At 35.6% G+C, this 67,769-nt stretch overlaps 2 protein-coding genes across 2 annotated transcripts in view; both read left to right on the plus strand.

Annotated features, from left to right (window-relative positions):
• The window catches only part of LOC149777899 (E3 ubiquitin-protein ligase MID2-like), a 6,641-nt gene extending 4,347 nt beyond the window's left edge, over positions 1-2,294 (plus strand). Inside the window, exons 2-3 of the mRNA XM_089938993.1 lie at positions 1-322; positions 1,158-2,294. The exon at positions 1-322 is cut by the window's left edge and continues 346 nt beyond it. Of these exons, the coding sequence (XP_089795119.1) occupies positions 1-322; positions 1,158-1,313 (478 nt within the window). The 3' untranslated portion in view covers positions 1,314-2,294. The remainder of the gene's footprint in view (positions 323-1,157) is intronic.
• Positions 2,295-12,330: 10,036 nt separating this feature from the next.
• Positions 12,331-58,827, plus strand: LOC149777900 (uncharacterized). The gene is made up of 6 exons (XM_089938991.1): positions 12,331-12,463; positions 12,842-12,876; positions 26,018-26,154; positions 41,591-41,902; positions 45,906-46,217; positions 56,089-58,827. The coding sequence occupies exons 1-6, from the start codon at positions 12,461-12,463 to the stop codon at positions 56,757-56,759; spliced, it is 1,470 nt and encodes a 489-aa protein (XP_089795117.1). The 5' UTR covers positions 12,331-12,460; the 3' UTR covers positions 56,760-58,827.
• Positions 58,828-67,769: the final 8,942 nt, after the last annotated feature.

Below are 67,769 nucleotides of genomic sequence, written 5' to 3' on the forward strand. Positions count from 1 at the left end.
ATGTTTGCAATGTCAGTTTAATTATTGCAGAACGTGTCTGGAACAGCTGCATCCAAAGAGAGGAGCTCTGGCTGTTCACAACCTCGTGCATATCATGGATGCACAGGGAGAGGAACACGAATACGAGGATTCAAGGTCTGCCATTTCGTCTCCGGTGTCAGAAAACCAATCTATGTCTACCCAAAAATACGACCAGCTAATGCAAGTGAGATACTGTTCGTCTTGTGATGTGATTTTTACCAAGGGAGACCAAATGTCTGCAGTAGGATGCCATGACCATCATGACACGACTGAAATGGATACAGCGTTTAGAACAAAGAAGGTAAGAAATACTTCTAGTTTATTAATTATGATGTTCTCTGTATCCATTAATCACAGAATTACAAATCCTATTGAATGTGCACAAGTTAACCACATAGCTTGAAGTACAGGTAGGGCTCTTTAAATGCTCTAAACACTGTCATTTCTGATTATTAATGGTACAAATGATTACGAAGAGTTGAGCTTTGGTCTGACCATTCATTATCTATAACTATACTTTTCAGGCTGTATAATATTTTCTATGTTAAATTTACATTAACCTTGCAACGAGAATATTTACATTATTATATCAATTTAACGATGCCAGTCATCATAAAAAAAACAAACGTCGCCTTTAAATCAGACTCAGAATGAAAAAGTCCTGTTCCTTTGCGAGTTTCTTACCTTGGGACAAAAGTACAAGTGAAAAGATTCAAATCAACAAATTATGAAAGACGTTGGAAGTATCTTTGTATTTATCTAGTTCTGTGTTCGGTGTATCTTGAAACGAACAAACATTCATTTTTGCAAAAGAAATATACTGTAACAACATTTGGGTTATCAGCATAATATTACGTTGCACGTTTCATGCTATTACTGAGGTTAACAACGCAAATTATCGGACCTTTATGTTAACAGTTTGCTTTACCTTTCTTCATTTTAGTATGTTTTTAAAGTATCTTGTATCAAAATGGTTAAAACGATGTTTGGGAAAGATATATTTGACTGTTTTATCCATGATAGTACTACAGTTATTTTAAGCTAGTACATGCGTTAAGCAAAACTAAACAATATAATTTGTATCATTTGTGTGGATGTGGAAAAAATCAGCGTACGTTTATGTTCCACTTGTCTAGGAGGAGTTCCAGCGTACTCTCGGGCGGCTTCTGGATCAAGATATGGAGTTGGAGAAAGGACTAGCTACCATTAGTCATCAAATAGAGACCATACGAGTAAGAGCAGCAGAGAGGGTGAACAGACCACTTTCTGGAAAGTCCATTTTTGAAAAATAAAATTTTCTACAAAATTAAAAATAAAAAGTCAGTAAGGTCAAAACCGAAGCCTCTAACTTACCGAGAGTTTTTCTAATTGGGTTAGATTATTTTGTTTATTTTTGTCGTTAGTGTTTTTTAAAATTTTGTTTACCCACTGTGACATTTATTTGTGGTAGCACCCTCTCAACTGCTATAAATTTGTAAGTAATTAAATCATTATTATATCATTAATGGTATGTTATACTAGAAGATTAGCTAGATAAAGATTAGAAACAATCAGAAGATATATTCCTCTTCTTGACGCACTCAAACAAAAACTAAAAGAACGTCAAGAATCACAGGTTGAATATGCAGAAGGTACATAACAATTATTTAAACCTCTTACGAAAGTTACTTAAAGAGTTGCAGAAGCTACTGAAGTTCTTCTTCCAACGATAGAACAAACTGATATGGATACTAGAAAAATAGCAGAAAGAACTAAGAAAACAAAAAAGATTTTATGAGATCTTTCAACTGAAATAGCTGCTGCCCATCCTCGCCCCGTAGATGAAGAAATACGTAAAAGTATTAGTGAAATAAAAAGAGACCTTTCACCCAAACCTAAAGTAGAAAAAGAAAATGTTGAATTGATTAAAAATGTAGAGAATATTTTTTTGAATAACTTACATATATTAAAGAAAAAGATTTGCCTAGGGAGACATTTGAAGCTGTTTTGGAAAAGACTAAATTTTTTAAAACCTAATTATGCTACTGTAAATTATAATAATTTCGTTAAGTTTGTATATCTTATAGATTACGACAAAGGAGAAGCCAGAGAAAATTATCTAAAATATAGAACTTTTGTTAATAACTTATAAAGACTTTATGATAAGACACTGCAACAAATGTCTCAACAATAAACTTCCCCATCGCAACCTCCTAAATAAAAACCTCCATATCAACCTCCTCCACCGCAGCAACAAATGGAAGGACAAAAACAAAAATCACAATATACACAATCTCCTTCACAAATTCCTCTACCATAACAACAAAAATGACAATCTCCTAAAGAACCTCCAGAACTAATTAATATTAAGAATAGATTTACAACTAACGTTATTGAACTTATCAGAAAAAGTATAATAATGCAGTAAATATTGATGCACTGGGATATAATGAAACGGCAAAATAGGCCAAACCAAATTTCCTTGAATCTAGGGAAAATGAAGATGATTGGATTAAATATATACTTTCTATACTTAGAAATAGACCTTTTAAAGATGACCACGATTATCGTGAATGTTTCCGTGAAGTAAAACGACAAAAGGAAGAATATACATTTGAATGGTTAATAACTAAAAATCATGTTACAGAAAAGGATGTTCCTGGTTCATTATTAAGCCCATTCTTATTACTTGTCCTGACAGTGTTCTTGCCGATGTTGACCGACTAGAATTTCTGCTTGGAGGAAAACTCGCTGGAAATAATTTTCCAGATATTATTAATCAAATATCTGATATTTGCCGAAGATTGTTTACCGGCAGTATTATGTATCGCAATGTTTATCATTTCCTCATTAACGAAATTGTTGATGACTATTACAGCGCATGAAAAGAATTAATTAATCAGCATGCAATTTAAAAAATGAGTATACACAATGCTTAACTTGGGCCTGTAATAGTTAGGATAGAAACCCACGATTGCCAACTTAAAAAGCGATTGACTCACATGGACTCGGTGATGTCGTTATGGGTTTAATCAGAAGAATGGCTGCAAAAGCAGTTCCGATTGCAAAACAATTACAGATGGAATATATTGAAACTATTCTAGACAAAGTATTAAGTTCTGTTGGTAATGTTGCCGGTAAAGCAATTTCAGCAAGAAAGATTAGCTTTATTAGTAAAATGACCCTGCTGTTGCAAAAACAGCTGCACTTGACGCTGTTTGGAACTGCTGCTGCGATGACATTAAAGAAAAGAACAGTTCAAGGATTTAGAAAAAGGGGAAGGAGTCTAAGAATACCAGAAACACCTTATCGATATGGAAAAGGTCTGAAACTTCCAGGAACAGTTCATTCATCCGCCCAATGTCAAATTTTTCTTCACATGATGCTGCTAAAAATTAAAGTATCAAAATCATAGAGGTGCTTTTATGCATGATCAATAACCAAAACAACCAAACAATATTGACACATGCATTAATAATCTTCATAATAGTTCTCATTGGGTGGAATACGTAATTGATCCAAGTGGAATTATTTATTTTGATTCGAATGGGTTGGCTGTACCAAAATTATTTTTAAATTACTTAAACACAATAAATAATCCAGTCTGATATTCAACATTACCAAAAGAAACAATAAACGATCCGTCAATATGTGGCCGTGAAGTAATTGCTGTACACATATATGTGTCATCATCAACATTACCTCCTCATTAAGTCTTGCACGAGTATACAAGCAGACGCGTCGTTTTAGACAGATCTTAAAGTATAAAGGTAAATATTTACGGAATATCTTCTAGCCTGAGTCAGACTCAGCAAGGCGACTTATCTAAACATGCAACGCTTAATGATGTCAGGGATGAACATGCTAAACGTTTAAGTCTTGCAAATGTGGACCAAAATGAAATGTTTTACAGGATAAACAAGGATGATTAAAGACGAGTAATTTCCCGTTGACAGATATTAATCTGCTGGTTCCAGATGTAACAGAAGATAACTTAGAGTTGTTTACTAAAAGCGGTAAAATTAAAAGATCAGATGAATCAGTTATATCAATCATGGGAAAAATTGCTGGACGTATCAGAAAAATTGGAGATATAATGTACGGCGATCTCAATATAGGTAACAATACAATAATTAATGTGTGAGAACCAAAATCAGATGATGATGTGATAACCAAAAGTTATGTAGACAGCAACAACAACATGATCAATGATCGTTTATTAACCACAGGTGATACGATAACTGGTTTAAACAATATGACTAACAATAACATTAGTGGTCTTGGAGAAATAGAATCAAGCGATGACGCTTCAACGCAGAAATATGTCGATGATAGCAACATTCCAGTGATGGAATCGTTAATGACAATAGAAGATGGAATGACTACACTTAGATCTGAATACTCTAATTATATACAAGCGTTTGTAAATTTTCGCAAACAAATAATTGGAATCGTTAACGAATTTGTTTGAGAATCCACCAGACATCGCCAGTGAGCTCTCTGATAAAAAAATCAACTACCGATCGTGTATTACATACGGTAAGATCTTGACAACTCAGTACATCCATTAAACATTGCGCTAATGTTTCCGGTATATATATATATATATATATATATATATATATATATATATATATATATATATATATATATATATATATATATATATATATATATATATATATATATATATTTACAACACTAGTCACTACAACATATACAATATTTGCTACAATTTCACGGCGTTTCCATTAACTGGATCTGCTGGATATATGTTAGTGATACCACATCAAAACGACGAGTGAGTTATCGTTGTGGAACCAAATTAAAAGTTAACATCGTGTTGTATTATTGGTGTCTTGAATTAGATGCTAAACTACCATCTACTGAATATATAATGAGCTCCCCAATCAACGTTCAACGTTGTAGATACAATAATGCACGTGAATGGCAAAATTACCTAAATCATATCGTGGAGAATATAACGTGAAAGTAAAACAATATCGCTTACGTGTAGATATAGCTGACATAATTGTATATTCGTCGTCTGTTGTTACTGCTGGAACGGGCGTATTATTATGAACAATAAGAATGACATCACCGGTAGTTGTAACAATTTATTTTTCAGCTGCAACAACAATTGCCGGTATTCTTAATATCATCGCAAAAAATATGCACGTGTGCAAACATAAAATTACATACAGCGACGTTAGCATACTCCAAATTATCCTCGTTGTTATCAACACGCCTTGATATTAAAGCTGGCCAAATATCAAATCAAAATCATTTGGTGGATTGCCAACAAATAATGCACTGGTATTTGCAAATACAACTAAACCAGATGGAACTCCCAATTGGCAAGTGGTGAGTATACGTACAGGTAGTTATCAAAATCGAACAGATCAATGATGAATTCCAGGGCAGAGACAATTATATAATTGGAAGAGAATCAATAATAGCTATCACCGTTCACGAACCAACTTTATCAACTGCGATGTAAATAAATTCATCAGATTGCGTTGTAGATATTTATCAATCATCGATCAGAAGTGTGTTAGGATGGCAAGAGGTAACACACGTTTATCAAGGACCACCAGAAACTCAACGAGATGATTTCTCTATTAACGAAATATTACAAATAAACCAGAGTATCGAAAAGAAGAATCTCCATTACACCCTAATCTTCAGTATCTCTATCCTATTTATTTAGTCACACGTGATAAAAACCTTGTGAATTTTGTAAATGAAAGAATATTCAAATCATTATCTAAAAATATTAAAGATGAACGTGCAATTATATCAGCAGCACTAGAACGGTTATTTAAAAATTATATTCTGGAGTATCCGAAGGACAATCTAAAAAAAAATGTTGACACATAATCACATTTAAATCAAATTATATCAGACCTTGAGAATATTAAATATCAACCAATGATATTATACAAACATATAAAATAAATTTCCAAGATAAAATAATATATTTTAAGCTACTAATTCTCTGTCGTTATAAAACAACTGAAGCAGATCTAGCAACACTTATAATTACAGAATGTGAGACTAGCAAAAGATAAAATACGGATATTAGCAATGAACATTTTCCACAAATCCTTAACGCATGGAGAAAAATAACTCCATCATCAAATATTCTCAGACTTAACAATGGTCCATACGGTTGCGGCAGACATATTTCACCAGGAATTGTATACATCACATCAACAATCGCAGTCAATATTCTATGTCATGCAATTGATGGAAAATATATCTTGAAAAGTCTAGTCAGGCTCAATATGGACATATTTTATACACATTTACACCTGATGTACCTCCTGGATATTTGATTGTTCAAGAACAGATTAATCCGGTCTATTTCCGATGTCATAATCCGCTAATGTCAAGGAAACATTTCAAACTTACCAACCAATCCGGACGGATACTTGATTTAAGAAATGAAACTTTGACTATAAATCTCTACATAAAAGCTTAACGATTTCATGGGATTCAGGAAAAAATGTACAATTCAATTTTTTTTCTAAGGATCATTAACCACGACCCCAGTTGCCATATTTTTCATTTTCATCTGTAACATTTTGCATTACGTTCACTTTCAATTATGGCATTGTTATCTGACATACATGTTACAACTGCCTCAGGCTCGTGTTAATAATTGTTTCGTTTCGTATTCCTGTGATAATTCTGATCTAATTTTCTCAATCACGCTTAAGAGAGATACGAATTTTGTAACTTCTGTATATTTCACATTTGCCAAAGATTGAAACATACACTGTTAGAGCTGTTTTTATAAATCTATATAAATCTGGTAGTGTATATCTATCTTCAAATTTACGTGCCTGTAATAATTCAAAATCACAAATAATTTTTCTGGATCAAGTTGAATTTCTTGCCGTCTTTTTTAATTTTTGTAACTGCAGAAATAATATTATTAATCTTTTTGTAATTTAGTAGCAAATTAGTTATTTTTGGAAATCACCGACATTTCTAGAAAATACTTTGAGAATCCGGAACAGAAATACATAGTAAATTAGTTATTTCTGCAAATTCATTTTGCGTTTGCGAATGTTCCAGAAAATGATGTAATTGAGATATTTTTGGAACTCACGTGACTTTCTCGAATATTTTGCGTGATGTATTTATGAATATAAAAGACATAGAATCTCAATCAGTCTGGAAGTGTATTTCAGTGTGAACTGATATAAGTGACATATCTTCTTGAATTGTGTTAATTATTACACAGATGGTTAATTTTTGGTATCTTTTTATATAAGTAGTTTAAGACGACAAAAAAGCTTAATTGGTCGTATAAATATTACACAGTAATAAGCGAGGTAACTACTTAAATATTCTGCCGGTGAGAGATTTAGCTTTAGTTACTTCTCTTCAGTTTATATATAACACAATCGGCATATACTGAAATACAATTTTTGGTTTATATTTCTTGGAAAACGACGAATTGGTAATATTATCTGTGACATATTGTACTGAACGCGAGTGACTATCAAAATATTTTCCAGCTTTGGTTATAGATCGAAATATTAATTTTTCAACAGTCCCTTTATTTGTTGAGCTAACGGCGCTAGAATTTTATTTTAATTTTCCATTACCACCCTATGCAGAATTCTGACTGTGTAACCTCCTGTAAATTGCTTAAATCAATATTTTTTGCATTTGAAGCAATATGACTGATCACAAGACCGTCTTCGATCAATCCATTAAAACATTCGTAAACGAACCAGTGACAGAAATATTCTTTCTTCCCCAACATAAAATTTAAGATAACAATTACTATTAACAGAACCGATTGTTTTTTTGTAGTCGACAGTGCCTGATGATACCATCACGAGATGTCTCGTATTTATCCATGATAGGATGTGTCACAACTTATTTTTGCTCCATTTGTATAATGATATAATTTGTTTAAAAATTATTTCTGTATATTATCATTGTAAAATTATAGCGATATAGACCTCATCGTTTCTTATAACTTTGTCATTCTTATCAGTGTTATTTTTTATCATAATATCTCTTGAGCTCTTTGTATTTTTTACCACCACATTGCACACAGCTGATTTTTCTCCTAGCCCCACCACCACATTTGAAACACGGTTTAAGTTTTAAACTCCCTCTCCGTACACTTTGTAAATCATAGCCGCAGAATTCATTTAGGCAGGTTTTGACACAAGGGGTTGTAGAGCATGTCATTAGCAATCTGCATTTATTCTAGGTTTGAATCATTACCTCTCTCACTCTTTCTCTCTCTCTCTCTCTCTGTATATATATATATATATATATATATATATATATATATATATATATATATATATATATATATATATATATATATATATATATATATATATATATATATATATTTGTTTTTTTAAAGTTAAATCATAATATGGAAGAGTCATTATCAGCGGTAGAATTAAGCCTGAATCTAGATTAGATCTTGACAGAAGAAGCCCTGACCCACGAAGATGAGCTCTGGTTGATCCGACGGAAACTCTAGTTAAAAGTATTCGTGATGCTAAGAAAGAATTTCGTATAGATGGCTTAAGTCATGTGTGGTCAACGTTCAAAGTCATATGTAACATCGACGGTATCGATGCCACAATGAACGACCATCGTGCAGCGATGATTATCAATTATCTCGACTTTCAAAGATATTTTTTCGAGTAAAATTTATTAATTAGACGAGACTTAGATTATCAGTGACAAACCTGTCCCCGTACTTCATAACGAAAAATGCGCCGTACTAAATAAAAATTCAAACCCTGGAATGTTGACTGAGATTGACAAGTCGCATTATGAAAGACCGTATCCTATAACCACGGTTATTTATGGTATGTATCCGCTGAATTATATATAAACCCAGCGTTAATTTTGTAGCCAACGTTGGTCATACACGTGTAAATGTAATGCTGACCTGTCTTGAATCTAATGGACGTCGAGTGGTGCTAGTTTACAAAAGTGAATGCAGTGGTAATTGTGAATCTTCAGGAATTACATGTAATTGTTCACTTACAAATCCACGTCGAGGTGTAGTTGCATCTATTCTTACCACTCTAGAAATTGTATGTGTCGTAATACTCCAAATAGGATCCGTCGCTTTTTTACCGCCTTCAAGTTCACCGGGTTCATATAAATACCTGACAGTCCCATTACCTAATACTGGTTGTTTTGAAAATTCATCTCGTTGTATTGGTATATGTCGTTTTCTAATCGCATTAATAGGTGCCACGGCAGTTGGTAGAACAATTTCATTATTTAACGCAGCTATCACACTTGGTAATCTTGAAACCCATTCACGAGATCTCATATCTTTCTGAATCATTTCCTTTGCATATTGATATCCAAACAATCTCTCAGGAAGTGTTCATTTAAATCGTTCAACAATAGCCTAATCACGATCAATTGCGGTATGTCCTTGTCTAAATTTGACATTATGTTTTTTCATCAGAGATGATACTGCACCAGAAATTCTTTGCCAGGATCAATATGTAGTAGCAGTGGCTATTGCAAAGGTTCTCGTTCATAAATTCGTTATAAATCAGATAAAACATCAGCTGTTGTTTTACTTGATAACGGCTCTGCTTCTTTATATCTACTTGCAAGATCAACGACAGTTAACGCATATTTGTATGCATGTGATTGACGTCTACCAATTTTAATAATATTGTGTGATATAAATACAATATCTGCTTGATTAACTTCATTAGGATTTCTGACATTAAAATATGCATGCTGAACTTGTTTAGGTGGTGGTAGATACATTTGTCATAGTATCTGTCGTGCTAACCATTTTGCAGCAATAGAACGTGTAACATCTGCTGCTTCAGCGAGTTTACTAATCGCTGCTATACCCTTCCAATATCGTCTTGGGCTATAATAAATTGATTCCATTATTTTATCATAATCGATTGATTAGTTACCATCCCCTAGCACTAGTTTACCTTTCATCGCTCTTCTTATCATCCAACTAGCTGATGCTTCTCTAACATATTTTTTTAATGGAATTTAACGAGTAAATCAACTTCACATCTGCAATATGTCGTTGTTGAAGTCTGGATTTGAATAAGCTTCATGTACTTGATATGCTTGGTCAATTGCATTTATTGGATACTCTCCAGGTCTTCGTTGATCTCGCTCGTCAAGTCGGATATCACGTCTGGTTCCAGGACCACAATAATTATATCCTGGAAGTTGTTTTTCTCCTAGGTATTTAGCCCATGCAGTTCCAGGTGATTTTCCTAATGAAGTAGCGATATCGCCACCAATTGTATTATTAGAAATAAATATATATTTATTTGTACAACATTTCGCACATTTACCTGTAAGTTCACGCTTTTATTTTTTGTTATTATTGTTGTTAATACACTTGTTGGGGTGAATGTTCTACATCGAACGCAACATAAATCAACATTATTTATTATATTTCTCTAACATGGATGTCATTGATTTCTCAGTGACTCGAAAACAAGAGCCAGTCAATCATATTTCAGCATTACCGAATTCCATCAGAATGATAATATTTGGTCCATCCGTATCTGGTTAGACACAATTACGGCTTAAGTCGATAGTGAGATGGCTCAAGTAGTATACGTTATATTTAGTGGCACCTTCCGGAGATGATCAGAGATGCTATGATGTTCTTAAATATTTTAATGAAAATGCAAAATTGTTGGACGAAGAAGGTAACGATATTATTGATACTATCACCGAAATTAATGAAGCCCAATATGTAGATAAACTCGATGGATTTATTTATAATCTCGTGGTATATGACTACGTAATGCTGGACAAACAATCAAATTCAGCAAGAATATTTCTCGAGGCAGATATAATAATACTAACATGATTTATACATTGATATACACAAATACCTAATGCATTAGAGATAACTGTAATATTTTAGTTGTGTTTAATGGAGTAGATACAAATACGCTGCGAAATATTCAGTAGACTCGATGTTGTAGGGCTATGGATATGATTAGGTTAAAAGAATTCGTTTCAAAAGCACAATCCGCTTCACACGGATTTATAACAATACATTTACACGATATAGTATAGGTCTTGATAAGATCTTTGGATAGAAAGACAGCATCAGAGAGGTTGCGACGACAAATAAGTGACAAATACAAACGACAAAAATAAAGTAACAAAATAAACTAACCTAATTAGAGAAACTCTCGGTAAGTTATAGGCTTCAGTTAGACGTTACCGACCTTATATTTTCTTTTTGGTAGAAAGCATTATTTTTCAAAAATGTACCTTCCCCTCTCTGCCACTGTAAGTGTTATAAAAATCTTGTTACATCGTACCACTAATTATATGTTTAAAAAACACTCAAACAATTATTTTTCATCTTCAATCACAAAATAAAGCGTAAACTATGATTGTACGGTGTCTTCAACATTAAGCTCAAACGGTCTTCTTTGAGCTGAATCCATGAAAATCACCATGGGAAAATCAACGTTTTTCATCAAAATGTTTTGTTCTGTAAGATGTTTAATAATTTTAAACACTTTAATCTACATGGTTATGGCAGTGTAATGTGTTACATTTAGTACCGTTCTCTTTCTGCTTAGTCAGTTTTAACCTTAGGCACACACTAAAAGGAGAAAAACTCGGACATAATGAAAAGAAAAATACTACAGTTAGTAATTAATAAAAACCTAATAAAATTTTAACATTGGCAGAAAATAATACCATTCTGTTTTCTGTTGAACTTGTCAATTAAATATTTGCTTCAAGTAAATGTCAGTGAGTTTTGTAAAGGAATGTCTGCATGGTTTTAGTGGAAACGAGTAAATGTTTGTTGACCTAATAACGGAATTGTATCTGTCGTCAGTAGTATTTCAATAGAGTCTACGTCTTTAAATGAACATGTTTGTTAAATTTTGAGTACACACCTCAGATCAAACAGACGACGAACATTAATAAGTAAATTGAATGTAATTTGTTTATCTCATATAATTGAATTGTAACATTTTAAGGGTAAATGGATTGTCATTACTTGATCCAAAACATGTATTAAGAAGATATTTACAGTGAAAGCAAACATTTGGAATAAATTCTTAGAAAATGTATCAATACTATGATTTATAAGAGTAATGTATAAAAGATGACTTGCAATCAGTACAATACGGTTATAAAGACCAAGTGTCGATGCATTGATTTCTCTTTATTTTCCTACCTATATGCACAGAAAAGTGTGGAGGAAAAGAAGGTTGAACTTGTCCATAGGATTGGAGAAGTGACAAAAGAAATTGAAAGCAAAAAAATCTTAGCAGAAAATAGGATTGAAGAAGAAATGAAAAAGAGGGTAAATTCTCTTGAAAGTCGTTTACGTGAATTGGAAGATCATAAAAGGAAGACACAGATAAAGATAGCTGCTTTCTAAGAATTATCCAGTCTGACGGACGAGGATGCAATCGGTTTCTTTATGGTGAGTCCCAGCTGAGAAACGTCATACTTTTTTTAAACAGTAATCTGGCTGCCTTGTAGTGGTAACTGATTGCAATTATCAAACACAGGAAACGCTTTCTATGGTCATAAGTTGTCGGCATGGCTTTAGAAGCAATCTGACACTTGAATTTAAGGTGTGATAGAGTGTATAGATACGTTTACAATTGAGAGAGTGCGCTACAGTATTCTAAATTACGACAGTTTCACTTTATCTTTGGTTATGAATATATAAACGAGCATTGTCATGGAAAATACTGAAACAAAATGTATCATATGCTATACTCACAAGAAAAAGTCATATTTCTTCTTTCCTATATTATTCACAATTTAATGTAGAATGTGTTTTGTATATTTTCAGAAACTGAAGGAACTACAAAATGAGATTGAACCAGTGTAAGTATTCTGTTTTCAATTTATCTTGCACGTTTCTTGTTTTCGTCAAACGTTATTGGAAATGAAAGTTAATTATCAATACATTTACGCAACACCATTACAATTATATATACTTCAAGCATTAAGATCATGACCCATCATAGAAAACATCATTGGATATATCGTAACTCACATCTTACTCTTCTGGATTTTAGGGTACTGTTTTGCTGAGTATCTGAATGCATGTTTTTCGGTGATTTCAAATGTGAAGACCCAAGGTACCATCAAAAGGAGTTCAATAGTTTTTTGAATTGTATACAAAAACATATAACACGAAGTCAGTTTATGTTCAAGAACAGGAATAGTGTATTAAATAAAATAATACATGCTCAAAGGTAGTCAAAACAAATACATCAATATTTACCGTATTTTGGTTTGTTACGTATAGTGCAGCTTCCTGGTTGCGTTGTGAAGCAAGTTTTACAAATCCTAAATAAGTAAAGAAATAAAGAGAATATAAATCAATCTGTGTACAGGTTGCCTATAACCGTCTTCCTTTTCTTATTTACATTACATAATTTTAATACTATATTTGGTCAGAATCCGGATGCTCATTTTAAACTTGTCCTGATTTTGCCACCGCATTGATGGACTGTTATTATAATAATTTTGTAATTATTGGGGCTGCTAATAGTACCACTGAGGTACCTTTAGCTACGCTGCCTTTCCCATCCAATCTTATATTTATATTGTAATAAAGTTGGAGTATGCGCATTTGTTTATAGCGCACCCTTTTAATGATGGTTTACTCTTGGTGCATTCAGGTCAGAGCTGCATGAGTGTCCCTGGAATTCAATATCCCCTATTAAAATCTAATTTTGTACATTGATTGTGTGATTCCATGTGCCGTATTTATGACTGGAGTCTGGTAAATTACACAATGGACTAAACGAGAAGGGACTATTCCGTCGTCGGCAAGCGCCCTTTATTGTTGCCATGGTGGTTAATGTGATGCAAACTTACTGGATTAAAACCATGCTTTAACTGGCCTAACGTGGCGTAGTACAAATAGATCCCTGGTTTAGTTGGTTGAGTAGTATAGCTTTACGGCCTGCAATATTGACGGTACATGACGGAAAGTTAATGAAGAGAAACCATGCAGTTTATGCGGTTAATAGACCATCGGGAAGCTATGAGATCATTGGTCTTGTATTGATTATAGTAGAATTATTTATATAATGAACACGTTTGACATTCCACTTTACGATAGTAGTAGAATACAGTTCTTTGGAATTATGGGAAACGCATGACTTCTAGCGTAATCTTGCCAGGGTTTGACATCGCTCGGTCAAGTCAACACGTAATAAAAATTGAGGATTTCATAATTTAGTTAAATTCGTGTACTGAACGCGCTCGTTTGATGTCTAATTGAGTGTGTGTGTGTGTGTGTGTGTGAGTGTGTTCTCAACAGATGGACCAAATTATGCCAATAAATGATAGAAGGTTGATAAGGGATAGCAGATATAGTTAGCCAAAGATGCAGAGGGTATGTCCATGTGCAATTTATGGGTTAGTATCAATAATTACCCAAGATATTTAGTCATGAGGTTTCCAGTGCCCAATGCGTATTAAAAGTCGTCCAGCTCATGCATGCGCATTTACTAATCTTAAATTAAATATCAATAGTTGCTGAAAATATAATAAAGATTAGTTTAACCAAAGTCTATTCAATCCTGATTATTTAATGATACGTGCCTTAAATGTCATCAAGAAACGTCTTGACGAAAATCGGCGACCAGGTACTAAACTGGGTCAAGAAACGAGTACAACAAGACTAAACGTCACAATATAGATATTTAATCATGAGGTTTCCAGTGCGCAATGCGTATTCTATAGCAAAAGTCGTATGGCTCATGTATGCGCATTTACTTATCTTAAATTAAATATAAATAGTTGCTAAAACATAATAAAAATTTAGTTTAACCAAAGTCATCAAAATCATCAAGAAACGTCTAGACGAAAATCGGCCGCCAGGTACTAAACTGGGTCAAGAAACGAACAAAAAAAGAATCATCGTCACAATATAGGGTAGTGCGAATCTGTGTATCAACGTGTTTAACTTTCATTGTGACATGACGTCTCGGTACCTTCAATCAGGATTGTAATATATGGTTAATAATGATTTAGCCGTAAGTACATCTCGGGGCATGAATATAATGGTCTTCCAAAGGAATTATTTGAATGCAAATAAAGTGAATAATTGTCATTTACAGGAATGTAAATCCTAAAATATGACACGCATTACTGAAATAATCGGTGTTAAAGACATACATGACTTGTATGACTTTTACTATACAAATAGTAACCTAATACTAGGTTTCAAATTGCCACGGCTAAGCCAATAACTCCATTATATAATGTATTTGTTAAGCTCTGGTTTATACTAACACGAGGATTGGTTGGCAAATATTGCTAGATTTTCTTTGGTCTCCCAACTCAGTTCTTTCCTTTAATTTCAGGATGGAAACAATCACATAAACTCTTGGAATATTACGTTAAACTGTAAAGTACTGGATTTTCCAATATAATCATTTGTACAATTCACTGCAGTTAACTGCAGTCATAAATATTGTAATACTGTTGTGAGTAAGCATCGATAGTATTATGATCCAGATATCTGCGAAAGCTTATGGTTGAAATGTCCAACACGCAAGCGAGCTAATCAAATTCAAAACACATTATATCCTTTTTCTCACCTGGAAAACCCCGGCAAGAACCAACGAACCACGAGAAGCTACTGATAAGCTGTCGTGGCCGATGCCAGTTACTAACTCACGCGAACAGAGTGAAATGGCATTGATCGGTAATGGCAAACGGATTAAACCACTTGCCACCCGTGGCCCCGAACATAAACGATAAACGTATGATATTTCGCTGGGTATCGTCAGAACTCCGCTACTTCAATATGTTATACACATTGTTAGCAAGTTTCGTTAAGTCCAGTTATACAATACATAGATAATTAGCTTCCTAAGAGTGACTAACATATATTTCATGAGGGAAGGATGGATTGCGTGGTGAAAAAGACATATTCTCACTTTTGGCTATGCCACCGTTACGAATACTGACTTTTACACCCACTCGAGGAGATAAATTCATTATTCACTCAGAGCAAGCATATGTCCCTCTTTATCTAACATTTCTGTTATCTGCAAGGAACTTAAATTAACCGGAGGATGTAACTGAAAAGTTACTTGCCGGCTCCAGCGATATCATATAGATATCCCTTTATATTATAAACAGAGGTTACGCTACACATCAAAGTGGGCGACTAGGTCGCCAAAAAGATGTAAACTTCACCTTGTTTTGTTGGGAAAGCGAACACTACTTCGCCTGTGATTATTTCAGACGTTGCATGAGTGATAGTAGTTTATGAACTTTGATGCTCTCTCATTGTAGCCAGGTATTTATGCTAAGTTGGACAGGTTTATCGCTCAAGGTGAAATGCAATGTATACGTTGTTGTTGGAAATGCGCCGACAAACAAAATCTAGCACATTCACGGCGTGTTTGAATAGCTGACCGACCATTTGCCCTTCCCGTAGCAAGTTATCATTGCCCGATTTCAACAATTATGCCTGCTATTTAATGAATAAAACATACCAACTTCTGTTTTAAAACTTAGCGATCAATGTGTAAATGATATTTAGCGTTTTAAGAAAATAATCTCTAGATTTAGCATGCGTAATGTATAGCTAGAACAGTTCGCAGGACAGCATAGACTATAAATAACAAATCGTATGAGAAAGGTTGACATAAATGTGTTATTGAGACATCTATTTGTACAGAATCTACTAATATCGCCACCACCTCCACCGTTTGTCACTGTCGCAGCATCAAAATTTAGCAACAAAGTAACGGTAAAGCAGCTAAGACATTTGGTACGTGAGCACAATATCCGAATAACCCGAGTTGCATGTAAAGCTGACATTCTTGTGGTATTAGACGAGTATGAACAACACCCTAGTAGTTGTCTTGCATCTGACTTCGCTACTGCAAAAACGCATGAGTCAAAAGTACCAGAATTTAAATTTCATAAACGTTGTGGTGAGTTGGAAAATAACGTGACCATTATTCCACCCACCTACCCACAAGGCAAAGATATTCCACAACTGCTGAAAATATGTTTCCTGGAATCATAGCGATGTTACAAAACTTTGGTCATGCCGGGTTTCACAGCAGATATTTTTTTAGTGCTCATCATTATACACCGCCTAGCCGTGAAAAAGACGGATTTAAAACTACTTACCAATTAACACATAGGGATGTCCGTGTAATCCTGAATCGAAAAGGCGGCAGTTCCATAAATTATGAAATTGGCAGAGGTATTGAAATTATTCTTGAAATGCTGGAGAAGTACGCAAATGTAACATCAGGATGGACCCTTAAATCATTAACACATGTTGAGGTGCATCTCTCACCCGTATCAGCCGTTCCGTGGATGCAGCAACATAGCAACAGAGACTGGGTTTCACCAAGTTCAGTGATAAATTTTAAAAACTTTTGTCAACATATGTTTTGAATGGACAATTTTGTCGGTGTTATTTCTGGTATCGCACTATTTATGGACAAAAGATTTTGCTCGTTTACTTAATCGACATAGGAATCAGGAATATACACAACTAATAACTAAACAAGGTGTGTAACGGTACAAGTACATGAACGACTGGGACAAATTTGCTAAACCTCATTTCCCACCGATCATCGTTAGCACGTGAAAATATTTCTGACCATGACTGCGAGCATGGAAAGAAAGTTTGGTCTGCATTCGAATACAAAAATTTCAGTGACTATCAGGATCTGTATGTTGGCACCTATGTGCTGTTGCTCGATGATGTGTTTAGAACATTTCGTGACACTGATGTGCACGTGTGCAAGCTCAGTCCCGCACATTTCTTCTCGTTACCAGTTATGGAATGGAATATATTGTTTTCCAAAACCAAAATCAAGCTGATATTACTCACTTATATTGATCAGCTTGTGTTTGTTGAGCAATCAAGTCGTGGTGGAATATCTATGGCGAGTCACTGATACGCTCGTACCAACATCCCAATCGAGGAAGAGTATAACCCCACTGACCCCAATAATTACATTATATTTCTATATACCAATAACCTTTATGGTAGGTTGGTGGATTGCAGTGGACCGATCCTGCTCACGTACCAAAACACATGCGGGTCGCAAATTCCATGGTGACCACGGATACTTCTTTGAAGTTGATCTAGAATATTCTGCGCATGTATATGTGTACACCACAATTACCCGATCCATAAACGTTGTCATTGCCTGGTACGTGGCTGTCCCCGTATCAATACGCGATTGGTGATGAGTACGGACGCAAATACACCGCAAGTACTAAACTGGTACCAATTCGTCGGACTAAACACAATTCTATACTGCAAATGTGGAATCTGCAGTTGTACTTACGATTGTGTATGCGTATAACCAAGGTCCATTGGGTGTTTGGATTTTGTCAGCAAGCTTGGATGGCTCTTTATGTTGGGATGAACACGGACGTATACACAAACGTCTCCAATGTTTTGGAAAAGATGTTTTTAAACTCATGATCGACGCTGTGCTGGGAAAAAGAACCAAGTACAAATCTGAATAAACGTATTCGAGCTGATCTTGTCCGCGATAATGAGCAAGAAAAACTCAGAAGGCTCATAGCTGACCCGACTTTTGAATTCAGAAACAATCTTTCATGGTGGACGTATTGCTGTTCACAGTACCAAAACAAAATCTCAGATTGATAGAACCAATCTATGTTGGTATGACCGGGGGTAGATTTGTAGAACCTACTCATGTCTGAGTTTTACTATGTCGATCAAACCGTTGTATCAGGATCGAATTAAGATGATGTACATCGACACTGATTCGTGTATGATATGTATCACGAGCGATGAGTTGCACGCGGACATGGCACAGCCAACAGAAGAGTTTGTTGAATTAGTCTGATACCAACGATTCTCCGAAATAGTTTCCGTTGTTTCCTAGCCCTAGCAAAACGTTGGTTAGCAAGTTAAAAGACAAATGCTCGGGTAAGCTAATCGATGAGTAGGTAGTACTGCTACCTAAAATGTACTTGATTGTGGTTAGACTGCAGAACTCAAGTAAGAATATCATAAAAGCCAAAGGTGTTCCACAAGTGATGGTTAAGAAATACCTGAAGTACGAATCACAACTGGAATGTCTTCGAGACCATCATGAATTTACACATACAGCAAATGTGATTTGATCTAAGAACCGTTGCACGGTTGGTTACAGATGTCAAAATATGAGTTTATACCAACTCGATGTCAATCGATGGATGCTCCCCGATAACATTATTACGCGTTAGAGCAGTGTGTCTTTGTGACTTATACTGGTTAATGAACTGTTAACACAAATCCTGGTGGCAGTTCCGTGTTGGTTGGAATTACTTGCGATTCCTCTCGCAAAAATGCACGGCTGAGAGGTTTTGGTCCACCAGACGATTATGGCGCCAATCGCGAACTGAGTGGTTGTCTCAGATTTTATATCCGTTCTGAAATAGTGAATAAGTCGACAGATTATATCGGGGCAGTGGCACGACTTTATTGTCCACCTTCTAACTTTAAATGTGTCTAAATATATCAAACAAACGTCTTTCAGTGGTTGTAATAGTGCTAGCTGTGAAATTGTTTTCTGAGTAAGAGTAACAGTCATTTTTCGAATTACATTGGCTGGTTTTAATTCATGTCGTGTGTGTGACTTCATTGTTCAAGGTTGCTATGACAAATGGATGTAGATTTAACCATTCCCCTTGATCGTTTTGGCATCATCGATAATTTATGTGCATAGCGATGATCGAACAACTGTTCTGCAAGTATACGATCAAATCCTTCCACAATGCGTGGTAACGATGTACAGTAACATGCAGACAATGTACTAGAAAATGGTGTTAGGTACACATAACAGCCACAGATTCAATAAATTCTTTGCTATGATCTAGTTGTAACAATTGAGTCCATGTGAGTGGTCCGCTTACATAAATAGGTATTTGTGCAACTGCGACATTAGCAGAATCTTTTGATGTCGGTGGCTCCGCATCTTTATATATGATAGCCACATAACAGTGGTGAGCGCGTATGTGTAGGTTCGTACTTTCCCTCGTCGATCACGGACACAAATAAAAATAAAATATAAATCAGCCATATCTGTCACAGCGCTTGTTTAGCCAACCATGTTCCAGCAATCCTATGCGTGACCTTGCCCGAAATGGCCTGACCGCTCAGATACCAATGTAGACTGGTCTTACTGCACCAAAACATTTGTTCTTGTACTTCGAGATAAAATTCAGAGTAAGATCCTACTTGATACCTTAGGATTGACTAAGGTTAAACGGTCATCCCTTTGTGGTCAAACGGACACCAAGAACATTCTGAATACATTCGGCTTGATCTCACGTAATCAACTCTACATATTGCACATGCATATAATAATTTGTGGTAGTATATGGACCGACATCAAAATATAGACACATGTCAGCACATTTGTCAGCAGGACTTTCGTACATTGTACTCGATTTATTAGTTTTCATATGAACACCTGAAATTGTTAAAGACAGTCTGTCGTTGACATGTATTTGCATGCACGTGTAGTTCTGGCTGGTAGTAATTACAGATGCTATGCTGTGATACATTCTGACAAGACAATGTTTCTGGAGGGTTAGATTAATACTGTCCTATCAAGAATTAAGGTCACACTTACTCAAAGTCAGCTGGGAAAATCAGACACGAAATAAAAAACAATTGTGGGGTAACATTAAATCCTTTTCAACAAAATTAACTGGAACTTCCCCCATGTGGTTCACCCAAACACATCTGGCTCAACTTAGTACGGCCAAACACAACAACACCTCAGTGACATTACAAGTATCCAAGTCAGATGTACCATATATGCCACAGACTGGTGGAATATTTCCATTCCTTTCAGCAACTATGTTGTTGTTGGCAAAAGCTGCAACGTTAAGGGCTGTCGGAACTACGTCAGTAATGGCAATAAAAAAGCGGTTAGCAGCTGCATAAAAAGAAGAGGCATCCGATTACCTGCCACGAGTCGTCGAATATCCTAGGGCAAAATTATTCGATTACCCGGGCGCAGAAGGCCAAGCGTTCATTTACCAAAATCGATCGATTTATGTGATGAGAAAAATTTGTATCGATAGGGCCACGCACACGTGCAGCTGATCTGGACTTGACAACAAGACCTGGCTCTCAATGTGTCGCATCGTTTGCATGTTCGCTACTATGGACTCGCTCTGCCATTCCCAGCCGAAGTTGTTAATTATTTATCCAAGCGTGGAAAACAACTGTTGTTTTTTTTCTTCAACTATACCAATGCGAACAAGGTTAGTTGGTTCCATATGCGGTCGGCTTGTCATTGATACGTTGCGGACACTGTATAGTTCATCAACCCCGCTAACATGCATTGATTTCAGATTAAATTACGTTTAATATTATACAATGACTTATCTATTAACATTTATGGAAGTTACTCTGACCGACGACACGATGATGATATGGATCTGAGACGATTTACCACTAAATGAATTTAACACTTGTGCTAATGTTTGTGTCAATTCACGCGATCTTGTGATTTGGGAAGATCAAATTATAAACTGAAAACCTCTAACGTTTACAATCAAGTTATTATGTGTCAAATTAATAGGCGCTGTCGCACAAAGCCCGACTTAGGTCACTGAAATGGTGACATCAGTAACAACTCTGATGTGTCGGCGGAGTGTATCAAAATATATGTTCATGATACTAATGGAACAACAAAATAATACATGAATGAAAAATTATCAAAGCAAAACAATGGTTTAAACAACAAATTGCTGACGTACCAGGATCAATCTTACTAACGCTTTAGGGCGACATGACTGGAATAAATAATCGAAGGAAGAGAAAAACCATTTGACGAGGCAACATTAGCAAATGGTCAACTTGTTCTAGCTTCTCGTGTTGAAAATTATTTTGATAGACAAAAAGTCACCTCTTTAAGGTTCCCGAGTCAAGAGTATGCTTACTTACCCTAACCAGAAATAAACGTCCGTGGGGTCAAATCCGTATGTTGGTCAGTGATCTAATGCATCTTGGTCTTTTGTCATCCAAATCGTATATCAACAAACCTAGTAATTTTTTTACAGTTTTGAATAGTTACATTAACAAAATAATTAACAGCTGGAGATGAAGTTCAATTTGAAGCACTCCGCATCCAGAAGGATAGTCAACCGTTTTTGCTATTTGTGTTTAGAGTGGATTTATTCAATGGATATATAGGTAATTGAATCTGATGAGGTTGAGAATCTACCTACGGAATGTCGGAAAAACTGACCGTAGATGCGAACAGCAGTATCAATTTTCCTCCACTTGTTAAGGAATATCCACTTCAAACATTGTTACCAAAACATTGTACGAAATGTCATTTAATTATTTTAAGGTTCAAATAGAAATTGATTGCTGAAACCACCCTAATGTGCCAATAACAACCTGAGGCCAATTTGAAGTAATCGCAGTTGGAAACAAACAAACGTTGACTTTACAAACAGATGTAACAACTCTCCGTGATTTTTGTCTATAATGGTGAAGTGGCATTCCCGATGTATTCACTCCAGCTACGTTTACCAACGAATATTTTGCACATACATTAGCTCAAATGAGAAAATATATCTCAAATATTATTCATCAATAACGCATATTTTAGAGTAATATTTATTGGGCAAAGTCTACCGTTAGATGCAAAGGGTTCTGGCGTAATAGGTCTGCTTTTAAAGAGTGCTGGATTCCAATATCCTAGCACAATCGCTGGAGTATTCCCGAGGCAGAGATTGTTTTCCAACTGCATGAACATTGTGCCAGTAAAAAGAGTAATTGGTTAGAATTACACGTCCTTATTACGCCCCAGAGTGATGATGAGATCGGACAAGGTCTGCCTGTCGTACAATTAAAATACACGATTGAAATATTAATAGAAGAACTATTATGAAGCAACATTATTACCGATGTCAAATAGTAGTCGAAGCAAGACAGCAGCTGCAAGACGAAATCACCTAAAGAGCATGCTGATTGTGAAATACAAATGCGCGTGTTTGGTCGTAGATGCGCAGCATCAACTGTTTGATCTTGGTGTGACTGGAATTACAAGCATCAACCACGGTATGTGCACTAATCGGCAATAACCAGTGACTCTGGTGGTGCCAGAAAATTCATTTCGATAATACGGCATATAACGGGGAGTTTGGGTGGGGTAACTATGTCATGGAGTAGAGACGAGGACCGATATCAGTGAACCCAAAGGCAAACATAAAATGAAAAAACGTCGTTTCATACTGCTACTGGTTAAAGGCGTAATCTGTCAGGTGACCGTTCCACCATTTCAAAACCCCACATATTCAGACCATTGGTGAGGATCACACTCTGGTTCTTACACTTCCCACTGAGATAACTTTCATCTAGCTCCACTTTTCGATAAAACAATAGTGGCTGCAGATTTGTATACCAGTGTTCCACTACGATTTCACGGATGTATGAACCCCAATTTACAGCGGCATTTTATTAAAGTCCACACCGGTGTGAATAAAACATAGGAAGAGGCAATTACGGTTTAAATGATACCATTATATCTGACCAAGGACGATGGCCCTTTTCAAAATAGGAGTGCTTCTTAAGGTATATCCATGGTTCCTATCTGAGTTGCAAAACACTGGTTGACCCACCCCCTCACCCACAAAAGTGCCCGAACTTTCGGCTTACCAGTACCATCACATTTTGGGCAAATGAAAGAACTGGCCAATACCCCATTGAAAGATTTTGAAATACCCATTTCGTGCTCGACAACACTTTTGTAATGCGTGCTGCATAGACTTAAGCACTCACCCCAAAGAACGTCTTTCAACAGTGTGACACATTTGAGGAAAGGTCATTGTAAATATGCATGCATGCAGCACGTCCTCCAGTTTATGCACGTACATCTTACACATGCATGTTTTGTTTATGACAATATACTAGCTCATTCACTACTTATAGTTAGTTCAATAAAGGGTTGATAGATATCAGTGCAAGATAAAGTGTATGATAAATCATTCCTTTTGTCAGAAACATTTAAAGCAATGAGTTCATGAGAAACTCTTTCTCAACGCCTTTCATTTATGTGCGTATATCGTCGTACACTCCGACCCAGGTACTTGTATCGTCCAGCGGAGATAGTATCGGTATAAAATGTAAAATTTGTGTCAAAATAATTGGACAAACGCTTCAAAATAACAATATGGAACAGCATAACCTACAATATTTAGCAGCCGAGCACACAAAAAAATATTCCAGTGTTTAGTTTATTTTTAGTAAACATATACAAAAATCTCTTTAATATCGTTCTATATTTCCCTATTTCTTGCAGCCATTACCTTATTTGCATATGCAAATAAACTGTTCTATTACCTTTTCATTACGAGTGGAAGTAGTGCAGAAACATGTATTAGATGTTCCATATATATATATATATATATATATATATATATATATATATATATATATATATATATATATATATATATATATATATATATATATATATATATATATATATATATATATATATATATATATATATATATATATATTACAGTTTGTACTCTTTATATGTAGCATGTGAGTTTGATTAATGACTTCTTAACAGGTTAATTTGTGTGACACTGACTAGATAAAATAAGCTAATGACATTGTTATACAATAGTCACTTTACTGATTGGCTACGATGGTAGGGATTTGTTTTACTACTACTATCAAATTTTGGCGGCCATTTTTGTTTTTCGATTGACCAGTGGGAATTGGAGATAAATTGCTCACGTCTGTCTGAATATGGCCAATGTTTCTGCAGGGGCTCGTTACGCCATGTGTATCAGCATATCATGTTCTGAAAAATTGCACGGAAATAAAATAACTAAACCTAAAGGTATTGGTCAATTGATAGTTGGCGAGGGGAAGGGTTGTATTTTCAGTATGTATTTTCTGTTATGCAAACAAACAGGTCTAGAATATCAACCAAAGGCTTTATGAAATAGAAATGCATTTATTGTTCTACAGAACAACCTCGTTCGAATTATTAATCATTCGCTTTATTTCGGAAATAAATGACAAAAATGTTAGCACTGAGCTCTGTTGAAACAACATACATAAAATGAAAATTATATCTTAGACGGAATAAGCTCGTTAGTGATAAGCAATGTGCATATAATAATGTTCTTTTTCCCTTACAATAAGAACTGTTTTAATTCATTGCAATGATTTCCACGGATTATGGCGATATAAAGAAATCGCATGGATGTTCAGGAATGTGTTGATAATAATGAAGTTTAATCAGTAATATTAAACATTTTGTACTAATAATAAAACTCTATACGTTTGTTTTAACGCTTATAATACTTGTGTTTATTCGGTCGAAGAAAACCAATTTTGATTCACTGCATTAATTTCCACTTTTATATCAGGGTATTGAAAATAAAACAAATTATAAAACAAATTATTGTGGAGTAACGGGCTGAGAACAATGATTTTATTAAGTTAAAGAAAAATTATTTTTTCTTTGCACTCATTTGTCTTTTTATTGCATTTGGCATTAATACTTGTTTTGTAAGGCTTTCATTGTATACTATTGCCCAATTGTCTGTCATCGTCATCATAAATTTAATTTCGCTTGGGAAATGTGTGATATTGTCGACTAATAAATTGTTTTTTCAGATAATATATTAAATGATTCCAACAATCAAATGACAGTCAGTTAATCGGTTCCTAGCAGTTACAGGCATGCTGTAGTCCTCAAAAAGCAATTATGCCTTATATTTCTGAAATGCCAATTGTTTGGGTAATGCTTGCTGCATCATAGTTGTACTTTGCTGGATATAAGAACAAGAGTTTGACGTTTATTAATATTAACGATTCCCCCGACACACACACACACACACACTTCACTAATTCTAAGAAGGCATTCTTATTCATGTAATTGTGTTTACTCTCCCCGTAAATAATTTACTTTGGTGATAAGGGTTTTTCATTACCACGTCTTATGTATACTTAATTTAGTGCAGAAGACTACATAAAACAAGCAGTGACGGGGACAGGATGTGATTCATCATTGCCCATTGAACAATTTATGAATGAGATTATTGCCAATGCAACGCGGGATATCTGTACATCGGAAAGAAGACTTCAGGCTCCTGGTTAGTAGCATATATTATTTTTTTTCTATAATTCTATGAACATGGATAATTAGACAACAATCCTCTCGCATAAAATGTTGCATTCATGTTTATCTTTTGGCAGGTTAATGTATCTGAGGATACGTGCGTGGGACATCATTGAAAATTACTATTTTGGACAGAATCACACTAGACTGAACACGAGATTGCATACTTGGCTGTATATAGTCCTATGGAAGGAAAATAAATACAATTTTTAACATAGCAATAGACTTTCAGTTTGATCATTATGTCGTTACATTCTTTCGTCAATCGAACTATATTATTCCATTGACATTAGACCTGGTGTTAGACAGTGAACATATATTCTCAGGTTCGCATTCTGTGAAACAGAATGCTAAAGCGAATGCCCTGTTTATGAATATATTGGTTACAATTTTCTTGAGATTCACATTTTTTTAGAGATACGTTTCTAAAGCATCACACCATTCCAATTGTATTCATCTTCTACAGCCCTTATAAATGAACAACCGTTTGGATTTTGTAGGTTTTCGTTCTAGCTGTACTTGTTTTAATTTTGCATAACAAATGCTGCGATAAAATAGGCATCATGGTACTTTAATGAAGTAACTTTTGTGTCTAATTATCTCACAGAGAACAGTTTGTTTACGGAATACAATTTTCTTACGACAAAGCCAGCTGATCTGCTATGGTGCGTTCGTAAACTATTACAGAAATATTAAAGCTTGCAAGTGGTACAAAGTGATCTACCGACATTGATCTGTGGGGGGGGGGGGCCGAGTGGTCAAATGCGGTTCCCTTTTCTGATATTAATAGCTCATTTATGTCAGCATGGGCTCGTATTTCAGGATCGGCCATACGAGGTATGTAAAAAGGCTCGTAAGTAGTTTCCTGTGTGCTGGTGGTCCTTCTCTGAGCCTTCACGATTTCGTCTCTCCGCAGAAGCAATGAAAGCAATGTATAACATGTCTCATCCTTAAACATGGCGTTAAGCCCACGACTAAAACAACGACAAAAATAACATCTACAGCAGAAGAGGAGATACCGACCAAATCATGTGGCGTCCACCTTAAGCCCCCACCAAATCAAAGCTTCATTGCACAATTAGGACCTTATGAATGTGACAATATTGATTTATTAGTAACCAAAGCTCAATCTGTGGTTTATATAAAAATAGCGAAACGGAATGACTGCGACCAGGTTAATAGATGTTGAATATCTATTGAATGACTTTCTTGGGTAATTGTTGTAGTTTTCATTTTCCATTGTGTATGAATCGTTAATTGCCTAAAGATATTTTACAGATTCAGAGGTTTGTCCCAGTTGAATTTTAATTCGTTAATTTGCAATCAATCACATCCTCCCAAGTGAACCCCGGATGCTACAAAATGGACACCCTTATTTTATTTCGGACAGTGGCCCAGACAAATGCACCTGGGCTAAGTTTTATAAGTTTACAATTACCCATTCAATGATATTTCATTTGCATTCAGTGCATCGCAGGCACCCCCACCACTTATAACATTTTTGTTTTTTACGCAAACAATATGTCAGTCCCATCCTGAGATCGAATGTGAAGTAAGTTTCCACATATCGATCGAAAGATTATCCGTACGCTTTAACCACTGCGCCACAGTCTGTTAGGAATATACCGCTAAAATAATGTTTATGAGTGCTGTTTACAGAATGTATTAGTACACTCCCACTTATGCACAGACATACAGATAAAACATTAATAATATACGCGCATTTATATAACACTAAACAGAGAATCTATTAGGTATGTGAGCATTTTAAATCATGCCTGTTCTGTTATGCATATCGTAAGGGGTATTGATTTTTGCTTGAGCTATGGAAACTTTTGTGTTATTATTAGCGATCAATTGGTCAAATGTATTTCGCAGGGCTTGATACGTGATATATGGATGTCTAAACTGTAGGTCGAATTGGTATTCCGGCAATTCGATGTAGCTGGAGAAAAATACGTTATTGTGCATACTGAAATCTTGTATGTCAACTTAGTGATATGTAATTTAATCTCTGTTGTAATACTAATAATGATTTATTCCGTGCATACTACGTCCACAATTTTGTAACATGTGTGCATACAAATACTATCACCTACTACTGAAACAAAAGGCTCCACCTTGTAATTCGGGTCTAGAAAATAATGTTCTTGTTATAAAACGCCAATATGGCGCTTATATTAATATTGATCATTGATCCCATATGTAAATTTTATTTTCTGATTGAATAGTGTCAATGTAGCCGAGTTATGCATGCAGTTTGCTACTTGTCATAAAGCTCCAGGATTAATATCAAAATATACATTTGTCTTGTTCTCCTGTATTAAGATTTTTTGATTTCACTGGTCGTCTTATTATTTTGCATTTGCCAGTTTTCCACCATTTACTGTTCCCGCTCCATGTGATCTTTAAAAGATTTGCAATATGGTTTTTTTTTTCTTCACTTTTTTAGTTGATATGATCAAAGCCAAGACCGTCATTTATCAAACCATTGAGGCTCTCGTACATGAATGTTTTGAGCAAGATACGGTTTTATGATTTATCACCGGGTATTCTAATACCTATTTTTTAAATATACCTTGATTTACGGATATTTCCAACAGTTTTTTTTTTGCTCAGTCGGCAATGTCTGATAATATCTGCTCTGTTGGCTTCTTAATTAATGAATACATGATGTGTCTTACTTTAATCGATATTTTTTCAGCTTGATTCATTATATTATCTTATTATTATAATACCACAATATTATTTTCGATGTACCTGTCGATGTAGTCTCGTAAATCCTTTATTTTCACATAATCATCAGCGTTTATTAACACAGCATATCTTTGGAACGCGCGATCTTTTCGTCCACTACAAGACACACAAATTCAGTTCTTCCTTTCATCCTCACACTACATCAGACATTGTTTCGGACCGCTACCGGCAAGTCTGATATTTATCATATGAACACTACAAAACCTGATTAGTTATGGTATGTTATTTGTCTTAATTAGAAGAAAGTTATGTTATATTAAGGACACTTTATCATATATTGCATAATGACTAATAATTACTGTTGCAAAGCAGCTGCGAGAACAGTATTTTAGTCTGACCGGGTTAAAATCATCCTTCCAAAGGTCGAAACTATCACCAAAAATATTACGAAATCAGATCAACCAATTATTAACCGAGACGGAAATTGAGAGGTTAGCCAAGATTGAACAACAACTCACCACTCGATTCGACTTCGACAGATTACCAGGTCAGAAAAAACGTCCACGATTTGAGCTGCAATTTCACGAATTTATAAAAAAGGACAAAATTAGTTTGCACAAGATGGCGCTGTTTAATTTTGTCAACATTTAGGATAGACGGTGATGATATTTTCGTTGATTACACCATGAACGACAAATCAGCAGCGACTATTGCTAATAATCTTGTAGACGCAAAACTATATCTGTTTAGAATAAAATGTATCGTCTAACACGTTAGCCAAGATGGTCCAACTTGGATTATTCGTGATAAACTCGACCCTGTTAAGGAATCACGGCGACATAACATTGTCTTCCACGTTGCCAAAAATTCTAAACCAGGCGCGTTTATCGGAATAGAAAAACTATACCACAAAAACGAGTATGCAGCGTCCGCAGTGGTTTGTGCACTATGCCGTTGAATTTATCTGATATTAATGCTGTTGCTCCGATGAGTGGCCACAGCCACAAACACGTTAAATCGTGTGGACCAGCGTCTTTGGGAATATTTTATTAACTAAAAACGTGGAATTCAACTAACAGAATCACTAATTAAAAATAACAAGTGGGAAGATTCTCTGTCGATGAAGCTAAACCAAATGACGTATCAGTATTGGAATAAACATTGAAGTTCCCAAACACGGTAACAACAATAACAAACGGGATGTTATGTAATGCCAGTGCCGCAGTAAACGCGTCCCAATATCGATAGTTCATTATAACAGTCACGCGTGGACTGAATCAGTAATAACTCTCCACGAGAAAGAACAATACGATTATGTGAAGGCAATATGTTTTTAGCAGTTTTTTTAATATAAGTGCCCGTGACCCTCTGTCTGTCTGGCTATTTCACGGCGGTGAGACGCAGATTTATATGTGGCTGATTTATCTGCGGAAGACATCTGCTACAGATGAATCGACATTTGATTACTTTGTGTTAACGTCTGGATTACTTGACCAGGAATGAATCTCTCCAACGTGCGATGAAACAGACTGCGGTAAGGTATCAGGGCGACAGTGATGAATTACTCCATAAATGTTTTATTACGTCTCCTGATGCGGCTCTTATAGCACAACAAAATACAAAAAATAATATATCGAAGATATATCACTATATTGTGTCGAGTTTTGCACATTTTGGTCTCTGGAACACAAAATATAATTCCGCCGAAATGATCTCAGTTGATAATGTGGCATTAGTTTGGATACGGCGAATGTTAACCGTATTTTGAAAGAATCAATCATCCAACACACGAAATGACACAAGTTGCGATAAACAGTGAAATTCCTAGCTACGATCTCATCGTATTTGTCCAGATTTAATCATTTGAGTTATCAAGATATTTATCCGATTGTACCTGCCTGGTTTAATAAACCAGACACAAAATATTAATCGGAACAACTGTTGAGCAAAACATCAGCGTGGCTGGGCTCCAATAATGATATTTCGATATATAATTGACGCCAAGATAATTACATAGCTGGCTGAAACTTCTGCGATAGTATCACATACGCCACTAAAGTCTACCTGGCTTCCTCAAGATAATAAAGATATTTGCAAAAAAATATATCGGTACGTTTACATTATCTGCGACATCTGATAGTAAACACAAGATTAACCATGGTCCTGGCATAACTTGATTTTGTGATTGCAGATACAACGTTCAGAGGAGTATGGATGTCGTGGCAGAAAACAATCACGTGAGATGGAATGAATATTGGCACGATAGTCAGCTACTAAAATGGTTTACTCATTTGAGAATTTCGATGCTCCCATAGTCGTCAATAAATCTGTTATCTATCATCAACCGGTTTTCAGTGGATGCTGGTAGAGTCGACATGGATTCATTTTACATAAGTCGATCGAAACTGGACCTTATAAAACCATTTATCGACGAAGTCGAAGAAGCTAGCAGCAGTAGCTGTGCTACCACAGTCGACGATACTGTGTGGCGATCAAGGACAGCCTCTGCCGTTTACAGGAGAATTGCCGCATGAGTGGCTAAGCAGCTACATTAGCCGCTACGAAGAAATATTGCTAATCAGATTACAGCCGGACAAGATTAAGTCAAATAATGCGTAAAGTAATTACAGAGACACAAAAGTATGATTTTAAGAACTCGTGGCAACCCAATGCTCTGATAGTTGTATCCAGGAAAATTGTACATGATTTACTACAGCTTAAATTGTTTGAGCTTCATAAAGAACAATTTCCAACGCTGACACTGTCACTATGTTATCGCCCTTCAGATACCCGTCGACAAAATATACACGTTGATATTCCAGCAATTGATACACAACAACGACTAGTTCTTAAAGATAGTGTCGAGGTTCCAGTAAATGCTGTACAGCAGGCACAGTCGGAGTAGGAGACGCAAGCATTCGTTTTACAACAATCGCAACCATCGTATTGGGGGTCTTATTTCATGGTAGCCACGGACATACAAACTAACAGTCAAATCGTCACTTCGCGTGTCCACTAAATTACCGTCTTAGTTGGTTAGACGAAAGTGTATTTATGACAACGATGGATTAAAACCACGTAAATAAACAGGATACACGGGCACTAACACAATCAAATGAACCATTGGGACCTCTGAAGGAAAGTTCTAAAGAACACATCCCCGCTGGGCCTGCTTTTGGGTGCTTACCGGAACGCGGTATGGCTACCGTCGACTGCCTCACAGACTAGATTTACAGAAATCGTCGATGTGATATTGACAATGTCTGGCGATACATGACGACCACCATGATCGGGTCGTTGTTATGTCGAAGTATTGCCGAAAAGTCCCCGTTTTATTCCCACGCGAAATAAATCTTCGGAAAATATTCGTTTATTTTGTTATTTATATTCTGCTGCATTTTATCGATGTCAAATCATAACAGTTTGCGTTTAAGCAGCTGGTCTTTTGTGATCTGAAAAGAATCAAGACAATGGGTTTTGTGTGGTACTCCTTCTATATTCTCATTTCCCTACTTGTTAATTACTGATTGTATTAGAGATTTTTTAAATAATTCTAAATCATATTTTACCCCCACCACATTATATGTGTTATCCCAATGATAAATATTAAGTGTACCTATCAGAATATCTTTACCACATAGAAATTTCCGTATTAAGTTAGACACAGATAATTCCACTGGTTTTTAAATCCATCATCGACCTTCCCCACCCCTGAGACACCCACCAGATCTGCCAGGATACCATCATCGCGCAGGATAAATACTTCGTTTAAATATTTCAACCCTCAAAATATTTATACGATATCCAAACACTATCTGTTTTCTGGGTTTTCAAGTATTATTTCTTCCGGAAAAAATCCGATTTTGTGTGGTTCTGTTTGTTTTTTAGCAGCTGCTAGTGTTACCAGCTGCCATCCCAACAGGCGCTTATATCAGAGATGGAAAACCAATATCAAATTCCGGCCGCGTTGACGTCGCTGATGACATTGTGGTAGGCAGCGGCGTTGTGTTGGCTCCAGTCTTGTGGTTATGTCTGCATTCATTATTATATCTACGGCGGATTTCAAATGTCGCTGTGGCAACGTTGCCACTGGTACGTTTGAGTTCTTGTGATACCGATAATAAATATCCCTAATTGCAGCAAATCCATTATCTTTATATTGTACCGTATTTTGTCCCCCGCTGACAGTGTCCAAATTAATTATGTGAATTCATGTAATTTGGCACTAGCACATCTAGATATATATTTTTTGAATAATAGTTAGGATACCAGCTACGCCGACAATAACATCGACACTACTTCAAACCACCGGCGATGAGATCACATATACAAAATTGTAGTGACGATGATTCATCTGAGATACTTCCCATAATGCCTTATCTGTACATGCTGAATTATACCGAAAGGACTGTGTCGGATTCGTTATGTTATATACCAAGTTATTAACTGGGGTGTTTTGCGACGAATTCCAGTCACCACCAACACGTCGCTGCGGTTAGGTCTTCTAGATCCTGTATGAATGTTTCCTCGATATTTTGATTTAACACGACTGACACTGTTCCAGAAAATCTATTGGTGGAATGACGCCATGGATATGTCGTAAATATCCTAAATTGTACAGCGCTAAACACGTAGAGCCTGTACACTTCGATGACATCAGTATAGCTATTTTGTTATGACCATATTGCTGATGCAGACGCTACTGTGTATACCGCCCTGATCAGCGGATTCGTATGAACAACACCAGCGGTAATCGGTTTGATTTTTTTCATCGATGGTGGCGAGTCGTGTGCGAATTGTAGTGAGACTAATGACGACAAAATTGGGATTCCCCTCAAAAAAACTTTAGCGGCTCTATTTCTTTTCTGCGAAACTTTGCAAACGCGGTCACATTATAATATTTAAATCTGAATATAACCAATCCATCACTGGTTGATATTAAGATTATCGCGACGTCGTTGTTGTCCGCGTATTTTATCGTTGCAGCGTCATTGTCCAAATCTGGTTCACTCATGATAGCAATTATGTTTCCGCTCATGGTGAGGTCACAATTTATTGTATCACCGGCTTTAGCAACACGTTTAAAAATTTCTCCTATGGTCCCTCGGATTGATATGCTCGAATCTTTGATTTTTCCACCATCGATAAATACCACTATGTTATCATTTGTTGCACCTGAAACTCGCATGACAATATCGACCCACTTGAGCAGCTAATGTTAATCCTGAAGAACAACAACCTCATCCAAATTATCCCCGGCGAGACACAACGGATCAGCAAGTTCCTCTCGTGTTTCATTCGCTGATAGATCAATGTCACCAAAAACAATGCTTTAGCAGATCTTCCGTAAATATATACCATTATAAATTATTAACCTGTTTAAAACGACGAGCGGTATACTCATGCATATCTTTATGCGGCTATGCTGATGACCTTGACAAGAAGTTAATTACATCAAGTAATTCTGGGCCGCATATTGGTGGGTCCCTTATTGTCTGTGTTGGTAATGTTGAATGCCAGACGGAATCGCTAGCGATTCTGCTGGCATATTTTAAAATTCTCTCGGTGGTACCAGTCCATACGAATCAAAATATACAACACCACGTGGATCAACCATGCCTGTAACTCAACGAGTACTTGGACAAGAATGGTCATCGAAATTAATGATACTTGTTTCAACACAGTTTCTTTTCCAGTAACTTATCACTCACGAAAACACCTCTGAAGATTTTTATGTTTCATCTCCGAGCAGCATCAAGTAAAAAAACTGGACATGGGGAGCCTTAACGAAGAGTCCCCGGCAGTCTCAGACCTTCACCGTACCAGATAATCTTAGACCCGTCCCTTTCTCTTTCTTTTGAGGTCTTTATGCCGTGTCCTGCTGTTTTTTCAGTGCAGTGGAAATATACCGCCGGTCGTTGCTGTGTCTCTGGTTGGATTCGTAGAAAGGTCAAGACGACCGCCATTTTTTGATTTCTTGGCGTTAATGTGGTGTTTGAGCTGACGTTCAGTCAACGATAATTTATTTGAGTCTTGCATCGCTTTTGATGTGATATGACATTATAACATCATGCATGACCTAATTACATGTTTGAAAACACTTTGGTGCTTGGAAAACATTTACATGTTTACTACTTGCGTATCAATGACACGCATTCGCCTGTTATAGCCTTCAACATTACTGTTTTGTCCATTAGTAAAACAGCGATTGTTCTATAACCACGAGGACCAGTCCTTATATGAATACTCAGTAGCGCGCACTTGTATATCAACGAAAGATTGCCTGAACAATGCGAGGTGTTCCAACGAAACGTAATCGTTTGGTTACAACGACGAAAACTCACGCTGAGATATGTGCAAACCAGAATCAATATTCTGATCACTCCCCATTAATCGCATCAGGCTATAATATGCATGTGATACGTTGTTTTGTTTGAAACTCAGAATTATGTTGTCGCATGGTTCCTGATGTCCGTTTATTCTTAATGAATTCACAGACATTGACAATGTCTCAAACACCATTGGGTTTTCGTTTTGAATTTTTAATCTCGCGTTACCTTGAATATATGTCGTGGTGCTGATATTCCCTGTTGAGATGCTATTTACTCTGCAAATGAATTTGCTGTGCTTGTAACTTAGTCCGTGGTCATTGTCTGCCGCGACAACGCTGACTTGCCACCACTCTACATGAACGAAAACAACCGCGCTGCTTCTGTTACGGATCCACAACGCGAGATGTGTTAGTATTACTTCACCAGCAGCTGCAGCATTATCTCGACAGATTGCATCGTTCTCAGTGGTACTAATTCAACCGTATGTTTTGCCCCAAAGATAACGTTTCTAACATGTCTGCAGAATCCGAAGATATGTGACATCGGTATCACACAGCTGAAACTACCTTAAGCATCCATTTGAGGTCGTTATGCTGCATATAGCAAGTTAAATTCTGGATTATCGCCCTGCACTACCTGGTTTACGTCGGCGTCAGTGGCGCCGACTAAGTTTATTGGTCATATTATATCATACTGTGTATGGTTAGGGTAGTCTATAATATCCTTTGAGAATATCACTGATGGACCAGCACCTTGGATTATCATTGAAAACTCTTGCAAGGCCGATTATAATCGTAGCAACATCGACGTCATTGTGACATACTTCGATTTTGTCTTCTATCAATCATTCACACGTCACTTTTAAATAACGCCATAATACCATTATTAGCCAATACGAATTTGTCATCTGCAGCGTATGGAGTATTGTTATCTTTCAAAACTCTACCCTAAACTTCAGTGAATGCCTTGGATGGTAGGACATACCTGGATGTACCTTGGACGTGACGTTCAATTCGTCCACGTTGGTTTGGTTATCGTGCTTCATAAGAACAATATTTCTATTCAAGCACAGACTCATCCTTGAGTACTGGTGCATCCAGGTTAAATGCGGGATCAGATACACGCTTGAACATTTTATTATATTCATTGTTGTCTAAAACGGTGCTGGGCAGTTCTATTGAAATGCTTGCATTATGTTGTACGAGTCTGTATTTCATCTCTGAAATGCTTTGCCCACAATATAACCAACAGTATCAATACCCTTATCACAGACTGCTAAATCAACCTTGAATAGCATCGCGAAGTCCATCTCCATCGATCGCTTTATAACCTGGTAATAGTGAATTCATTACCCTTACCTTTCCAGGTCCAAGTTGGACATTGTATATAATCAGGATATTTTGTTATCGTCGATGTAATTGATCAATCACTGTCGTAATCGTCGTTAATTTCATCAATTACTGCCCGAGAACCGCTACCGTCAATGAAGCCACCGGTGCATAAACACTGCCAAATAGTCGCTGATTCATTGACGATTTTGTGGAAATTCCTGCCGGCTCGTCCTCCACCAATCATAGTTTCTAGTCGATCAACATCAGCGAACATAGTATTTGATCAAAGGTTATCTTGAATCACCGGCGGAGTCAGTTTTATATGACGTCGATAGCGAGTAGCAAGACCGAATCCATTGTTCCTTTATGTGCTTCGTCTCTAGGATATGGTTGAGGATCAGGAAAGCGCTGCTTGAGTGCCTCTGACTCAACTTTCTCTGTTTTGGTTGTTTTGGACCTAGTTGTTACACTAGATTTGTTTTCTTGCTTCTATAGCTATTTCAAGCTAACTCTTCATTTCTTCTTGTCTATCGTCCGTTTTCTTTTTAATTTGGTAAGTATGCTCATCTACTATCTGTTTAAAATCTTTCAAATCTTTATCACCAATTTAGACCTGCATCGCATCGGAAAAATGCGATATGAATATTTACGCCATCAACATAATTTACATTTTTAATATGTTGACGTTTTATATATTTTTCTTTTGCCTGCTACCAAAAGGCGGAAATACGATGTGTTTGGTTTTTATCATTGAATGCTTTAACAGCCTTCTTGGTAAATTTATCCATCATGTTAGTGTAACGTTTTGTGGTGGAGGGGCTTGAACTTCGGGTGGTGGCTGAATTGGTTGTGGAGGTGATTCAAGACGGCCAGCAATATCAGCAGGTAATGTCTCAAGAGATTTATGTGTTGGGTTGGTTCGACAATTGGTTTAAATAACTGCTCTGTACCTACTGTAAACTCCACATGAACTTCCTAGTGTTGTTGTAGTTGTTGCTTGACAGAATCACGTGCTGGAAGATATTTAATAATTTCCTGTACTCTTTCTCGAACTAATTTATCTCTATAGGATTCGATGGTAATCTCGGAATCACTCGTACTTATTTCTACAAAAAAAAAGATTTTATTACAATTCTCTAAGTTAGAGGATATATAATATTTCAGTATGCACAGTAACGTTTTTTGTCAGCTTCGGCAAATTGCCGGAATTCCAATTCGACTCACAATTTAGACATCCAGTTCAGGTTTCAAGCCCTGCTAAAAATTCCGATGACAAATTGACCGCTAATAATAACACATGGGTTCCCCAGGCTCTAGCAAATATCAACGCCTACTACGATATACAGAACTGAACAAGCATGATTTAAGATGCTCAGATACCTAATAAATTCTATACTTAGTGTTACACAAATGCGTGTCTAATATTAAGTTTCGATCTGCCTGTCAATTCATATGTACAAGCGTACTGATATATTATGTACACGTCAATGATGTACATTATTTTAGCTGTATATTTTAACACAGACTGTGACGTAGTGGTTAAAGCGTACGGACAATCTTTTAATCGACATGTGAAAACGTACCTCACATTCGATGCAGGAAGGAAAATAACATAATTTCAGCGTTAAAAATAACTATTATGATTGGTGGGGGTTCCTGCGATGCACAGAAAAAGGATGAGATATCACTGAATGTGAAAATGTAAACTTATAAAACTTAACACAGTTGCACTTGCCTCGGCCCCTTTTCGAACCCACATAAGTGCATTCATTTTATAGCACCCGTGGTTCACTTAGTGGGGGATGTGCTTGGTTACAAATAAACGTATTAAATTCAACCGGAACAGCCCGATGAATCTCTAACATTTCTTTTCGACCTTAGTCATTGACACACAATGAAGAAAAAAAGAACTATAACAAATACCGAAGAAAGTCATTCAATAGATATTCTACATCTATCAGCCTGATTCCTTTTGCTATTTTCATATAAGCCTCAGGATGTTTTTTGGTAAATAATAAATCAGTATTGCCACAGTTAAAATCAACACTCTTACAATGCCCGCATTGTGCAATGGGACCTTGATTGGTGGGATGTCCCCCTCAAGGTCGACGCCAGTATTCTTGGGTGCGGTCTCGCCCTTCTGCTGCAACATCGTAATTTAAACACCGATATTATTTAATTAATTCACATTTTCTAATGACCTTGAAATTATTCATGCAAATTTAAAGAGATTGGGTAGTAAATGGGTGGGATTAAAATCAAAATAAGGTACTAAAATTTAGCGAACGGTAATTCCGAATGAATCAAATAAAGTAAAATACTTTCGTGATGTTGTAAACATTACCTTTTGGTAATTAGATTCTCAAAGGAATAAAACTGTTTACTACTATGATTTAGCAATATGATACTTTTAAGACTTTTACTGTGTTAGACTGTTAGTAATCTACACTACTGTATAGCAGATATATTGGTTCTTTTGTTTTTGCTGGTTTTAACATAACTTTAAACAAAGCATTGCTGTATCATGCCGTGGAAATTGAAGCCACATGCCCTTCATACGTTCTGGTCTGGTGACGCTTGGTATAGTCCCTTTGACACTTGGAATATGAATCCTATTCTGCATCAGATAACATAATGTGACTCCAGTAAAAGTATACACTCTGCTTGACTACTATACAGGTTAGTTTGTTCCCAATATTTAATTATAAATTATTATTAGATTTCAACCAAATTTGCTGGGCAGTCGTATAGATGAAAACTTTGCTAGGATTGACAGAGCATCTTCCATCTTAAAGAGTAATAGAGTTATAGGCCTTGATGGTCTTAGACACCCACTTTCTTTTCTGCACAATTAAATCACTGGGTTTCATTGGCGTGCAATCAAATTTGGTATTCCGTTTGACATTTATGAGCTATGACCAAAGTTTGATTAACAACATTGTACATCATTATTTAACACAGGTACTCAACCACATTTGTTTTCTGCACAATAATCCCAAATATTTTAACAGAACATGGCCAACTTTAAAGAAGAGCTTGATGCTGAGAAAACTCCAGAATGCTTGATTGTCAACAACTGCAATTTTTAGTAGTATATCTCCTGATGGCCAGACATTAGTTTAGTTTTATCAGTACTGTTGCATATGTATGATTCCGGTACGAAATGACATCCTTTAACTAATAATAATGGTCCCCGATTGTCCGACTCACCTTATTTCTGTTTCTAATGCAAAAATGACTTCTTTGCATGCAACTGTATGTTGCAGAGATCTGGGCTTTGTTGATGCATGAGTGTTTAAACTCTATCCTCACTTTGGATGTTGTGGCTTCAGATTTTTCGAACCTAAATGATTTCTTGACAGGCAATACTTTTCTCAAATATGATTCGATTTGGAGACCATTGTATATGAAGCTATATCCTGGTATAGCCAGCCGTAACATAGTTTTGATAGTCAGTTTCAACATTTTAGTGGAGTTATGGCCGCCAAATTGTTGGCAGTGGGTTATGTTAGTTCTAGGAGCTTAACCTAAGTAAAAATACAAGGTAAAACCCAACAAACATTCAATTTTCCAAATTATAAATTCATTTCCCAAACAATAAAATCAAACAAAGTGAAAAAATAAGGACTAACTTGTAGTGTAGTAATTCCTAGAATATTTTTCTAAATTGTACTATCTATTTCTCATTATTCAGCCCTGAATTTAAAGAATTAAAATATTAATTTGATAAACACAAACGACTTAAGTAAAACTATATTAATAACACTTCCTCTACAAATATAAATTAAATCATGTACTACGTCACCATTGTTGCCCTTGTCTCTAAGAAACTACACTACATTGCTTTCAGTAAAAGCTGAGTGGAAGGGTGTATCAGATCTTGGAATTTACTTGTTCTATTTCATTCCAGTCTGATTGACAAATATAATTTTTCTTAACAATAACGTGGCTGAATTTGATAATGACTAAATTTGCAATATGTACAAGAGTTAACAAGGCTTTTGACCTATGGAGAATAGGCACCAAAATATATAAGAAAATCTCTTGAATCTATATGTTGTCACTAATTTCAACCAGAGTAACATCAGTCTCTAAATGATCAACCATATGCTATTTAACTACTAGCAGATTCTTATCGTATATCACAGAGGGTAAGCCATACTTTTCTTAGAACATTATCGTGGTTTGGATAAATATTAGCACTCACGCTTTTATTTGGATCAGATCATCTGTATAGCTTCACACTGGCTGACATCAAATGCGACCGATTTTGAGTTATTGTTCATGATTGACTTCGAAGACTGCAAAAAGTACACACATTTCAATTTCCACTATACTTTCTGTTAAAGTTTCAATTTAAAAATATGTCCACATATGTTCAAACTCTCTGTAGTAGATATTGTTGCTGACTTTGTTCTTTGTTTACTGCTTAAATCAGCTAAACGTGCTCTTTATAACAAGACATGTTATATTTGTTTAGATGATGAGAGCTTCACACATTTATCTGCAGCTTTATAATTACATTTACTGTCAATAATAATAATGTGTTTATTTTAAGAGCATGACACAGTTCCTTGTCGCAATCAAATTAGCTGATGAGTGTTATCGACTGAGTGTTTGTAACAGTTTTTATCCTGATTACATTTATTTCCTCTTGTTGATAATATCTTCCTGTATTTAATATTTAGTTTTAAAATATATGTTCACGACTATATACAGAAAGGACATGAGGAAAACATCAGAAAGGCGTTTGGTGCCAGAGAAAGACACCAAATAAATAAATAATGCTTCTCAAGGTTGGAGAAAATCAGGTATTATTATAATTACTTCTCTTAGACTTTTAATAGTGATGCAAACATTTATGAATAACGGTCTTCCGGGTAAAAAGAATTGGAGACCTGAGAGGATTATAAATAATCTTGAAAAGGTGACTGCTTATCCTCAACGTTTTTAGAACAGAGTGTAAAACATGGCATGGAATTAAAGCCAGTGTGTTTCCTCAGTGCTATGTAGAACATATTTGGTTATATACTTGGACATTTTTTTCCAGATCCCATCCTGGCTGCTACTGGTATGTCCCCACAACATGCAAACATGGCAATACAAGTTGACAATGTCCAAAGCGAGGGGACAGTGTCTGCAGACATAGAGTGGGTGGCAATAGATCAGGTCGATCATTATGAAATGTCATACTTCTGCGATCCGGAAGAAACAGTTTTGCGGCGAAACATTTTGGAAAACAGGTGCAGATTGACTAATCTCAGGTGGGATTCAAATTACACAATTACCGTAACTGCGTATCATCAAGATGGGAAGACCAGTTTAGATTCAACAGTTTTCAAGATGGATCCGAAACTGAATGGTTAATAATAATAATAATAATAATAATAATAATAATAATAATCATCATGATAATCTGTTTTTGAGTAGTCATTTCCTAGCCTACTTTGATAATGCATCGTGCTTACGTAATTGTACTTTATGAAATAATAATGATTCTAGTACGCTATATATATATATATATATATATATATATATATATATATATATATATATATATATATATATATATATCTGTGTGTGTGTGTGTGTGTGTGTGTGTGTGTGTGTGTGTGTAATCCTGAACATCTGAGGAAATGAATAGCACGTTGTATAGCAATTATGATTTCGTGAATAAATTTATCAGACAAAGTCACAATAAAAGCAAATTTTTTATATGGCTTGCTAGTGGTAAACGAATAGATAAATAGATAGGTAGGAAGCGAAAAGAAAGACATATAATCATAACAAAGCGATAATAATAATAATAATAATAATAAGAATAATAATAATAACAATAATAATGATAATAATAATAATAATAATAGTAATAATAATAATAATAATGTATTTCTTTATTTTATTTCAACGACATTGATACAAGTTACAATGAAATTATTAAAATATGCATCCCTTCCATAGATCCTGTAGGTATAAAAATTTCACCAATTGTCAATGCACACAATATGATTTACATACAGAGAGACGACGCACTTCTGCTATGGTAATCATGTATCCATGTCGGCGAATTTTTGCAGCAAAATATTTTTACTAGAATTATACCACGCAGGCTAGATGAAACAATTGCAAATTTTCACCTCAAGTTTTGTTTTTTAAACGAAAGAGATTCTTGATTTAGAAACGTCCGTAACGTCCTTACGGAAATTGAGGAAAGAAGAGATGACATCAACTTAATTTATCAAAACGCCCAATTTTGTCCAGCCGTTTTTAGTGGAAAGGAAAACATGGAATTCAAATTTCTCAGCGACTGCGGCAGCAATTTTTTTCGGTCTTAGGTTATAGTATTTCATTTGCAAATAACACCTTAACCTCTTGATAGATTTTATTCCTTCCTTCATTACAAATCAAAAGCAATTGATTGGCCTCAAAGTAATTTGATTTAAGAATTTGGGGTAAGTTTTTTCTTCTTGTCATACATGACATAAATCATTGTGCAGTTGAAACGTTTAACTTTAAGACACACTTGTCTTCTTGCCTGGTTTCAATCATTATGAAAATAAGAAAATATATTATATGACATGATTGCTAGCTTCTTTACTTCTTGAGGTCAAGATCACATTTACAGATGATTTGTTTTCAGGCTTTACATATCGTCCTATGTCCTAAATAACGTAGTGGATCGCTTTTCAAAATCCTTATCGTAAATAATTATCGTAAATAATTATCAAGCTACGAAAGTCATTTCAGAAACCTGCTTGCTTAAGCTTTTGAGACTAGGATGATGGCTAAACAATTTATTATAATGTTTTCATCATGGACTCAACCGGCTGGACTTGGCATTCTTGTTGTAATTTATGTTTAATTATAAGTGCCTTTTAAAGCATTTATTTACTGTTAATCTTTTATCTTGTAGGACAATATTGTTTATTTAAAAATTAGAAGTATTTATGATCCCAGCATTATATATGTAGAATCAATCATGGTTAGCAAGAATATATAGCATATTGTTATAAATAAATGTTCTTGTCCGCTGATATTACTGTGTGATGAACGGCGAACACATTGTTTTGGGTCAGGAAGGACTTCTAAAAAAACAGTGATGTAACACGGCTATTCAGCGACTGTTTAAAAGCAAAAACCACTAGAACACTGATCAAATATTCCAGGATTTAATATATTTACAACGTATATGCCGGTAATAATGACGTGGTAGAAATTCTTGAATAATCTGGAAACCCATATTTTATTTGTAAATGATCCCATTTCGGTAAGAACCGGTTAGTGCACTTTTTAGATTGGATGTCTTTTGTCCCTATTTTTGTTTCGGTTCCAGATTTGAAGAAAATTTGCGCATATAATGCTATCACGAAGATTTCGCACAATGGGATCATGATTGCCTGTTTTTTTTAACACCCTGGCGACTTTATTTCGCATCACAGTTTGAACAAATAAACGGGGCAAATACGCCTATAAGATCAAGATTTCAAATGGTTATACCTATCATGAAATCTGCCTGTATTAATGAGGTGCTATGATTGGAACCTTACCTATCACGAGATGCTGTATCAAAGATGAAATGTTTTTATAGATTTGTCAACAGTCAAGCAATTCTGTCGGAAGAGGGTTTAATCAATTGTTTTAATTGCCTTATATTATCCAGATGTTTAATGAATTTCATAATAAGCATGTTCTTTTTTATGTTATGCTTGATATTCGTAGCACTCTCACGATCGAGCTTCAAGTAGATTTTACTTCCGCTTGGTATATAAGTTAATATCATCATCAATATCATGAATCGCATATAATGGGATAAACGTTGCTGCCTCACTTGTGGCTATACGTTTCATCAGATTTTGACAAAACTTGGTTTACATTGAGAAGTTCAAAGAAAGGTTCAAATCTGAGTAAGGCGTATTAATATTAAATATGCCTCTTTCGTTGGAAATTATGTTTTTCAGACTAGACTAATATAGGTAAAACGGGCATGATAGATACGTTGAGAGACATTGTACCCTAGGTATCATTCCTACAATACTGCTTCGTGAAATATTTATTGCTAACCTGTGTAAGCCAACCGAGCCAAATCAGGCCTACATCGGACCTTATTTATTGATTCTTGTCAACGATTTCATTCGAACTCACATAAGAAATGCTACTAACGTTCTATTTAGTCGAACGTTAAACAAAATTGTTAGCAGTTAATTCCGTGACATACATTGAGGCACGTTGGCATCGTTATGATGTTTCTTTCTCAGAGTCATGGTGCCATGATGAATTATATATTGGTCCGTATTTGGCAAATTATTTTAAGTAGTGTGACAAAAAGATGATAAAATCACTATATATAAACATTTGAGAACGTGTATAGTGGTTTTATTGCTGCAAATGTTTATTGTACAGATTATATTCACACCTTAATAGTAAATTCCAATTTGCGAACATTTAATCGGATATCCTCATTTACAAGGCAGTTATCTCCTAATTGGTACAAGCAACGGTTAATGTTAGATTGTTGTTATAGCCAAATATACGTCTCTTTGTAAAAAAGGGAATTTCTGTAATGCAAGAAGCTTTTAGATTCCATTCTCTTGTTTTTCGAATCCATTCATATCTATCTATCTATCTATCTATCTATCTATCTATCTATCTATCTATCTATCTACCTACCTACCTACCTACCTACCTACCTACCTCCCTACCTACCTACTTCCCTCCCTACCTACCTACCTAACTACCTATCTATCTATCTATCTATCTATCTATCTATCTATCTATCTATCTATCTATATATCTATCTATCTATCTATCTATCTATCTATCTATCTAACAATGGTTAAAATGTATAACAATACAATAAATATTGTTTTAGCAAAAATAAGAAAATAAAAGTTTACTAAACGTATTTGTGCCGGCAATGTTCTAGCTCTTGAAATGTGCTGATAAGAAATCAGTTTTTGCCAGCAAAAGTTCAAGATCGAGAGTATTACACGTTAATATTCTATTTGCTTTCTGCACTACAGCCTGCATTTTATTGACAGGAATTTTCTAATTTCATCCACCTTTCAAGGAGCTAAACATTACGTCTGTTTCCATATACCATCACGGTGGTATAACTACTGCCATTATCATTATCCAAGTGGATTTTTTATATAATTATTGCTTCTTTCGTCAGCTGCCCATGACAGTTTCCCTTTCGATACGGTCTTTACCACAACTTTTTATTAGCATCTAATACGACCGTTGATTTACACACCTTTGAAAATCGCAGTACTTTCATCTCTTCGCCATCTTTTAATATTGCATAGAAATATTTTTAAAAATATAACAAATTACATAAGAGAGAAACTTTGGTGTGTTTTATTTAGTTGCAAAACCAGCTATTGTGGATATACCTCCAAAGAAGGTGAAAATGTCAATAAAAGTGACCAATATTCAGATAGAAGGGACGATGTCTGCAGATGTAAAATGGTCGGCAAGATATCAACCTAGTCAATATGAAGTAACCTACAATTGTAATCCAGATGAAATGGTTGTGCTAAAGAAAATTACAGAAAATAGATGCAGACTGACCAATCTCCGATGGGATTCAACTTATGTGGTAAAAGTGACTACACAGCTAAAGGATGGAACAATAGGATTTAATGAGAAGATTTTCCAGACGGATCCTCAAGTGATGTGTAAGTAGTGATGGATAGTATGTTGAAGAAATATGTTTTAATGATTCAGCAAGTTGCACAAAATATTTGGCATCTAGTAACATTGCAAATAAAGTTAATTTTCAAATCAATTCTATGAATGAAGCACCTGAAAAAGAGGTAGTAATTGTGAATAGTTTTTATTCAAAAGAGGAAAAATCATAGTTTGACTTTTGCAAGACATACATATTGATACCGAGGACTTGAAATGGTCCCCATGTGATAATATCATCCTTATTCCTTCAATAGTGTTCAATATACCTCTGCATGAAGTTAAGCATTGTTCATAATGAATAACTTTGTTCATGAATATACCACCTTTACTGCTTATATATTTTGCTATCTTTGCAACAAGTAAGGAATGCAATGGACTTCAGTGTATACATTTTATTCGTTTTTTATGTCACGAAGTAGATAACGTCAGCTTAACCAAATGATAGCTTTTGTGTTTAAAAGCCTGCATAAGTAAAACAGGTGATACACCTTCTCCAGAAATATCAACAACATTTAAAACATTACCGGGCACCTTTGTTCCAAAGCAACCATCTACATGTAAACGTTTGACAACACTTTTGATATTTTCGTGTGTTAAACAATTAAATACTAAATAAAAAACAGCATTTAAAAATGTATCTTTGCATATGAAATAAATTATTTTATGAAGACATATATTCTTCCTATCGTATCCAAATCAACAAATATGCTGATGAATATGCAAAGCAGATAATTGTTTTTGGACTTTACATTAGTCAACTATGACATTACAAAACGCTACATTTGAACATATGTGTTGTGGAATAAAATGTACCATGCAGAAAAAACTCAGTCGAGCAAACAAAGGAGAAACTGTACGTTTGCGCTTAATTGTTCGTACACATATAGAAAAAGCATTTCATTGACTTAGGTGTAATTTTTATCATTTAACTTACCGTTAATTTAATTGAGCCAATGGACTTTTGTTGGGCACTATTGTAGTAGATATGACAATCATTAATCTTTGGATCTTATAGCTAAACAATGAAAAATGATGCATATAATCAGATGCTAATTGCAGTAGAGCCTATAAATATGATATTGTAATTTTTAATGATGCCTATTTGCTTTGAATCACAAAGCACACACGTGTGATTTTGCAGGTTACCACTTGTACTAAAGTTTTATTCATTTCACTCAAGTGCAATGATCACCAGAAATATTTCAATGTAATTTATGCTGATTATGTTACATTTTGTCTCTAAGCTATTGACTAATATAAGTGAAGTAAAAGGAAATGTGCACGAAATTTAATTAGTACAATGATTTGTTCAGCAGAAAAAAGACAATAGCAGTGGTGATTATATTGTATTAATCATTAAGGATTATTTTTAATTTCTAATCATTTTGATATACTCGGAACTAAATATACATGCAGTAGACTCGATAATAAGGAGGTTATTTGCTGCATGCATACTAAAATATTCAGACTGAATAATATCGTATTTTATCTTTAAGGGTGGGAAGCTATATTCAAAATAAAAATTTTCTTGCATACGCACCTACCATACATTGTAATTTGCATCGTCTTCGAATCAGTATGAAACTTAATCTAGTTATCATTTAACACAGCTTACATGCATAGTTAGCAGTGTAATGTATTTAATTAGCAAACAACGTTTGCTACAGCAGGACTAGGGTTCATTCAGGTAGTTAGGTTTTAGAATCTGACTGTATCATGGCAAGTATTTAAATCTCTCGCACCATAAAACGGTCCATGTTTCACATTGGGTACCAGGGGAGTGATACAAGCTGCCTAGAAATATTGAGAGATTAGAAGTACCATTCTCAACATAATGTAATTTTGTTTCAAGGTAAAAACGTTGATGGAGATTTTACATCCACATTTTTATATTTTTATTTGCAAATAACTGTATAAAGAAAGATACGAAAAATAAACGAAAGTACTCTCATCAAAGTTAAATAAATGTGTTTTGACCTAATTGAAATGAGTTCTTTCTCCTTCGAATAAATTCCCTAATTACATTACGTTAGCATCGTACCTCAGGTTCCCCGAGTGGCCGTGTGGTCTAAAGCGCTCACCATTACGGATCACTGCCATCTCACTTCTCTCTACGTGGGTTCGAATCTCGGGTTCGACTTGTGAAGGTAGCTTCTCGTGGGTCGGTGGCTCTTTCGGGGTATTTTCGGGTTCTTCCTCCACCATTAATACTGGCCGCCATTTGTAGCCTATATTGTGCTGTAAGATGGCGTTATACGCTACAACAACAACAACAACAACAACAACAGCCTCTTAGCTCGCTAATCCAGACCTACCAAAAGACAAGAATTGTTGTATCAAGTTTATTGCAAGTAAACAAAGGTAGTAACTCCTGAACATTAACTGCCCTTAGGAACGCCAGGTGGTGTTAGTTTGTGACGTTATCAGTATCGTATAACTATCCTCCAACAATACAAGCGTTCTCTAGAGGTCCATCCATCTCCGTTTTTATTTATTGCGTGGACTTATTGATCTACTGTAGGCTGTATACATTATTTCAGAATTTCTGCCAGTTTATGAATGATTGTGTCATTTTTCCGGACTTTTTCTCTAAAGAACCCGTCCGCCAAGCTATTGTTGACCTGTACAAGATCATTTTGAGTTAGCGTTAATTTTTGATCGTTTTCGTTACGGACCCCTTATCAGTGACAATAATTTAGTGCTGCGTGATATTTAGATTATTCGCATTTGACTCTGTTTTGAGAGTATCGTGGTGAATTATTAATAAATATTGTACAAAAGCCCATTAGGGCCATATGTTTTTGATACGATACTCTCTTTACCCGTTAGTTGTGAAAGTGTTGTGGCAATTAATTGCAAATACAATAATAGCCTCTGCTTTAATTTTCTCGTGTTCGTGTCGTTTCAGTGGAATGTTTTCCAAGTGTCTTAAATGCACAAACTTTGTATGCATGAAATACATGAGGAAATCAACTTGTAATACATGCAGTGATTGGTCTGAGAATACCTGGTCAGCAGTATTACAGAACGCAAAAACGTTGAAAGAAAGGAGGTAAAAGTCACGATATGGGAGCACCGATGTCCTCAGCTTTGACCCCAAATCAACTTCCGTGAGGACACAGGAGGCCTCTCATTTTCGTCTTGTGCAACCCACAGCCACAGGTATGTCAGGGGCGGATAGGATACAAGGAGGCATCAGCCGTCGACGACGCCACTCCTCACATCTAGGCAAATTTTACCCTCTTTCCATCGCATGCTTCTACAGGCGCTTTGGGGCAAACTTCCCCAACTTTTAGGCAGCCCAAGAGTCGTAAAGTCCCCCGTCGTGCCCGAGCATGGCTTTCGGCTCTTTAAGTCAGGACGCATGGGGTTAATGCCAGATCAGTTGGATCTAACTTATGGTACTGATGCACCGTTAGCGGCAGTCCCGGTATCACTTGCCGTCTCGATCTTGCCAGCCATTCAGTCGACACCGCAGTCCAGCCGTCCAAACATAATGACCTTCTCGTTGAAATGGTCCAACCAAATAGTTTATACGGGAATCTTAGTGATTGGTCCATCCGTTAATACGTCAGTTTGCATGATACCAATACTATACCGGGGATTGTGATGAGAAATTGGTCCCCTCAGGCGGTACTGGTGATTGCTGGACCGACTTATATAACGCCAACTTCCATACCTACAACACGCCGTTCACACCAACAGACAGTGTTGGTAATACCGGACTTTCAATTACTCACTGCCTACCCTCAATAGAGAGCTAGTGACTTTGCCAAATACGACCGGCAGGAGTCATCGATGCCACCCAACATTACTTATGCAGTGCTACAAGCCAAGCAGACGAGGACACAGCGCACAGATAGTGTGTTAAGACACCGACATCATTCCATCTTATTCACATTCAGACTATGGAGTGGACTGAATTTTTCTTTCATGCAGCAATCGAGTTAATTTATTGAGGAACGAGAATTTGCCAGCCGTCCACTTGCCAAATCTATTTTACTACAAAATGCATAAGAACGTGTTTCATGCTGCGTCTATGCTGGTTCAGATCATAGTGGCGAATTCCAAAATGTTAAATTTGACCTCACTGGCAAACTTCCGACTCGCCGAAGAATTCAAAATTGCGACACAGAGGAGCCGACGGACAGGATGGTGGCTTTGGACTTTATCCCGTTCGGCCGCCTCTTTATGTAACCTTATTGACACAGTGGCGCCATTTTTCAAGTCCCCTCGATCAAGAAATCCTATTAACGCACGGACTTCGATCATTCCTGCATTGGGATACCCACCTGTTGCCGGACTTCGCTACCATCAGCGGCTCTTGAGAGCCAGGGGAGTGACTTCAGCACGTCAGCATCCTGGAAATGAAGGCTGTCATCAACATGTTGCACGTCTGGGATGATTGACTCTCGGGCAACACAGTGCCCACTTTGCTCGGCAACTCGGTAGTGGTGATCTCAAACAGCGTTCACCAAATCACCCGACATGTGTGTCCTGATTTGTCAGTTTCTACGTTGTTGTGAAAATATCCATATCATCAGACACGTTAGAGACATTCCCGGCAGACTGAATGATTTGCCCGACAATTCTTCACGCGGAATGGCCTCTTAACACATCGGTCTTTAATCGAATCTGCGAATTCTGGGGACACCAGATAAACGACCGTTTTTTTGACGAGGTGGAATCCCAAGTTAGCCATTTTGATCTTGTCAGTTCTAGACCTTGAAGAGTTGTATGTGGATGAAATTCAATCAGTCTGAAGGGGTTGTAGAATTTGCCTACCATCCCACAATCATGATCATAAACATAATTCAGACGTTGTGAGTTAAAATTACAAGATGTTTATGATCGCCCCTCTCGGGTCTGACAATTCTTTGGTCACCGATATACTCGATCTAACGATAAATCTACTCAGGAAGATTCCGGCCAACCTGAATTATCCTAATCCCTAATGTTTTGGTACTGGTTCCAAATCCATCACATCGTTCTTTTAAGTGGCTCAGTCCCTAAACTGGTCGACTCTTTCCTCTGCTTCTTTGAGGACAAACAGTTGGCCCCCATCCCCATCAAAGGCTACATATATATGATATCGGACACATTCCGATATTTCACCTTTGTGGCAGATATGACGTTGGGCATGATAAAAACCTTTAAGATCTTGTAGCCACTTTTGATCTCAATCGACCTAAATCCATAACCCTCTCTCCCAAGTGGAATCTGTCCTGAGTTGTAACATTAATCAACTGATGTACTTTCGAATCTTTAGACCACACTTCTCAATAGTTTCTACCATAAAATACATGTTTCTTGCTAGTTTTTTATCTTCCGCTTGCATGGTAAGCGCGCTGCATGCCTTTTCAGTCGACCAGAACCATTTTCAGTTCAGAGACGATGGTTCGGTGGTTTACCTTATGCAGCCAGGCATTGTAACCAAAACCGTGTGCCGTCCGTCGCAAACCAAAGAGTCATCATCAGTCTTCTCTGTTCCACTGACAGGTCAAGAACTGCAGTAATTCAAGATCTGCCCACGCTCTCGAGCACTTCCTCCTGGTGAAGGCCGGAAAAAAAGACACAAACCCTGAAGCCCTTGATTTGTAGCTGAAGTGTCTTATACGCTCGGTGTACTCTGAGATCTCTCAAGATCAGAGTAGACTCATGAAGGGTACAGTACATGCGATTAGGGCCATCTCTGCGAGCCTCCAGTTCGACCGTAACGTTTCGATCCGTAAAGATTTTCGTTTTTAGTATGTCTGGATTTGCAAGGTAGCAGGTTAATGTTCCTAACGTAATTTGATTAGGTAAGTTTAAAAAATTGCTTTTTGATGAGCATGTCAAGTCAGTCCTTATGTTGGGTACTTATATTGTTAACACGTCTGTTTTCAAACCATCGTATATCGCGGTAAATTGTACGATGGAGGAATTCAAGTTGGACCAAACACAACCAAAGGTTACATATAGTTTTTAGATATGCCGCACACTAACAAAAACTATTTTAGTAAGTGTTTTTCTTGTCGTCTGAATGCATTAAAATTTCACTGCAGAAATAGTTATTGCGCACTATTGTAGCTACAGCGAGAATTCTAAATAGCTCTGGTCTGATCTTTACTTGGGATTTGTTAACCAGTGATGAAAGTTTATTGCGTTCAAGAAAAAGCAGATATATATGTAACTATTACAGCTGAAGGACACCTAACAACAATAATAGCTCATGGTGCCAATTAAACGTTAGGTTCTAAAAACCAATGAAGAATTGCAGATGAACAATAAGAAGATAAATTCACCTATATAAATGTAAACGTGAAGTATACCAAATTAAAGGTAAAAACGGTAAATTGGTAAAGATGTTACCATTGTCTTTGCAACATATAAAGTAAAGAATTAAATTAAAACAAGCAAAGTAGTTAAAATATATGCCGAAACTCTGTTATATAAACGGAATTCTCTCAGAAGTCCAAGATGTTCTCCAATGGTACATCATCTTAAAGATTCTCTGCACAGTCTACCTCAAAACTGTTCCGTCTCCACGAGTGTTGTAGTCAATTCACTCGACATCAATCTGCTCCACTCTCAGTAGACACTTGTAAGCTGTACAATCTTGTCGATATTCTCCATTCAGGGATTCATTAGTATACTGGACTAACATGGCCTTCTATTCCAATTACATTGGAATCTATTCACGGGAACAGGTTTCCTCCAATCAGTCATATCTTATGGAAATCATGAAGATTCATGGAACATAGTATCGATCACCAAACCCACGGATTTTGGTGGACAGAAACAAATGTATTCTATAAACAAAAAAGATTGTAAATTAAGTTCATCCTGTTGGAGTTTGTGTAGGATGGCCAAATTAATCTCTAAACAGAAAAAGAAAATGTCAAATGAGTTCAGACGGTTGGGTTGTGCATATTATGAGAAATTAAACGTGTGATTCTGAAAGATTATAAGTTTTATGTTAACTATGATTTGATTGAGACCAGTGTGCAATTATTCAAAATGATAGATATATGTTTCACTTCTTTTGCTCGAGTCTAGAAGATCTAAAAATGGAAATGATTTCGAAAATTTAAAAGTTTATTCGCAAATAATCGTTATTAGTCTCAACTCATTGATGAGTGAAGGTAATAGGGTTTGCAATAAACTGCATATTACAACTTGTGACTATGTGCTGGAGTCAAAGTAAAAGAGGATGATCAATCATGTGGATCTGATGCAGTACGATTGATTTGATGGCAGTACATACTATACGACTGATTTGACGGCAGATGCTTTGAAATCAAGACAGTCATTTCCGCCTAGGGGAATGATGTCGTATTAAACTTGAAAAGGACTGATAATTGCCAACTAAAGGCTCCAACACTTACACTCGTCATCTATAAATGAATCTGACTTGTCAACCAAATCAGATGGGGAGCTTAATATACTAATTAAAGGTAGGGCTCAGAGGCAAATAGGTGTGCAAAGTAATAACTGTACATGAATATGGCTGGATATAGGAGGGATGTATACACGTGCTTAAAACTAGAATAATTGTTATCTTGAGCTCGATTACCTGTCAGAAGTATAAATACAAGAACACAAAAGGTGAACATGGATGCATGTTCTGAGACTGACTTTTCATTAATATATGTATTGAGTTTTATTACAATATAGTGAGATAATAGTTTGCAAGAAAACTAAGATCATTACTAAATTTAAGAACATGTTAACTTCGCCAGACAGTGAGCGAATTGTTTAAATTTCTCGAAGTATTATTATTATTATTATTATTATTATTATTAGTGGTAGTAGTAGTAGTAGCAGTAGTATTTCTTCTGCATCTGTCGACTTGTGTTTGAGATTTTTACCTTATTTTAATCAAATAGATAATTAGATGAATTGTAGGCATGATATAACAAATTTGTTTGAATTATAAAGTTATGCACAAATATTTACTATATTGTTTTAAGCAATAGTCATAATCATTTTTATGTTTCACTCTTTATGATTGTACCTTGCTCAGAGGTGCTGATTATTATCGGAATAATTTTAGGGATGTAACTTTCGTCTGACTCTTGGTTAGAAGCAAAATAATTAAAAACGTCTTCGAATTTATTTAGATTTGAACACTCTTGCTTTGATCTCTGTTTTCTATAACATGTATATGACCTTATTAAATTAAGAGTGGTTTCCTCGCCTTACATAGCTTGATAGCTTCTGATAAGTAAGTAAGTAAACAATTCATTATTTGAATTTCCAATGTTCATAAAATATAACTGACTTAATATTTTCTCCCATTTTTGAAATAAATCCTCCTTAACGAGATACATAGAAGGTAAAACGCAACATTTATTTTTCATAGTTTATTTAGATGTATATTGGTATATAATTATAGCAACAACTTGAGAATCGGATCAGTTATATCATACAATGTATGTTCATTCACTTGATCCTGTTTAATGTACTATATTGCCAGAACCATCCAACCCATCAATAATTTCAATAATTTGATTTTGCGAAGACATACCGAACGGTAAAGAATATTGTATGCATGGGAAAAAAGCAGCATCAACAAGATATAATATAAAACATTCGCTGAGTCAAGGCTCCTGGCATTTGCATATAACGAGAAACCTTGCAGGAATGTTTCGGCTCGTGGAAAATGAGAATTGCACAACCAATTCCACTCAGTTTATTTAAATGCTGCCCTATCCAGAAGATGGGACATCACCAATGCTGAAGATATATATGTTGAGTCCAAGTTAGCATAGAATAGCTCATAACCAATTAAATAGACCTATATGCCATAATTAGTGTAGTGTGGAGCACTTATTTAGGCTATGGGTATTCACGATCATAAGATTTAAATAACTTAACGCATGAGCTTGGCTAGATGAAGCGCAATAATTAAAAATACATCATTTTACAACTAATGCATGTGTCTCTTGTATAATCTCTACCACAAATGATTCGTTTTGTATTGAAAAATACTTGTTACTCGTTTTGTTATGAATAGAACAACTAAATATCAATTAAGCACTTAAATATTTGGTATAAAATTATATATAATAAATCCGATCTAAACCCAACGTATTCGAGAAATTATGAAGTCTAATAGCATGGCTCAGTCAAATACATACTGCTTATTTATTATATATCAGACAAATGGTCTCTAAACCTTCAACATATGGATTACTTCTTACATAAATGACTTAATGATTGGTGGGTATTTGCATTCCAGAACAAGATGATCTTGCAAAAAAGACTCGGAATTTATATGTGGTGTGTGCTCATGATCTACAATATATATTTAAGGTTTAGAAAATTGGACTGAAACATGTTTAAAATGATAACGATATTCCGTCCCAAGCATATTTTAATTTATTAAGAAAGCAAGGATATTTGTAGCTAAAATGACCATAGAAAAACTAAATTATTCGTCGTAGTTTTCATTACATAGCGAAATTATTGAAACAATTTCAAAGTACTTTTAGACATTTTATTACCGTAAACAAGTTTTGCATGCATACTATTGATGCAGAAAGCGTATTTAATCAGATGCAAGTAACTTGCAAAAGACAACTCAACTGCACATGCGCACACAAGCGACCCTTTATGTTTTGTAATGATATTTACCAACATTATATATATATATATATATATATATATATATATATATATATATATATATATATATATATATATATATATATATATAATTGAATTAGATTAATCTAAACATTACACCTCAAACTATGTTTACTGAATTTTGTGAAGCAATTTGAAAATGTAAGTATTTAATAGCTATTTTCGCTAGACAATGAAGGTAAATATAACAGTGCGATAAATTAACATTGTTTTATTTACTGTTACCAGGCTTTCCAATGGCTACAACGGAAATTTGCAATGACAAGATTGATGCGCCGAACTCTTTTAATGAATTCACAGCTTCTGATAGAAAGAAGACAGGACAGAATTACAATAAAATAGGAGAGTTTTCTGGGATTGTGTTCACGCCAGTTCTTACTGAGAATAAACACTTTTGGACAATGAATTTTGACCTGTCAATATTTAAGCCAGGAAAGAAGAGCTCTCTTTTCTTTGATTTTGGCATCATTGATTATTCAAGCTTAAATTATACATTTGGTTTGACTAACAATAAAGCAGCTCACACATGTGCAATTGTGCAGGCAAACCAACGAAATATTCATCTACAATTTTTCAGTCGCACAATTCAAGTGGGTCCTACATTAACATTTAGTTTAGAACACAAACGATCATTCCAGTTCGGATTTTTCTACGACAGAATTGGGAATATATTTGCAGTGTTAAATCTGCCCAGCCAGAACGTATTACACGTGTTTGTGGATGTTCAGTTTCCAGGTGATGCTGATTCTGTATTTGCTGTTGCTCCATACCACACCTTTCAAAAAATGCGGATACATGGGACATTAAGTTATGGTGATTGTCTGGAGGAAGATCTGTCCTACTGGATGCTGAAAATCAAAGAATATATGCTGATAAACACTCGTGTTCGAGTCACTTAATTGGTAAAAACAGTCGAAGTCAAATAGCCGGAACGCTTATCACATGAATTTGTGTTGTAGTGCAGGAACTAAACATTTTAATCACAGTTTGTTTTTTTTATAGAACATAACGACAAATTTGTATGAATGACGTAAAAGTGATAACATATTGACATACAATACAATATAAAAAATAACAAGCGGTCATCAATCTCGATAAGCATAAATCAGGAGCTTATATCTCTGACAGTCTTTAATTCGAGCAAAATATGTGCAATTCCTCTATTTTGATCAATGTTGACCTTGCATGGAACTCCTTAAGCTTGTAAACACTCTAGCAATGGTATCTGAAATAAGATTTGCATTAAACGTATTAAAGTTTTTGATATCATGGAGGTCAAATCAGTTTCATTATGCGTAAGAGCTATGCATATAAATTAGATAATATTTTATTTGATCAGTTAAGTGTGATATGTAAGTACTACGGATATAACTTTCATCTGATTATTTCAGCTTGTTAACGCTAGTATTTAGAGTCTAAAGCTCTTATCCAGAGTTTACAAGCTCATAGATGACTTCAGTTATGAACAAGATACTATGCATGTTAATTATATCTTTATCTTTAGGCAGCATTGTCATCATGGCGTTCAAATAGGTTCAATTAGCACGATACAAAGGTTGAACGATAATTTACAAAGTCTGTGTTTTTACAATATCAGTTAAGCCTGCTTAGGGAAATAGCATCCTCTTGAATTAAGTACGCTAGGTTGTCAGTACCATCCCTATTTATGCCTTTTGTTATCAAATGTCAGGTCTACTTATTCCAATACACTGGATTATATTAATCTGTCCCATAGGTTAATTGTTTTATGTTTCTACCCATTGTTTTCTTTATGTTTCTTTTGATTTTAATTGATTCACTTCTACAGAAAAGGTATTTTGTGCAATATTGCTGCAAATATAGATTTCAAGTCATTTCGTTGACAATCCGAAATTACTTTAGTAAACATAAGCGATCCAGAGGTAATGTACATGTCCAACATTATCCAATTAGGAACCATATCTACTGAAAGATATTTCGTATGAAAGGTTTTTACTGTTGCCTACGTTAAAACTAAAATGATGATAGGCAACAAGATTGTAAAAAATTAACACCTGATTCACCTTCCCTTAAACATGTATCGATATACATAATTTATAAAAAAAATATTGCTAAATATGATATGTGCTTACAGCTGATCATATATATGTTATGTATATTTAATTTATCTTTGTTACTTTTTATCCATGATTATAAGTTATAATTACGTTTTGTACTTGACCTGGTCCAAATAGAAGTAAACATGTACATTAGGGTAGGGGGCTGGGTCAGGGTTATCGAAATTCCCCGATAAAATTATATTGTCTACTTGATCCTATATTATAATTTTAGTAACATACTGTTATAGAATATAGTAATTCCATTAGGCCATAGTGCTGATGTAAATGAGCATTGTGACCTAGTTCAGTTAGAGGGTTTTATAATATTTTTTGTCTAAAAAATTTTTGTGCGTGCTGTAAGATGTTGTGGCAGTATTACAGTATTAATATTATCTTTTCTATGTAGTGTTTGATTTGGGTGAAATTATTTACTCTATTTATCTTTCACAGTAAATACAAAATGCTTTTAAATAATATTTTTGGACAGACACTTGAAATGGGAGTTATTGTGAATTCAAACAAAGACATTTTGGATTATATATTATGGTAATTCATATAAAAAGACCGTTGCTCCAGCACATAACGATATACATTTTTGGATTATTTGTTTTATATAATACGGATTAATGTACGTTCGTTTTACTCTTAGGAAATAAATAGTTTGTTGAATTTTAAAAAAATTGTTGCATTTTGCTCTTGGCCATAATTTAGTTTAAGACCATCGATCCGTAATATATAATATATGTTGTTTGCTCTATTTTCTATCATGCTATTTGATCAGATAATTTGAAGGTGAGCAAATTAAAACTAGTTTTTTATTTTACAAATTTCTTACATGGAATTTAATTTCTTTGCACCATGAATGAGATTTAGATGATATAAATACATTGTAAATTTGCACGAATAAAGAGAACAACCAAATTTTGCGAATTTGTGTCTCCCTCTTAGCATGTTGGTAAAAAGCTGTAGTGTCAATTGATATGAATTCGTAAATTTGAAGATATGAGCCGTCTTTTAATTGGTGGCATTTATGTTGCTATGAGAAATGCATATTTGAAATGCCCGCTAATTGCACTCTCTTGCAAAGAACGTTTTAGTTAAAGGCAGACAAGAAAAGCTAAAACACTGAATTGTGAACTTGACATCTGAGATTGGACACCATACGTAGTAAGGGAAAAATATTTAGTGTCAAAGTGAATGTAAGGTAAGTGATATTACATTTCATAGGAAACAAAATATAAAATGTTGTGATACAAATTAAAATATATATGTCCATCAGTTTTCCTAAAGCAGCAGGTGACAAAAGAAATTGATACAGAAATAGTTTGTTCAGAGAGGCACTGAGCTGCTCTTATTAAGAAACACATTTTTTATATGAGAGGTGCCTAGGCGCTACTTAAAACGACAGACATGATTGTATTATTAGTCAAACTACCATTGCCATTCTTATTATTGATGTCTCAGAATAATTTTATAACACTTAACCAACATAATAATACATTAGCAATGTGTTCTGCCTGTGAAGTCTAATCTTACAATCATTGTATATGTTCTTTACCACTGGAGTACATATATATATATATATATATATATATATATATATATATATATATATATATATATTGTTCGTCCGTCGCAATGTTTAGGGCACCTTTTAATTGCCCCTTCCTGATGCCAAGGAAGTGAGTAGTGCATTCCTGAATAGGGCTGTTCAATCGGTCAGGGGGCTACCGGACTTCACTCTGCTCCGTGTCCGTGGTGGACGACCTTAATGGCCTGAGCCGTCTGCGTGCAGGTTTGCGACTACGGCTGCCAGTGCACCCACACCTGTCGCTTCGTCGGTTACCTGTCGCCCCAGGACACATTAGTGGGTGATAACATGGGATGGGTGGATGCCAAGAGTGCCTTGCGTGGTAACTTTGTTTAAAGTGAGGAAGAGTTGCACAGGTCGTCGCCCAAAATCATCTGTGTCCAGCAGCATGACAAAATCGTGACGGCCAGAGACGGAGTTCAGTGCTCTTATCGCTCCATGGCGCTTTGCTGAGAATCGGATTTCTGCCCATTGACTATCTGGTGGTTCCTCCGCGCAGGCTGCCGAATCCAGTTTTCACATGTTAGGTAGAAAAGCCTAACCCACCGACCATACCCAGTCTTGTTAAGCCGGCCAGTTTAAGCCGTTTTCTGGGATGTGCCCGCTTCGCATGCCACAGCTTCTTGGAGCCACAGGTGAGATCCGAGTGCCAAACGGGAACCAAATGTGGGTGAGGTACCCCTGAAGGAGTACGACTGCTTCCCCCAACCAGAGGTGCTACCCATATATATATATATATATATATATATATATATATATATATATATATATATATATATATATATATATATGCAGCCTTTTTTCATGCACAGTAAATATAAGAAACATCTATTATTATATGCATGATTTGTAAAATTGAAAGCAACAAAATCGCAATCACATGCATCCGAGAATCAAAAACTTGAACGTCAATTAAGAGTTAATTTAAGTACAGGATAGTGTATATAAAAGAAAACATACTGAGGATTTGTATATATTATAACTGTCCTGATCTTGCTACAGTTTTCCACAGGCTCTGTACAAAAAGATAAATATGTCACCATTGGATCGATGTTTATTCTCCAATATCAGCTCAGGCAAAAGGCACCATTCCTTGCATCAAACGTCACCTGGAATTATTATTATCATTGTTATTATTATTGTTATTGTTATTATCATTATTATTATTATTATTATTGACTCTGAAACATCTTAGTCAGTTTGGATTTTGAATTTTAAGTATGTGCAACGGATTGACTAAAACATAATAATCTAATTTGTGAAAGAAACAATATATAGCTACATGATTTAAACTATGATGCTAATATGTTTATAGTTATACATACATGTTGTTCGAAATTATAGGAAGAACGGAAGACGCCAAGGAAAGAGAAAACAAATCGCCAACTGATTGATCATAATTTGTTATTGTCAATGTTAGCTCCTTCATGGTTACGCTTATCTGTATCGACCTTTCATTTAGGAAACGCCACCATTTCATAATACATGGACAGATCCGGTGGGCTAAGTGGTTGCGGGCCCGCTTGGATGCGGGAGGTCGTGAATTCGGACCCCGGCCCAGTCATACCAAAGACTTAAATAAATGGTACTAACAGCTGCCTCGTTTGGCGCTCAGCATTAGCATTAAGAGGTTAGTGTTAGGACTGGTCGGCCTGGTGTCAGGATAATGTGACTGGGTGGGACATCATGCTACGTGTCTGCTTCATGATGACCCAGTGCTAGACATCACTATAAACTGCCACACTGCAGACACTGTAGCGAAAAGACTGGGGTTTTTTTTAAACTACGTTAAAAATCCTACTCACACTCACTCACATCGACCTCTTTTCTCTGCTGCTGAAATTCCTCCATTAGTGATTAAGACAAGGCCCTAAACTGTTTTGTACATGCAAACATTACTGAGATGATATTTCAATGTTTGAACACTAATCTCATCTAGTATATTATAATACTGATTTTACGTCACATAAAACATGTTTGCAAAGACAATGACATGGAGATAATAAGTATGTTGTCAAACAGTCTTGAACACAATATCATCTCTGGTTCTTTCAAATAAATGTGAAAAAGGCCCATATGCACAAATATAAAAACAATAAAACTCAAGTTTGAAGATGCTCAGATATCATAAAATAAATGTCGTTATAGTTATTTTTATTTATGTATGCATGAGTGTGCAATTTACACTTAACACTTAATACTAATTAATGCGATCAATCAGTCGGTTATTGTGTAAAAGTTACTTTGTTCAGCTACTAATGTGATCCTTCTTAATCACTTAATTCATCATTCAGCAGTTTACCCTAATAGTTGCGCTGATTATATTTGCTAACTTTCTAGACAAATTAATAATTCCTACATCGTTTACTGAAGAAAATCTTTTCCACTGTTTCATTGACATAGATGACTTTCGAAATTACGATCACTATCACAAGTAACAGTCGTGTGACGCAGTTGTCAGCAAAACCTTAGCTAAGAATGACAGTCTATGACGACTACATTGCTTATTAGATCTGCGCTAATTTCATTTACTGGACATCTAAGACTTCTTGATTTGAAAATCTATGTACATATGATTTTCCCGTCATGGTGACTAAAGATCATTTTCATGATGGCCACCATGGCAGACATATTAAATTCCAAGTATGCATAGTTGAAATTTAGGACCAAAAATCATAACGCTAATTTATTAAAGTCGAATGAAAATTTGAGCAACTTGAATTCCTTGAATTACGTGAATTTACAATTTAAAGATTTACAGTTTACTAGCACACTACTGAACCAAGTTGATAGGGAACAATATCTCACTCATGCCTGCGTTCGAACACGACTTGATCCGCAAGAGATTCATTACCGCATATCAGAGGATCTATAAGCGTCTGAGTGGGTAGCATTGAATACCAGTCGGAACATTTCCAACAATTCAGCAGATATAATCGATGAATTCTTTTGGCGTTGAGAGCCCGTCGGAATCAAGATTACTATGTTGCGAGGGGTAAATTGTGTATGGTGTATGGAGCATAAGGCGCATCAAGATTAAATATTCCTCGTTCGACGCGGTTTGGCCGATCAGGCATTTCATCTCTTACAAATAATACTCTTCAATATGTTATTACACAAGCTCGTTGTAGTTCGATTGAACCAAAGACAAATATGGAAAGCAAGGTTCCAGATAGCACTCGACTCACACGCGGACCAGCGCTAGTTTGCTGGGGTTTATTTCCAATTGTAAATGTTACAGCAACAGCATTGCTCCACATTGATTTTCACGGCTTATTGTAGGTTTTAAATCAAAACCTGTGTCAGATTCACATCGATATGCTAGTGTGACATTGTACTGTATTGCATGGGATTTTGACAGCGAATCAATTTTTTCGCAGGTACGTCAAATATTTTTATTCGCCCAGGATCTCCTTATATTATTAACGTTTTCTTCATGTCACTATAACAGTGATGGCTCTGCCTTCAGTATTTTCACCTGGCTGGCAGCGGCACACCAAAGCGAGATCGACAAATGCGTGTGACTAACGGATTGTCCGAATAAATCCAGGTTTTAAAGTCAGGAATTGTATTTCAAGCACGGCGTCGAAAATCCTATTGAAAACCCGCAATCCTTCTGAACATGTCCCATAAAAGACTTCAGTCTGTAATATGCTCGTGCAAGGTGGTTTTGATCAAAGTTCAGCAACACGTTTTCGAATTGTTTTTGATGTCCGTTTATTCGCTACGTTACCTCGGACACACCAGGAGGTCAAGCACCATTGGCTTTCGTATCTGTGAGTTTAACCGTCCTACATCCTGAAATGCTAAAGCCACATGCAGAGGTGCTGTTACGCCTTGTTCATTTGAGATCTGGCACGTAGATAACCCGGTTGCAGATCAACGATTATTGTCTGTGGTCATCGTCAGCCATAACAGCGTTGATTTTTAACCTGATGACATAAATAAAGTAACGGTTGTTCTTCTGTGTTTGATGGAGTCATAGTGGGCAGCCACAACGACAGCTTTGTCAGCGTTATAGTTCCATCCTGCGCTGCCATTACACATGGATTAATTGCTTTACCTAGGAAACAAAGTCAATCGATGAGGTCCCTCTCACATATGAGAAAACAAATATAGCTTGTAAAACGACCGGATTGGAAGAATATACACTGTCGCAGCCGCGAAGTGCAAGTATAAATGTTTGTGGTTTATCAAAATAGCATCTAGCTCCTAGCAGACCTAAATTAATACTATCTACATAAGCTTGAACAAGGCTGTGGAATAACCTCAAAATTCACATTCAGTTTTGTGTTGAGTTAAATGAATAGAGTGGAAAATCAAGAGCATTTCAAAAATACTAATCAGCCTAGCTAACCAGGACCTTCTAGGTGTGTGATACGTGTGTCTCACTACAATGCAAATAAAGCCGTATTGATTCATATCCTAATCTCAGCTTTCTAATAATCATACAACTTTTTAATAATTATTCAGTGTCATAGGAAAAGATAAACTATACTAATAAACAGTACCTATATAATGTGTATAGCTCCCAGTTTTTTACCATTCGTATTCTATTCAGCTATTATTTCCAGCGTTCTTCCTCCACCAGTTATACTGGCCGCTATGTATAGCATATCTTGTGCTGAAAAATGGCGTTAAACCCTATAACAAGAACAACAAATTATTATTATTATTATTATTATTATTATTATTAGTAGTAGTAGTATAATTATTATTATTATCATTATTATTACATACACATCCATATACACACACGAAGTCCTATTAACAGCTATCAACATCGCTTCTGTACACAAACTACATATATCGATATAACATGCAAATTCCTAGGTCCATGCTCTTTTGTTACTGTTATATGTATCATACTTATCTTGAAGTCGATATAAAAAATAAAGGTGTATGAAGACACTAGACCTGGATCATAAACAAATCGCTTTGTTTTCCAATCTTTAATATGGACCAAATGCCCGTCCTGTCTAAAATTATTTAATGTTTCCGTCCGTCTGTAATTTTGACTTCGAATTAACAAGTATTCATTTGTTTGATGTTGGCCTTTCGTGATGAACTCAATAATACACGAACCTTTCATCAAGGCAAGTTACCTGGAATCGTCAATGAAAATAACGCAGACTACATTAAAGGAAGTCATCACAAAACTTTAAAATGAAGAAAAGATTACGCTATAAATAAAAATCTTAATTAGGTGTAGTACTGTGTACCTAATCAGACATTGGTGAGTATTTTACTAGTTCTATTGGCGGTTATTTAAGACTTTTCCTTAAAAATAATATAACTCAATAGTTTGTGATCATTTGTCATTAACGATTTCACTGCACGAATTTGTAACATGTGGCTTATGTCAAGAGGTTTTCTTTCAATTTTATTAAAATTCTGTTTGGTGGCTTATAAGAAGTCATTTAAGGATTTTTCTATTTTTAGTAATTGTGGCCAGTTTTGTCACAAAGCCGTATCAATTTTACAAAACATTAAATATGTTTTCATGGCACCTTCTGGTAAATCTAGTCAAATTATGTTCAATCTTTTTCTAAACTAGGAATACAAGACATATCAGATTGCAGATCGGCATACTTTTCATTAAGGTGAAAGGCCCACAGGTCGGGAAGCTCTCGGCCGAATTCGGTTGAACATCATTCCTTAAAGCAAAATAAACACAAGCAATCCTGGCAGATCGATGATTCATGACATCTGAACGGATGCAGGGCAATAACATAAGTAAATTCAATGACCTTACGGGCAGGTGAGGTAAAGATTGTTTTGCCCGAGGTTTAACCTCCACCACCACCACCTGCTCAGCCAGGTTTCTCAGCTGGATGCCAACACATTGCAAGCATATCTCATAGAATTTAATCAAAGATACCCAAGTGCCATGTTTGTAAAGAATTTGCTCATATATTCTACTGGAAGTTGAAAATACTTCTCCATGTGGTCATCTCTGAAGACCACATCACTGCCTGGACTGTGGTAGAATCTCAAACAACTGGAAAGGGACCATCTCTGGAATATTTGTACCATGTTTGATATAAATGAACTCCGCCATTATAGAGAGTAAGTCGAAAATTCGATCTCTAACTGAGTTGCTATGGAGGCAGATCTTTAGCAGAGAATTCAGCCTGAACGGAAAGCTGGTATACTATGTCATAGAATTAATTTCTAACAATGTTAATCAAGATGGGCAGTTATGGAGTAGGCGTTGAAAATATGTTTTGTTTGTATTGTTGTAATAGAAGTCATATCTTTTCTATGGCGCCAATCAAAGACAATTCTCTGTCTCTAAACCATTCCTATTAAGTTTGTTGATAGTTCATCCCGCTACATTGGATTAAAAAGGATGAAAGCAAATTTGCCACCTTCTGTTACATCTGTTACCAAAGAACCATCCCTACAACGTTTAATGAATGGGGGCGCTGAAGTTGTGAGGAAGCCGAAAATTGATTTCCCAACTGGTTTTTATAGCAGATACATCTTCAAAGTTACAAAACAGAAAGAAAAGTGATTCACTGTATCCCAACCGAATCATGACCTTGACCTTGAAAAATGCACCTTGACAAAGCACGCTATACACTTTCTAATGATGAAAACTGAACTCGTAGAGTTTCATATCTTAATCGAAAATAACTATAAAGTTATATAGGAGATGGTAAAGGGTGATATAGAACACTTTCAATATGACACGTGACCATAATGGTGTATGCGCTAAACCTCTTATCACCTTTAATATATTACGTGTTTTTTCTTAATCTCAAATTGCTTGAAAGTTATTTAAGAAAAGCAGAAATATGACGAAAACTGTAAAAAGTGATCAATGACCTTGACTTGGAACATAGGACCCAAATTTGGCACGTAGCTTAAATTCTAGTGGAGTTTTAAATGAGAAATCTAAACCACTTACTTTCAATCAGCTTTAAAGTTATAAATCAGACGTAAATGTACGATCGAAATGTAACATAGACTATTTCCATGCACAATAATACATGGACGAATATAATAAATAGTAGCATTATATAAACAGAATCGTTTAAGCTATATATTAAATGTTCTTTAAATGTAGACTACAATATTCCTTTCCTGATATATCAATGAAATAGCGATGCATTGTTAGAACTTTCAGAACTTGAAGAGAAAAAACAGATAATATCTCACATTACAAACATGGACACTACAAGTCGGCGTTGAGAAAGTTAATCGTATAATAGCAAAGAATGATTTTATGGAAATCCAAGATAAGAAAAGGCATTCCGGTAGAATGCTGAGTATTGACACCATCTCAGACAGTTCGCCAACGTCCAGCATTTGAACGCTTCTTTCATGCCAGATTTAACACGTTCATAACATACTTGTATGTGCATGACCCATTTCTTGCTTATGGCCATTAACCATGAACCTGATTGAATGGAGGGCCAATCATTCCACTCGTCGCAAGCCATATCAAGATATAACAGTGTGCTAATTTCGGTTACACTATAATCAATAGTTTTAGAATTTTTCTAAGCGGCGTCATGTCAAATTTTGGCACAGTCAGTTCATAGAAGATATTTAAACGAATTTCTATATTTCGTAAATGTGGCTATATTTGCTTGTGGTCCATTTTAAGCAAATTTTGAAAGGTATTCTTGGCAGGATGCTATCTTTCTAATATGTTAAAAACTATACTAAGCAAATTTAAAATAAAGCTTAAACAAAATAATTTACATTTTAAAACAGTGGCCTATCTATATTTAGTAACTGTAGCCATATTTATTGTAGATCTGTATTATTTAATAACTTGTGTAGCCTTCTTTTGACGATGCTTTCAGTCCAATGTTATGACATTCGGTTTAGCTGTTTTTAAGATTTATTATTCCTTTAAGTAACAGTGGAGACATTCAAGCCAGGATGTTCTGTGAAAAATGAGGTCAGAATTGTCTTGGTGGTGCTTGGGTAGACTTGTAGTTGTTAACAGACGCATATTTCACTACTGGTGTAGAACCATACAATATGCTCACTCGGCTTTACAGTTTAATGAGCTAACTACGACTGCCGTATCTGAAGCAAGTAATGATGATAATATGAAAACATCTAAAACTGACTAAGACTAAGAATAAATTATCACAAAAATATAGTTTGGTTGTGTTGTATGAAAATGAAAACCGCTCACGTGAGAAGCTTTGACTGGTTCTCTATCACAGAAGACTTCGGCTATTTCAGGCCATCAATGAAACAAATGATCAAAAGTATAC

Source organism: Sinohyriopsis cumingii, chromosome 17 (assembly GCF_028554795.1).
Source record: "Sinohyriopsis cumingii isolate HCF-2022 chromosome 17, ASM2855479v2, whole genome shotgun sequence".
NCBI classification, from domain to species: domain Eukaryota; kingdom Metazoa; phylum Mollusca; class Bivalvia; order Unionida; family Unionidae; genus Sinohyriopsis; species Sinohyriopsis cumingii.

Excerpts from the sequence above, each read along its gene's own strand:
- LOC149777900 (XM_089938991.1), top strand. Across the intron at positions 41,903-45,905 it reads GATGGATCCGAAACTGAATG|TTGCAAAACCAGCTATTGTG; the intron begins GTTAATAATAAT and ends TGTTTTATTTAG. Across the intron at positions 46,218-56,088 it reads GACGGATCCTCAAGTGATGT|GCTTTCCAATGGCTACAACG; the intron begins GTAAGTAGTGAT and ends TACTGTTACCAG.